A 71629-nucleotide genomic window follows, 5' to 3' on the forward strand; every position below is an offset into this window, starting at 1 on the left:
CTTCAACTGCAACTGGAAGGGTCGATACTTCTTCCTTCGAGGAGATAACTGGATGAGTCGTCTGGGTGACGATGAACACATGCCAGTAGATAAAACTTGGGGGATAATGCCCCCGTCTGGTATGAATCCGTCTTATTATTAACCGTTCACCCATTCTTTTTATGGAGTTGTTCTTAGCGTTTTTTTTTTAAAATTTTTGTAGCGAGGGACCGTCCACCTATTACGACAGAGCAGTTCGGCTTTTTGGAGAAAATCTTCCAAAAAACTAAGTTGTCGAAGAGGACTTGGATAAAGCTTGTCACCTTAGACACACTGCACTGGTATTATGACGGTCCTGAACCTACAACTGCAGCCCGTTGATACGACACAGGAGTACGCAAACGTAAGTTTTTTAACCCTTTCGTCGTTATTTTACTTATACTTCTTTTAACCGTCTTCTTTTGCATAAATGGACGATGCAAGGAGAAGGGCCATTATCAAACAATAGGCCATCAAGAAAAAACAAGGAGGTGATCTTCCTCCTAAGATGGGTCCGTCTCTTCTAGCTACAAAGAGTCCTTCCACTGAAAAATGGGACTGTCACAGCAAAAAACAGAAGCTGGTGACGGGATTACCTACCGGTCAAGTGTCCGGTGTGGTAAGGTTGCCTCCCAAGCTGGGAATAGGCACGGGTAAGGGTCTGATGACCAATCCCAACCCCGTCAAGGAAAAACCACCCGTCCTGCTTCGGGAAGATCCCCAGTATGCTCTCCGTCGGATCAGATCTATAATCACAGAGGAAGACTATGAAGATCTTGGAAACCATGCGACTGAAGCTATGGGGGAAACCTATTTGTTCAGCTTAACTCAAGTCGTTACCTGTCATATATTTGCTCCGTCTTGTTTCTTTATACTTCGACCTAACTTATTGATATTGGTGTAGGGGGGTCCTTATGGCCAAAGGCTTGATGGACCGTTGTCTTACTCAAGAGAGAGCTCTTGAACGGGTTCGTGCAAAGGCAAAGGCGACGGTGGAGGAACTGGACGAATTAAAGCTTTGGAGGGTTCGTCATGAGCAAAAATTGAAACTATCTGAGCAGGCTCGTGAGAACTTGGAGAAAGAGGAGGAGTTATTGGGGGAGACGGTAAAGGCTAACGACGACAACATTCGTCAAGCGAGAGTTGAAGCTGTTAGGGAATACCGCGACTTCGACTCCCTTCTGGCCGAGCTTGGCTCCTCCTTTAGTGACGGGTTTGACATTGTCTCCATCAGGTGAAGGCCTCATTTCCTGACTTAGACCTGGCTCACATCAATATCGACGCCGAGGCCCAGACACCTGCTCGCCCCGTCGACTCTGAAGGGACTGAGGAGCTGTTTGGCGAAGGTCCTGGTGATGACGGGGTCTCCAAAGCTAAAAAAGAAACCATCGAAGCCGACACTTGCTAGCCGTTGCCAGAAGGTCCTGAGGCCAACGAAGATACCATCGTAGTTCAGGACTGATGTAAATTTTATAGTGAACAAAAACAATTGATCTGGTTTCAACCATTGTCTTTTGTTAATTTTGTTTTGGTAATATGTATGACTGTCTCTTTTTATAATCTAGTTGGTTTTTTATTTTTCATCGGGCAATCTGTTCATTTTGTGGATTTTACTATATTTTTATATTTCTTGGATGACCTGTCCACATGGTGGACATGATGCATTTTCATCCTTTTGGATCATCCGTCCACTGTGTGGACTATATGTATATTTCATCCTTCTTGCATGGTCCGTCCACTCTATAGACTTGATATTCTGTCATCTTTTTGGATGATCCGTTCACTATATGGACTTAGCATATTTTTATCTTTCTTTTGATAACCCATCCACAGGGTGGACTTGATGCATTTCCATCTTTCTTTAGATGATCCGTCCACTTTGTGGCCTTGATAAATTTTCATCTATTTTGGATGATCCGTCCACTATGTGGACTTGGTAGAATTTTATCCATTTTGGATGATCCGTCCACTACATGGACTTGATAGATTTTCATCCATTTTGGATGATCCGTCCACTATGTGGACTTGGTAGATTTGCATCCATTTTGGATGATCCATCCACTATGTGGACTTGGTAGATTTTGAGCAAAACACATTCCATACATTTTGAATAAAAATCCTCTTATTATGACAGACTGGTAGACCATATTGTTTATGGAAAATAAAAAACTTTGGCTTTAATTAGTAAAAATTATAACTATCTAAAAATAAACTGGAAATGAGGCTGTTGTGGCTGTTGTCTTTGCCTTTTGTCTACTGGTAGTATTTCTTCAAGTGCTCTGTGTTCCATGGATGGCTCAGCTTTCTTCCGTCTAGTGTCTCTAAGTAGTATGTTCCTTTCCTATGCCATGAAATGATCTTGTATGTTCCTTCCCAGTTAGGACCCAGTTTCCCTTGGGAGAAATATTTTGTAGTACCGAGTACTTTTCGTAAGACCAAATCTCCCACCTGGAAATCCCTGTGCCTAACCTTGGAGTTGTAATGCTTTGCCATCATGTCTTGGTATCGCGTTAATCTCTGTGCAGCTGCTGCCCTGACTTCATCTACAAGGTTGAGCTGTAAACGCAAAGCTTCTTCATTCTTGCTCTTATCGTAGCTTTCCACACGGTAGCTTGTTAATCCTACCTCTGCCGGTATGAGGGCCTCACTTCCATACGCCAATTGAAATGGTGTTTCCCTTGTCGGTGTTCTCGTCGTTGTCCTGTACACCCATAAAACACTTGGTAATTCATCCGGCCATATGCCCTTTGCCCCCTCGAGTCGAGTCTTGATAATCTTCAGCAATGACCGATTCGTGACTTCAACCTGTCCGTTGGCCTGCGGGCGGGCGGGCGGGCGATGAGTAGTGATTTTTGATCCCAAGCTAAGAACAAAAGTCTCTGAATGTGTCGTTGTTGAATTGTTTCCCGTTGTCTGAAACCAGCACCCTCGGAATTCCATATTTGCAAATAATACTTCTCCATACAAAACTATAGATATTCTTCTCCATGATAGTGGCCAACGCCTCTGCTTCCACCTATTTGGTGAAGTAGTCAATACCAACCACTAAGAACTTTAGTTGCCTCACTACTGTCGAGAAAGGACCCATGATGTCTAACCCCCATTGTGTAAATGGCCATGGGGCTGTCATAGGGGTAAGTTCTTCCGTTGGTTACCTTATGAAATTGTCAAATCGCTGGCACTTGTCGCAAGCTCTAACATATGTGTGGGCATCCTTCTGCATTGTTGGCCAGTAGTATCCTGCTCAGAGTAGCTTGTGCACTAGAGACCTTGATCCAAAATGGTTTCCACAAACTCCTTCATGGACCTCCCTCATTACGTAGTTCGCTTCTTCACGGCCGAGACACTTAGATATGGTCGGGAGAATCCTCTTTTGTATAGGACGTCTTTAATCAAAATAAATCGAGCAACTTTAACCTTTAACTTCCTTGTGTCCTCTTTGTTATCAGGTAGCTTGCCTTCTTTGAGATACGTCACTATTGGAGCCATCCAACAACTCTCATTGCTTACCTCCTGCATGCTAATGTCATCTAATAATGATGAGAGCTGGACGAAGGACAATACCTCTTTAGGGATGATCATGGGTTTGGCCGAAGTTGCCCTTGCGAGTTGGTCGACTTCTTGGTTCTCCTCCCTTGGGATTTGAATCACCTTGATTTGGAGGTTATTCATTCGACCTTTCACTTTCTCAAGATACCTTTTCATCATTTCATTCTTGCAGTCATAGCTCCCATTAACCTGACTGGTCATGATTTGAGAATTGGAGTAGATGACCACACTCTTAGCTCCTGCCGCTATTGCAAGGTCCAGTCCTACTACCAAGGCCTCGTATTCCGCCTTGTTGTTGGTAGTAGCGAAGTCCAGACGGATCATGCATTTGATCTTGTCTTCCTCCGGGGTGTGGAGTACAATTCCAACACCTCCAGCATGTTTATTGGAAGATCCGTCTGTATGAACTCTCCATATAGGCGTTTCTTCCACTTCCTGATCTTTTGTGATAGTGAATTCAGCAATGAAGTCTGCCAATATCTGTCCTTTCACGGCTGCCCGTGGTTGATATCGGATATCGAACTCACTTAGCTCAATTGCCCATAGCGCCATCCGTCCAGCAACTTTGGGACTACTCATTGCCTTTCATAAGGGTTTTCAGTCAAGACATTTATGGTATGTGCTTAAAAGTATGGTTTGAGTTTCCGAGTTGCAGTTACTAGAGCGAATGCAAGTTTTTCCATCTGAGGGCACCTCTCTTCTGCGTCTCTTAGTGCTTGGCTTATAAATTACACAGGCTTTTTGTACCTTTCCTTCTTCTCTAATGAGAACTGCACTGACTGCGGCTGAGGAGACGACAAGGTATAGGAACAATTCTTCCCCCGGCATAGATGGGCTGAGTAATAGCGGAGAGGAGAGATACACCTTTAACTCTTCAAATGCCTTTTGGCACTCATCTGTCCATTCAAATGATCTCTTCAGTGTGTGAAAGAAAGGGAGGCATTTATCCGTCGCTCTTGATACAAATCTATTCAAGGCTGCGATCTTGCCGGTCAGGCTTTGTACTTCCTTTACCGTCCTTGGAGGAGATAGTTCTATGATCGCTTTTACCTTCTCTGGGTTGACTTCAATGCCCCTCTGGGATACCATAAATCCCAAGAATTTTCCGGCGGTTACTCCGAACACGCATTTGCTCGGATTCAGCTTCATTTTATATGACCAAAGAGTATCGAAAGTCTCCTGGAGGTCGCTCAGATGTTTGGACTCCCACACGCTTTTTACCAACATATCGTCTACGTAAACTTGCATGTTTCTGCCGATTTGGTGTGTGAACATCTTGTTCATCAATCTCTGATATGTGGCTCCTGCGTTTTTAAGCCCGAAAGGCATCACTTTGTAGCAAAAAAGTCCTTGACTTGTGATGAACGAGGTTTTCTCCTGACCAACCTTGTCCAATTTAATTTGGTTGTAGCTGGAGAAGGCATCCATGAAGCTCAAGAGTTCATGTCTTGCGATGGAGTCTACTAGGGTGTCGATTCGTGGGAGCGGGTAACTATCCTTAGGGCAGACCTTATTTAGATCTGTGAAGTCAACACACATCCTCGACTTCCCATTCGCCTTCTTAACCATTACTACATTTGCCAACCAATCAGGGTAGTACACCTCGCGTATGAAGTCCGCTTCTTGTAGCTTCCGAACTTCTTCTGCTATGGCTCGATCGTGTTAAAGGACGAACACTCATTTCTTCTATCTGACAGGGGAGAAAGAGGGTCTATCCCCGGCATGTCCTCGTGAACTCCATGCAAAAATATCTTGGTTTTCTTTGAGGAATAATGTGAGCGCTTGTCGGATTGTTTGGCTGGCCCAGGTGGCGATTCTTGTGGTCCGTTCGGGCCTAGAATTATCTAGGAGTACTTCTTCTAACTCTTCCACCGGTTCTGCCATCGTTCACTGTTCCTCAATGCTCATTGCTTGTAGGTGGTCATCCTTTTCCATTATGGCGATGTAGCATTCCCGGGTAGCCACCTGACTTCCACGCAGCTCCCCAACTCCGTATTTGGTGGGGAATTTGACCACTAGATGGTAGGTCGAGGTAACAGCCTTCCATGCATTGAGAGTGGGCCGTCCAAGGATGGCGTTGTAAGCAGAAGAGTAGTCGACCACAAGGAAGGATACATCCTTGGTTACTTGCTGTGGGTAATCCTCGACCATCACAGACAGCGTGACGACTCCCAAAGGATAGACCCTTGTCCCTCCGAAGCCGACTGGGGTGCATTTGTTGGGACTAGTCGTTCCCTACTAATCCCCATTTGCTGGAAAGCGGGGTAGTAGAGGATATCCGCTGAGCTTCTGTTGTCCACCAAAACTCGATGCACGTTGTAGTCCCCTGCCCGTATACTGATGACGAGCGCGTCGTCATGTGGGTGGTGAAGGCGTCATCATGTGGGTGGTGAAGGCGTCGCGCATCTTCTTCTGAAAAACCGATGCTGGGGTTATCTCGTTGTGTCACTTTTAGGGAGGAATCTGTCGACTGGACATTTTGAACCATCCACAAATAGGTATTTTTGGCCTTTTTGGATGACCCTGCAGAAGTAGTGCCCCCTGCAATCATCCATATGTCTCCTACGGGTGGTCTAGGTCGTTCGTTCTCCCGTCGTTGATTTTGTTCCTAGAGTTGATCCGTTCTCTCCTTCCTTACAAATCTCTGCAACCTCCTCTGCCTAATGAGGGCTTCAATTTGCTGCTTTAAGTCATAACAGTCCGTCGTATCGTGGCCATGATTGCCATGAAAACGGCAGTATCTGTCTTTTGGCCTCTTATTCGGATCTCCCTTCAGTTTGCAGGAAAACGTCAGGGTTCCTTCATCTTTGATCTGCATTAACACTTGGTCGATTGGGGCTGTGAAAGGGGTGAAGTTCGTGAATCGTCCAGTGGGTGGTTTGGGTCGTCGATCTTCCCGTCGCTCTCCGGTTCTAGCCATCTTCCGTCCCTCATTCGAGCGTATATCTTCCTGCCTTTCCCTTTTTCTAGGTTTTTCCTCTCGGGCCAGCAAGGCATCCTTTGCATTCATGTACTTCGTTGCCCTGTAAAACACTTTGGACATAGTTTTTGGGTCATTCTTGTACAGAGAAAACATGAACTTACCCTTTCGCAGCCCGTTAGTGAATGCTGCTATAAGTATCTTGTCATCCGCCTCGTCTATCGAGAGGGCTTCCTTGTTAAAGCGGGCTATGTATGATCTTAAAGTCTCGTCTTCTCGTTGCCTAATGGTCATCAGGCACGCGGTAGATTTCTTATGTCGGTGACTTCCGATAAAGTGTGATACGAACTGTGTGCCTAATTCCTTAAAAGTGCTGATAGAATTAGGCGTTAGCCTACTATACCAGTCCCTCGCAGGTCCTTTCAACGTGGTAGGAAAAGCCCTACACATGATTTCATTTGGTACACCCTGAAGATGCATTAGGGTCTTGAAAGATTCCAAGTGATCCAATGGGTCTTTGGATCTGTCGTAATTCTCCACCTGAGGCATGCAGAATTTTGGGAGAAGGGAGCAGGAACTTACAAGCGCTGTGAAAGGCGAATCTGTTCTATGGACTAGGTCATCCAAGTCGTTGGAGATTCGACCTCTGAGGGCATTCATCATCACATCCATACGTTCCCTCATCTCCTGCATCTCAGCCGCTATGTGAGTTGGTAAGGTGTCCGAGATGGATGGACGGTTGGTCTCCTGCCACTCCGGTCTAGTCGGAGCATTGCTACCCTCAGGCCCTTTCGCGTTCCTTCCCTCCGCACTAGCACCTTCCGGATCTTCCTCTGGTCCACTTGGTTGTGCATTCCTTTGCCGCAGTTGCTCTTCTAAATCATGATTCTGCTTGGTTAAGCGCTCAACCGCCGCCGCAAGTGTTTGGACTTGCCTCTCTAGAGCTGTGGCGTGCGGTTAGTCGCCTTGATTGTTGGTTGTTGCCATCGATCGAGTGAGTACCATGCAACTTTTTGTCTCAGGGATAGAGCAAAGGCTAAATAATTCTCACAGACGGTGCCAACTGATGATGCCAAAAAAATCACCAGTAAACTGCAAGCACTCAAAAATCGAAACAACACCTGCAAAAAGAAAAGAAAAGACCTAACAGAGAGCACCGGTGTGGTGCCAGTCAAAAATCCTCCGAAGGTCAAGTTAGAGTCTTTTACAACCCAAGAGTGCCAGAGTCGAGTTAATAATGCGTACCTTGATTTATGAGGGTTTTGGAGTATTTATAATGGTGTAGGGTTAGCATCTGTGCCTTGATCATGAAGTCCTTTCCTTCTAGGATTGGAACTCTTTCCTTTTGGATCCCCTCTAGAATTCTTTTCCTTATAGGAATCCTTTGATCAAAGATAAACGTGTGATGCAAGAATTCTTCTTATACATGTACACGTGGAGATCAAGTAAGGCCACATCAGCCCTAATTATATAGCGTGAATCCTACTTAAGGTTTCTTGGAAATAACCTTGGAAGGATGACCCCTACATCATTCTTGTCTGTCCACTATGGATCCATCCTCCTTGGTCATGTTTAGTATGAACCTCATCCTTATGTCATCATATCAACTAGGTAAATCCGTCATGGTCATTTTTATTCCCCTTCAGCTAGGTTTCTATTTTTTTAGGTTTTTTCTTTGGTTTTGTCTTATAAAGAACAAACATTATTTTTGTTTTATGAATTTAGTCCATTTTTTTGTTTTGTTAACTAAAACTGTGGTTTAAAAGCTTTATATATATATATATATATATATATATATATATTAGCATTCATACTATTTGAATAAAGTGTTTAACCAACTTCAAATTGTTCCATATTTATTGGTGAGATTTTGTATTGCTCCTTATAGAAATAGTAAATGCAGTAGTGTTGCTGCTGTTTAGGATCCAATTCACATACTTTGATTATTTGATTAGTGATTTTGCAATTGATGTACACTGTTTACAAATCTTTTGTATTGACTTTTATTGTTTTGGTTGTTGAATACACTCGCTATATTGTTATTATAATGTATACTAAAAGTTATCCTACCGCTACATTTGGCCCTAGGGAAAACGCTTTTGACATTGGATCTTAGGGTACAGGATGTGATTGCTCATGTTGTTGATGGTGATGATGAAGCTGTTACTACTTGGAAAATTATGTGTTTGGGAAAATTATGCTAGAAACGTTAAGTTAATCATTATGTTTAAAGCATTGCATCAATTGAAACATTTTTTTAATGTTTCATATTGAGGATAAGAATCTTTTAGATTAGAATCCTAATGTATAATTAGAGGGGAAGAAACAATTTTTTTTTTTTAAAATCTTCTTACAAAGTTACGTTTGCAAAACATTCATATTTAATAACAAAAATATTAAATAAATAGTTTTCTTGCGCATCGCACAGATTAACAACTAGTTAATTATTTCCAAACTATATTTCATTTTTATATTTTTAATCTAACCCTCGTAGTCAGAATCTTTTCGGAATCTTGATGTTTACCTTTATATGACTTTATTTTACATATTACTATTATCCTAGAAAATACCTGAAACCAATAATAGATAATACCATTTCTTACCCTAAAAATTACCCTTTTGTTTTATGCAACCTCATAGCCAAGGAAATTATAAGTTAGTTTTTGTTTATTGAATAAAAAGTAAGATAGTCAATATCGTATCGGAGGCTGTACTAATTTAACTAGTGGTACGATATATTTCTGTACCGATCAATACCGGTGTATCGTTTTAGGTTTACAGTTATTTTATATATATATATATATATACACACACACACACGTGTGTGTGCGCGCGCGCGCATGTTATAATAAATTTAAAAGTTTACTATAAAACATTACCTTAATTCAGAATAAATTATTCATGGTTTTAGACTTTAGCATAAACTAAGAGGAAAAAAAAAACACAATATAAAAAATAGAAAGGTTAATTGTTCATTGCATAATAAGAAAACAAATAATACTAATAACTTAATGTAAATAAGTTACCATTCTATCCTTACAAAAATTCAAAAATTACAAAACTAAAAAAAAAAAAAAAAAATTTCCTGTACCGGCTGGTACTCCTGTTAGCAGCCAATAATGCCCAAAATTGGCCAATATAACCAGTATAGCTAGTATTAAACCGGTACGAAACATTGGCGTTTCGATACTATTATATGTACTAATATGGCACATACTGACCAGTACAGCCAATATTCAAACTGGTACGAAACGTTGGCGTTTCGATATCGGTATATGTACTGGTACAGTACATACCAGCTAGTACAACCGGTTTCGGTACGGTATCGATCACTTTGATAAAAAGTAAGCTAATTACACACACAAAGATCTATACATGTTTGCTTTATTACTTCCCACAGAAAGTAATACATGTGTAAATCCTAAGTGGAGGCTATATCCATGCATGTGTAAATAGCTCTTAGCACGTAACATTTGATTCTCATGTATCTTTCCAGAATTTCCTCAAATCTGTATTTGATTTAGGTATTTGATGACAAGTAAATCCACATTTTTTTTTTCAAAAGAAAACCATGTGCGATATTTGAACATTAGCAAACCAAGTACTATATTGCAGAGTTTTACTTCAAAAAATTATCATTAACAATTAGATCATCTTAGAAACTATTTAGAATTAGCTTATTTCTGCAATTTTAATTCTTATCCTTCCGATAGAAAGTAATACATGTTTGCTATATGCACGTGTGTGTCTATATATATATATAATTCCTTCAATCCCTAGTTTCCATAATACTTTTGTATCTTAGATTATGTAAACAGTTTAAATCAAATTCAACCCAGAAGAGTTATTCAAAGATAAGAGAATTTTGCAACTTTGTTTCTATATGGCTGACATTATTAATAATAAAAAAAAAACTATAATGTTGCATAGTTTTGTTTCTTACTTTGTCTTACGTGTTAAGTGATAGATTTGTTATTGGAAGAAGGAATGAGACTATGAAAACTAAAGAATTCGTTAAATACAAGAAGCAATATTCAAAACAATTGAGGTTATGATAAGTACCAAATACTTCTTTCTTTCTTTCCTTTCTTAATTTTTATTTTCATTCAAAATATTTTTCATAGTTATTGTTAGAAATACTGAATAATTGTATTGTATTTCATACTGAAATAATATACATGAGTGTCTTTATATATAGGAGGCATATGAGTTCTGTACAAGTAAATATGAGTGCAGTACATGTAGTACAATGTGTGCTATACAAGTAAGTAACCTAGTTGGGCCAAGCCCACAATATTATACGTTAACAGCCCCCCTCAAACTCAAGGTGGATGTGAGACCAGCTTGAGGTTGTCAACCAAATTACGAAGACGTCCCTTAGGATGGGACTTGGTGAAGATGTCTGCAAGTTGATCTTTGGAGGAGACGGAGAAGAGCTTGAGAGCACCATGAACAAGATGATAACGGATAAAATGACAATCAATCTCGATATGTTTAGTCCGTTCATGGAAGACATCATTGTGAGCAATGTGAATGGCACTCTGATTATCACAATAAAGAGGAGTAGCAGAGGATGTAGATACACCTAAGTCTGTAAGAAGCCATCGTAACCAAAGAAGCTCAGATGTGGTATCAGCAAGAGCACGATATTCTGCTTCAATATTGGAGCGGGCCACAAAGGTTTGTTTCTTACTTCGCCAAGAAATCAAGGAAGAGCCAAGGAGAAAATAATAGCCAGTGGTGGACCTACGATCAGTGGGATCTCCTGCCCAATCAGCATCAGAGAATGCACGGAGTACAAGAGGAGACTAAGCTGAGTAGAAAAGGCCATGGAAAAGAGTGCCCTTCAAGTATCGAAGAATGCGCAGAACAGCAGCATAGTGAGTCGACCGTGGAGCAGACAAATACTGGTTAACCTGATGAATGGCATCGGAAATGTTTGGACGAGTAACTATGAGATAGACTAGGCTGCCAACCAATCGTCTGTAAAGAGAGGGATTAGACAATGGTTTCCCCCCCGAGGGAGTCAGATGCTCATCAAACTCAACTGGGGTGTCAACAGTCTTGCTGTCAGTGAGTCCAGCACGAGACAAAAGATCAGAAGCATACTTGGCTTGAGTAATATAAAGACCATCTGAGGAACGAGTGATTTCAAGACCCAAGAAATAGCTAAGGTGGCCAAGATCTTTCATCTCAAACTGCTGACTGAGAAAATCCTTTAGTTCTTGTATGCCACTAAGGTCATCACCAGTTATGATCATATCATCCACATAGAGGAGAAGTAGAATGGTGCCTTTATTAGTACGACGAAGAAATAATGCAGCATCATAAGGATTGACAGTGTAACCTAAGCGAAAGATAGTAGAGCTAAATTTTGCAAACCAGGCTCGAGGAGCTTGTTTAAGACCATACAATGCTTGTCGAAGGCGGCAAACCTTGTTGGAGTTAATGGAGAGACCTGGAGGAGGTTGCATGTAAACTTCTTCACTCAAGTCCCCATTAAGGAATGCATTTTTAACATCCATCTGAAAAAGATCCTATTTTCTAGCAGCAGCAACGGCCAGGAGGGCACGAACAGATGAGATGCGAGCAACTGGAGCAAAGGTCTCTTCATAATCAATCCCATACTCCTGTGTAAAACCTTTTGCAACAAGACGAGTCTTATAGCGCTCAATGGACCCATCTGAGCGAGTCTTAATCTTGTAGATCCACTTGCAGCCAACCACAGACTGTCTAGGAGGGAGAGTAACTAAGTCCCAAGTATGGTTTTTGGTTAATGCATCAAGTTCCTCTTTCATTGCAATCTGCCATAAAGGGTTAGTGAAGGCCTCACGATAGGTTTGAGGCTCATGGAGTGTAGCAAGTGCAGTGTAACAATGGTAATCAAGTAAATGTGTAGGAATGGATCTTACCCGGGTTGAGTGACGAGGTGGAATGTCTTGTGGAGGTGGAAGGTCTTGTGGAGGATCTTCAGGCGGAGCAGGAGCGGGGGACCCAGGCTCAAGTTGAGGTAGCTCGTCATCAATCTGCTCATCTTCGACCTGTCCAGAAGAGACATTAAAAGGATCTGGTGTTTGAATAGAGAAGTCCAAAGAAGGATTAAGAGGATTTGGAGAAGGAACATGAGACTCCTCTGGAAAGACTTCAAGTACAGATGAGGTAGTGAAGGAAGAACGAAAATGAGAGAGTTCAACAAACAAGCGGTGTTCCCAGAAGACAACATTACGAGAAACACAAAGGCGATGAGAGACAGGATCATAACATCGATACCCTTTTTGTGTTTCGCCATAACCAAGGAAGAAGCTCTGATACCATGTTAAATATTAGCATTGATACACCATGTTAAATATGTTATTAAGGATGCGGAAGCGAAAGTATAAAGTATAGAACACAATAACACAAGAAGATTACGTGGTTCAGCCTAAGGGTTACATCAATAATATATTAGAGTGTAGAACAAATCCTGTATTATAATGAACCATAACATGTGTATATATAGTAGACTAAACCCTAAACTAATAGACTTCTAGTACAAGTAGGAAACTTGGCTTGCACACAAAGTAGAATTAGGCTTGGGCTTATGCTAATGGGCTAATATATCTCTAACATCCCCTCTCAAACTCAAGATGGAAACTTGATGAAATCTTGAGATTTAATTAGGTTGAAAAGATCCATTGAATGAAGTTTGGCTCTGTGACGGTGGCTTGAGAAAGGTAATGGTCTTGCAGTGTTGATGGGACTTCTAACAGTGACATGACTATACCGGAGAATTTTGACAGCAGCAGTGGAAAACCAAAGAAGATGAACGCAGCGAAGAAACACCAAGGAAGACAAAGATTGCTCTTAATACACCGTAAGGACAGAAAACCATAGCCGTAGGAAGGCAGCTCTGATACCATGTTAGAAATACTGAATAATTGTATTGTATTTCATACTGAAATAATATACATGAGTGCCTTTATATATAGGAGGCATATGAGTGTTGTACAAGTAAATATGAGTGCAGTACAAGTAGTACAATGTGTGCTATACAAGTAAGTAACCTAGTTGGGCCAAACCCACAATATTATACGTTAACAGTTATAATTTTTTTTTTTAATTTCAACATTTATCAACAATCTTCTTCTTTGCAGGGGAAGATGGTGATATAATTGATTGCGTCAACATTTATCAAAACTATTCTTTCAGTCATCTTCTTCTCAAAAATTATACCATACAATTTATTTATTTATTTATTGCTAATACATAGATTTTTTTTTCTAATTCATTTATCATGTATATGTGTCATCATTATTACCTTATTTTTTGCAGCCATTCGTACATTTCATATACCTAATAATTTTATATTTTTTGTTCCTTGTCGGGGTAGTGTGGCATAAATCTTCTAAATAATTTATGATTGATATGTATCATGTGGTACATTCTCTAGTTATTTCCAAATCAGTTCACAGGTGGCTAATTGGTTCCTCATGTGTGCGGTTGGTATTTTGGTTATCTAAGTAATATATTGTGCTTAATCCCAACATATGGTTATGGATGCGATTATTTTGATTATGAAAATCTATGATGATTAGGAATTAATATATCAATTTTTTCTTAGAATTATTACTCTTGCTGGAACTAACTAATTACCTTAGCCCTCCCTTCTAAAAAAAAAAAAAAAAAACCTACCTTAGCTCTAATTTATTTTAAAACATTAGGGGCTATGCTATTGTTCTTGTCATCACAAATGTTGGCGACATTCCCATGTGGTTTTATTGTAAAGCTATTTATTCTAAAATATTAGAAATAATTTTTCAATTTCAATTTTATCTAATTCTTTCTCATCTCAGATTTTGGTAATATTGGTAATATTTAATTTGAAATATTTCATTTAAATATATATATAATATTGGTAATATTTAATTTGAAATATTTCATATATATATATATATATATATATATATATATATATATATATATATACACTTATGATTTGTTGAAAATGCATTAATTCCAAAATAATATTGAGCTAATAATTTAAAATAAAAACTACCAAAAAACATTTAGTGTTATTATATTACAGAGCCATTAATTTCCTTCAATAATTTTGCTCAATAATTATCATTAAATACATAATAACTAAAATTAGAAAAAAATTAATAATAATAGTACCAAAAATATCCCTTTGATAGTAGATAATTTTTTTTTTTAAATAAACTTGATAGTAGAATACTTGATAATTGACCAAAAAAAAAAATTAAAAGGAGAGATGGTTCATTAAACCAATAATATTTATAAAAAACTACAAAAACTATATAGTAACATCGCAATTGACAAAACATGTACCATACAGGCATTAATTTCCTTCAATAATGCTTCACTATAATTATTATTATTAAATACAGATATAATGGTTAATAATTAAAAAAAAATTATAAAATGATCCTGTTATCAACAGAATCCAAGCTTTTTGTCCGGAAATTTTGGGTTTGGATTTGAGTTTGGGTTTGATAGGATTTCGATGATCTTGTTATTGTTGATATTATCAATGTGAGAATTGAGATTGGCTTTGGGGTAGGGTGTTCATAAAGTTATTTGTTGTGCTGCTAAAACATTATATGTCCCCTATCAATTTCTTAGCTTTCCAGATCTATGACGTGGTAGTATACTGATCTGTGGCATTTTTTTTTTTAGTAAAGAAAATTTGGTTCAATCTGGTCTATATGGTCTATTTTCATCCACTTCAATTGTTTCAATACATTAATTCTTTTTTGTCTTTTCTGATGCACTTAATTAAACTAATGTCTTGATCTGATAATAAAAAGCAATTATCAGTAAATATCATAATAGCATAACCTAAATGCTATTTATAAAAATTAAAAATAAAAATAAGGCAAAAATATTGTTTTGGTCCTTAGATTTTAGAGTTATAGTTAATCTAGTTCCTACATTTTAGTAGCAGTCAATTTGGTTCATGTTATTTTTAGCTTGTAGCCTATTTGGTCCTTACCGTTAATTCATTAATGAAAAATGCTTACGTGGCAAACGGTTTGCATGGTTAACGCACATGTGACTAGAATAATAATATTATATTAAATAATTAAACATTAACAAAAAAAACTAAATAAGCATTTTAAATGGAATAAAAAGAAAAGCCATGTTAGAAGTAGAAATCTTTTTAATTTTTTGATTGGAAGAAATAGAAATCTTGACAAAACTAATAGAAAGGAAAATACAAGGAAAATGAATTTTGAAAAAAAAAATCATCAATTTCTTCTTTTATTTTATTTTTGTATTTTTGCTCTTTCTCAGCCACCAAACACAGCACTTTCAATTCAACTCAAATCAAATCAAACAAACCATGGTGTTCATCAAATCCCAAAACACTCCCTCCATCACGACACCCACATCCCCATCTCCCAACTCCCACCCTATCCCACCACTGCTACCACCAGTGGGCATTCTGGGTTTGGGATGGATTTCTGTCTAGGCCTTATAGGGTTAAATATGTTGTTGGATTAGAAACAGTAAAACAAATCTATGGTATTTAAGAGGTTACAATTTTGGGTGGTTTAGCCCTCAGTAATTTTTGTGTTGATGGTCCAAGTGGTTTTGATAGTTTTGTGATTAGCGTTTGATTTCTGGGAAAATGGATGAAAAGTAAAGAACAAAAAAGAAAAAAAGTGAGTCTTCATAATTGTGTGATTAGAGTTTTGTTTCAAATTGTTGTGCCACTAGACATTGTGTTTGGTAAATAAGAAAGTGCAAGAATACAAAATAAAATAAAAGAATTTGATGGTTTTTTTTTTATAAATTAATTTTACTTATTTTTTTTCCTGGTCTTTTATATATATATATTTTATCATTGAAATGCTTATGTGTCTTTTTTTAATGTTTAATTATTTGATTTTATGTTATTATTTTAGTCACATGTGTGCCAATAATACAAACCATTTGTCACATAGGCATTTTCTGTTAGTGAGTTAAAAATAAGAACTAAATTGATTGTAAGTTAAAAATAACAGGGATTAAATTGACTGCTACAAAAATGTAGGAACCAAGTTGACTATGACCCAAAAATGTAGAGACCAAATGGTGTTTTCACCTAAAAATAAACTAGAGGGTGCATCTAATAATGCCATTTGTCACTTTCTCCTTGCATAAAATGATGATACATGCGCATTCTTAATTAATAACATAATTAAAACCATTAATATCTTTTTCTAACTTCTCTCTCTCTCCTAATTAATTAGCACATGCCATTATTCTTAAAAAAAAAAGCTTAAAAAACGACCATTTATGATTTTTACTTTCCTTAAACCTTCTCTTTATATTTCTCTCTCTTTCTTCTTATTTCTTAATTAGTAGTAGCTTATATATAGTACCTTTTTTCTCAGCTACTTGAATCAAGTCATAATAAAAGATTTAAACATTGTGGAAGCGGGATGGCAAACAAGTTTCAGCTAGTAAGATCCTCCCCCAGGGAGATTAAATAGAAATTAAAAAAAAAAAATTGTTTCAAAATAACCATATGATTTTTTAAGAATTTATTTTTCAAACAATTATAATTTTTTTCATTTTTTTTTTTTTTTTTTTTTTTTTTTTTTCAATTTCAAAGTTACGATGAAATTTAAACCACCCGACAAATTCACAAGGTTTTTCATGTATTGGCCTGTAAGTTTGCTAATTAATCTTTGCGTAAAAAAATTAATTACTAACATCCCCTAAATTATGATGTTGCACTAAGATCTCCTGATTGCACGTTTTGGTGGATTTTCCTTAACGGCTTGGTCTCGCTTAGCGGATTGGATTGATGAACCTTCCTAATCTGCTTGACCTTCAACAAGAAATATTATCAACTAATTTATCTGCACCTATCTATCCAAAAAAAAAAAAAAAAAAAGGTTTATCTGCACCCATACCTTTATATCTTCTTTATCACTTCATTTTATCTTCTTTATGTGCTATTTTTTAGGTTCATCTCTTAAGATTCAGCTATATGGCTGTATTTAATTAAAAATACACTTTCATCTCATAAAAATAAATAAAAAATAGTCATATGACTAAAACTTAAGAGAAAAACCTAAAGAATAATACCTAAATCATGTACCTAGCAGAAATCTCATTCTCATATGCGAGAGCATGAAGTGTGCGCATGCGAAGAGAATTTTGTCTATTAGTCTTCCAATCATCATTTTCTAATTAACACCAAGTGTCACTCTTTTGCCTTCCACCTAATCAAAGGTTTATTTGAATGGAAAATGCTAATAAATGCCCTTAGGGTATTGGTTAATAATCTATTTAAAGAAAGTTTTTATACGAAAAGAAAAAAAAAATTAATATTTTGACAGTTTTTTTTCATTTCCCATAAAAGTGGTATCAAAACTTTCGTAAAATGGATTACTAATCAATACTCTAAGTGCACTCATTAGCATGATTCTATTTGAATATATGCATTTGATCTTCCACCTAAGAAAATTTTAATGATTTATTTGATTTTTATTATTTAACGTGTTCAACAATAAATTATTTTATTTTATTTCCTAAAAATTTCAATAAAAAATTATGGACTAAAATCTATAGTAAAATTGAAAATATTTTTTTCCTAAAAATTCTCTTCATTTTTTAATAACAACTAAATTTAAAGAGTCCGAATTTAGTACAGATAGGGTGTAAAACTTATATTTTACACCATTTAATAAGAGATTGTCACATTAATATTTTACTTAAAATTCAATACATCTAAATTTTAAAGATGTTTTCCTAAAAATTGTCTTCTTCTTTTTTCTTTTTTTGTTTGGAAGCCTCCAAACTAAGGAAATCATAAGTTAGATTTGTTCATCAAAGTAGAGAAGGTATGCTAATTACACTCACAGTTATATATATCTATATATATATCTATATATATATATATATATATATATATATATATATATATATATAATCTTACTGTCTGTAGAAAGTAGCAAATTCTATCTAGAAAAGTTATTCAAAGACAGAATTTTTCAATCTTTGTTTTCCTATGGCTAACCTTATTAACAATAAACTACAATGTTTCATGTTTTACTTGCTAACTTTGTCTTGCGTGTTGAGTGATAGATTTGTTGATGAAAGAAGGATTGGGACTACGAAATTGGTTAAGCAAAAAGGAACAATCAAAACCATTGAGGTTATACTTCTTGCTTTCCTTCCTTAATTTTTATCTTGATTTAAAATATTTTTTCATACTTATACATGTATATTTTAATTCTGGACTTATCTAAGGTCCAGTGCAAACTTTTTAGGGGGGGGATGGTGACGTAATTGACTGTGTCGATTTTTATCAACAACCTGCTTTTGATAATCCACTTCTAAAAAATCACACCATTCAGGTAAGTTTACTTAGTTATTGCTAACTGTATATACAGGTTTCAATAATTGTTTTTTCTATTTCATTTATTTTGTTTCCTATACCTCATAATTTTATAATTTTTCTGCTTCTTTAGTGGGCCATTTCAAGGGTAGCCTAATGGTGTTATATCCATTAATGGTGGACAAAAAATTAAAACAAAGCTATTGAGGTCCAACTCAAGAAACTTAGGTATAGTAAGCCAAATGATCAATAATGATGCCTTTATCTAAAATATGTGTAACCAACAACCTTTTAAACCTTACATTGAAAAAAGAGAAAGAAAAACTGTAACCTTTTAAACCATATGCCCTTCATTTTTGTAACGACCTATAATCATACCAAACCTCATTTGTTTTTAAGAAAGTTCTAGAAACTAAACCAATCCAGTGAATTTTCCCTTCCATTGAATAACAAAAATATATAAAAATATTTAGTTTTGTTAAAACTAAAGAAGAAAGAGAAAATATTGCAAAGAGATTCTAGGCAGAGCAGAAGTATATGATAGAGAAAGAACACAGGGGAATTATATGATTTTTGACCTTACAGTTCATGGGATAAAGCCCTTGATAGTTATATTTTTTTATATTTTGTATGTGTTACAACTCTACTAGGGTTTTATATAAGTGGGTAAAGTTTAAGGTTCGATGTACATAGGTTGAGAAATACAATTGGGCCTCTTGAACCAATACATGAAATAGTATGAACTAAGGAAGTTAATACCGTACCGGAGGTTGTACTGGTTTGGCCACCGGTACGATATATTTCGGATACTGGTCAATATCGGTGTACCGTTTCGGGTTTACCGCTATTTTATATACACACACACACACTAAAATCTCTAGAACCATGTTTATAAACATATAATATTTCACTTATATTATAGTAAATATAAAAGTTTATCATAAAATATTACCTCAATTCAGAACAAATTATTTATAGTTTTAGACTTTAGTATCAATTAAAAGAAAAAAAAAACACAATATAAAAAATAGAAAGCTTCGTTGTTCATTGCATACTAAGAAAACAAATAATACTAATAAGTTAATGTAAATAAGTTACCATTATACCCTTACAAAAATTCAAAAATTACAAAACTAAAAAAAATTTTTTTTTTTCTGTACCTGCTGGTACCGGCCGGTATTGCCCGAAATTAGCCAATATGGCCGGTATTTTTTTCGATACAATATAGAAGTGTACTAGTACCAGTGCACTGGCCGATACCGGTACGGTATCGGCTACCCTGGTATAAACCCAATATATATATCTTTAAAAAGCTAAAATATTTGTTTTAGACTATTTTTAGAATGAATTGTACAGTACATTTATTTGTATATTACAAACAATTCATCTTGCTTTTTCCATTATCCTAGTACAAAGCCAGTCTATATTTAAGGTTAATGAGTAAGTATATATAAGTTTTGAGAGGGAAATTGTAAAAATAGAAACACTAACATGCTCTTTGATTTAATTTTTTCTTTGTATTTTCAATGCCAATACTGTGGATTCAAACTAATAATTGATTTATTTTTGGCTAAAAAGATGAAACCTAGTTCAATTCCTAGTGATATAAAAGCCAGTTCCTCACAAGCTGCATTGTTTCAAGGTTGGAATAAAAGTGAACAATGCCCTGAGGCAACAATCCCCATTAGACGATCACAAGAATATCAACACCCTCATGCAATTCATCATTTGAAACAACGTCGAACACAGCTTAATCATAGCTTTGATATTGATATTCAAAGTGATCATGAGGTACCTTTTATAAAAGACTATTTTACATATATTCATGTAGCATTGAAATGAAAAATTCTTTTTATTTTTGAATAAAAAATTAATTCTTTTTGTAAATTAATTATTCTTCTTGACATATATATATTGATACGAACGACATTGGAAATTTGGAATAGTATGCCACAGTTTATATTAATGGTGGCAACTTTTATGGAGCACATGCATCAATTAACGTATGGAAACCTACTGTATCTAATGATGGAGAAATGAGTATTAGTCAAATATGGGTTGTAGCTGGTCCGGAAGATCAAATAAACACTATGGAAGCTGGATGGAGAGTAAGTTTAATTTACTGAATATCTTTACAAATATTAAACATCAGATTTTATTTTGATTTTATTTTTCGAGTGTAAGTCTAAACTTTGAGATGATTAGATTCTATTGGCATTCAAATCTACATAAGAAAATCATATAAAGTTTGATTTGAGATATATACACACACACACCATGTATTTGGATAATGACTTGATGAACATTTCATGATTCCAGGTTGATTTTGACCAAAAAGCAAAGTTGTTCATATATTGGACTGTAAGTTTGCTTATTTCCTTTCGTGATAAAATTTAATTTACATTAGGAATTTCGTCGACCTACTCTTATCAATTGCTTGCTTGCCAAATCAAGATATATAGTTACCCTTACCGTGTATAATTTCTTGTAAAAATTCCATGTAAGTTTCTTCTGAGAACTAACTTATTCTATCCTTATTAAGAGCGATGGCTACCAAAAAACGGGTTGTCAAAATCTTGAGTGTCCTGGTTTTGTGCAAACAAACAAGAACATTGTCCTTGGATCTCCCATAGTAGATGTTTCCAGCTACAGCTCGAAGCAAGTCGACATAGGGATAACCATATACAAGGTAATGGACAAAAAATTCTTTTCTGCAAATTATGCTTGCCATGCACATGCCTTTCTTACATATTGCTCACGAAATTCTTAACCTTGAATGCTTTAGAACAATGAAAATTGGTGGCTCAAAGTGAATGATCAGTTGGTAGGCTACTGGCCTCAATCCATCTTCACATATTTAGCGAGTAGCGCTACCGAACTTGATTGGGGTGGAGAGATTTACAACTCCAAACCTGGGGGCCTTCACACAAAAACTCAAATGGGAAGTGGCCATTTTCCAAATGAAGGCTATGGAAAAGCAAGTTATTTTCAAAATATTCAATACGTGGATTCAAAAGGAAATTTTGTAGATGCTGAGGTCGAAAGGTTGGTTCCAGATGCAACGAAACCTTCTTGCTATAATATAGATGTACAAAATGATAAGAGTGGAGGTAGTGGGACTCATTTTTATTTCGGGGGTCCTGGCTATTCTAAAGATAAATGTCCAAAGTAGGAAATGGGAAAAAAAAATTCATATTATCACAGCAGATAAGACACATATATAAAAAATAAGATACAAATTTGAAAATCAAAATGTCAATTTTTAATTTTTATTGGTAATGCATATTTACTATTTTCACAGTATCACCAAGAATTGTGATCCAATTATATTTTCAATAATGTCCCTAAAAATATATGGAGTTGCAAAAAAGAAGAAGAAGAAGAAGAAGAAAATAGTGAAAGAGAAGAAGAACATAAATAGTGAAAGAAAATCGTGAGGAAGTAAAAAAAAAAAAAGGTGTTGAACATGCAAATTCATCAAATAAAAAAAAACTAAAAAGAAGAAGAAATAGTAGCTGCATAAAATAGCATTGAAGGTACATACAAGAAGCAAACAAAAAGTAAAATTTATGAATTGAGATCAGGTGCAATTATAATCTATAGCTGAGATTGAAAGTTAGAGATATAGTTTTTAGAGCAAATTACAATTTACGCACCTGTAGTTTGACTGAAATTTAAGTTGCCTATGGCATGAAATTTAAATTGCCTATCTCTGGCATAAAATTTGATTTTTTACTCACTTAAGGTTTGAACGAAATTTAAGTTGTCTAATTGTGGTTTAAAATCTCATAATACAATGCTATATTTGATTTTTTTTATCAAATTTGATCTTGTATTATTATGTTTTTTGTGTTTTTTGATGAGAGAAACATAAAAGTAAAGAAAAATCAAATATTTAATAATGTTTTTAATAGACATGGGTTAAGAAATCCTAACTGAACTAATTTTAGGTGACTAAAGTGTCAAATTTCAAATTACAAGTAGATAACAAACTATAGGATAGTAAGTTATAATTTACCTTAATTTTTAAGATTAATTATTAAATTAAGTATGTCAAAAAGAAATATATATAAAAAAAAATGTTAAAGCTCAAAATATTTGTAAGAGAGATGTGGGTTAATTGATCATGTGAGCTCAATCCCAAATTTACAGCCACCAAAAGCCTAGAATACGAAAGAGGCGGCTAAGGTTAGATCAGAGTCACTCAAAAAAAAAAAAAAGGTTACATCAGAGTCACTCACACGTATCTGTTTTTATATGCTACACATGGCCCTAGCCAACACGGGATGGGAATTAAAAAAAAAATAAAAAAAAATTAAATGTCAGCCCAATGCTACTATTAATTTGGTGGCCACGCAAACCTCCATTAGTGGGCCCCTATCATAATCTCATAGTGGGCTAAGTTTTGTCTTCAATTAAGTCCAGAAGTTCATCGCGTGACTAAATGAAATCAGGCCCGTGATCTTCTAGATTAAATGGGCCACGGGAAAATTGTTTGCAAGTTAATCTTATCAACTTTTGGAGCAAGGTGCTATACATCTTGGGTAACAATTGACAACTCATTGTGCTCTCAATAATAATAATAATAATAATAATCATCTTCAAGAAAGTATTGGCAAGGTTCAAGACTGAAATATATATGCAACATATAAAGTTGATTTACATGCCACTTTTAACTTTGTGCACAAAATATTTGATTTTATATAAAAATACAAACTATATGGGCATCAGTGGTTCCAAGTTCTAACTTTGTAAGACCAAATGGTATCGAAATTTTTTGTTTTTCTAATTAACAAAAGTGGTTTCATATATAGTATTGACCCTCTTAAAATTTAAAGAATGCAAATGCATTAAAAAATGGAAAAAATTATATATATATATATTTTCCAAAGTTTTCCAAATTAAAAGTTTGTGTCTGGGCTAATAAATTAAAAACTCAATTTATTCAGTATAATAATAATTAATAACAATAATAGTCCATGCATACATGTAGTTTTTTTTTATTTTATAATAATCTTAGGTTTTTAAAAATAAATATAGTTAGATAGGAGTGAAAAAATTAAAATAAAAAAAGAATTTTAGAATTAAGGCTTAAAGGCTAGGAAGATATGGCCTGTGTGTATGAAGACAAACAAAATTTTAAGTTTAAAAAATTTACTAAAATCTTTCAAACATGTCAGACTTGGTTAGACTTTAGAGTAGTATTATTATTCACATGCAATACAAGGCAAAAAAAAGTCTATTCATTCACGTGAGTACTGCAACTACAAAGAGAGAGATAGAGAGAAACTCATAATAATAAAATTTAAAAAAAAAAAAAAATATATATATAAATATATATATATATATATATATATATATATATATATAACTCAGAAACTGAATTGTATGGTCTTTGACATTTCACTCTCATTCTTATCTCTCTCTTTCTTCTGTGTTCTAAGCTCCTCCACACTCGTTTTCTCTCACTCGTTCGAAGATATATAAATGTACGGTACGAAAATGTCTTCTTTACTAAATTTAGGTATAAATTACTGTAATTAAATTTTACTTTATTATTAATTTATTATGTTAATATTCACATTACTTTTTATTTTTTTTGGAGAGAAAAATTACTTAATTATATGCTCTAAATAATTTTTATATTCACATTACATTTTTTTTTTCAACTTTATTTAATTACATATATAGTACATGAGACTCGTAATAGATAACATTGTCTCTTTTATATATATATAATTCCTTCAATCCCTACATTCCATAAGAGTTATTCAAAGATAATAGAGAATTTTGCAACCTTGTTTCAATATGGTTAACATTATATACAATAAACTACAATGTTGCATAGTTTTGTTTCTCGCTTTTTCCTACGTGTTAAGCGATAGATTTGCTATTGGAAGAGCCATTGGGACCGTGAAAACTAAAGAGTTCGTTAAACACAAAGGAACAACCAAATCCATTCAGGTAATGATGCGTACCAAATACTTCTTTCTTTCTCTCCTTCCTTAATTTTTATTTTGATTCAAAATGTTTTTCATATATATGTATATGATTTTAAAATCCCAAATTTATTTAAGGTCTAATGAAATCTTTGTAGGGGGGAGATGGTGACATAATTGACTGTGTTGACATTTATCAACAACCTGCTTTTAATCACCCACTTCTCAAAAATCACACCATACAGGTTTTTTTTTTATTGCTAATCACATAGGATTTATTTTCCGAATTAATTTATCTTGTATATTAATATCATTAATTCATTTTCTTTCAGCCATTCATACATTTCATATACCTAATAATTTTATGACTTTTGTTCTTCTTTGTGGAGTTAGTGTGGCGTAAATCTTTAAATCATTTATGATTGTTTTTATACTAAATTTTGCAAAAATTTCTCTTTCGATATACAAAATTAAAGAGTCAATTAGAATATTAGAATGTTATCTTCCATTTTATTGTCAAATATATATATTTGAAGTATATTCATGGTTGAAATACTTGCTCCATAGTTACAATGAAAACTAATAAAATAAGTACAAAAATGCACACTTTTTATAAATAACAAAATTTGGCTATTGATTTTCTAGTACCATTGAAACAATGAAGAAATATTTTACAATTAATTTTTCATAGTCATTACGATCATAATGGTGAATTTTTGCTATGTATGAGTCTTGATGATAGAACTTGATTACTAACAAGAATATATAATTATTTTTGTAGAGATTTATCATACATGTGCCTCTCACTGATCCAGAACTAAGTTTTAAAAAATGTAATTCCATAACATGCTCACTTTGATGATGAAAAAAAGAAAAAAAGTCCAAACATTCTTTTTAAGTGGAGTTTGTGCCCATTTGATTCGTTGTAGGTACGTTATCAATCCAAAACATGAGCTTTATGCAATTGGTAAAATTTTAGAATTGTGCGTTTTAATACTCAAAATGTGATGTTTTATGTTTTTGCGTGACTCATGTAAAGTTACCATTGCCAAAACTCAAAACTCACGTGGAATGAATTAATAAAATATTACCGTTAGAAAAGTGTTACCTTTTCCTTAATTTACCGTTAGATTTTTTTTGAAAGTACAATTTTGTCCCTGACAAAATAAACTAGCGATTGCTTTTCCTTATCAATCTCACAATCGCACCTTTCTTAACAAAAAATTGAGAAATCTCATTGTGCTGCTGCTTTGAATTCGTTTCCCTTTCTTACTCTTTTTTTTTTTTTTTTTTTTCTTCAATTGGTATTGCTTGGGTTTGTGGGATTTTGAAACAAAAAAGAGATAAAATGAATATTGGCAGTGGTGGGTTGTTCATGGAACCATTCCGCCATGGCTAGGGGCTTTTATAAGTGGTGAAGAAGTAAAAGAAGAGAAAGATCCTGATGAGAATTGGGAAAAGATAAGGAGGAGAAAATGATAAAAGCATGAAACCTAATTAATTGGAGAAAATATGGGTGGGTCCAACTATTGGTGGAGGGGATTTTTCTCAGTAAAATTTGTCCATTTAATCTTAAAATATTGCTAGGCCCTTTATATTTTCACAACAAATATTCATAGTATTTCTCAGATCACTTTTTACCAACCTTTAATAATTTGTATTTGTTGTAAAAATATTGTGAAATTAACATTATTTAATTAAAAATGTTATATTCACAATATTTTCACAATACTTTTACAATAAATTCTATGTCAAATCTCTTCTTTAATTGTGAACTTAGCATTATTATTCGAGATTAAATTCTGTAAAGATATGTGTCTCAAAAAAAAAAAAAAAATAATCTCTAATCCTATGGTGTACACTCAGCCACATCACCTTATCATATATTTAGGAATAAGCTCTACCACACCTAATCAGTTCTAATACTCATATATAAATCTAATCAAATTAGGAGTTTATTGAGATATTATTAGATGTGGTAGGATGTATTGAATTTAAGAAAAATGTTGATGTGACAATCTCTTATTAGATGATACAAAATATGAATTTTACACCACATCATTATCAAATTAGGACTCTTATATTAATATATACTTATTCAAATCCCAGGTCTCTTCCTAGCTTGGTCCGCCTCTACCAGGATTACCTGCCTTTTCTTTTCAATGCTACAACTAGGGATTAAGAAATCGTTTTGGTTTAACAGATGAAACCCAGTTCAATTCCTGGTGGTGTAAAAATGAATTCCTTTCAAGAAAAATTGTTTCAAGGTTGGCATAAATGTGGACAATGCCCTGAGGCAACAATCCCCATTAGACGACCACAAGAAGATGAACACCCCCGAGCTATGCATTTTAAACCAAGTAGAACACAGCTTAATCATAGTTTTGCTGCTTATCACAAAAATCAGGACGTATCCTTCTCATTAAAAGACTGATATTTTAGAATTTCATACATTCATGTACATGAAATACTCATCATATTATATACTTAAAACTAATTTTTCTCAAACTAATCTATTTCATTTTTCAAATTAATTTTTTTTTTCTGACATATTTATATATATGAATGATATTGGAATTAGTATGCCACAGTTTATATTAATGGTGACAACTTTTAAGGAGCAAGTTCATCAATAAACATTTGGAAACCTACTGTATCTTATGATGGAGAAATCAGTATTGCACAAATATGGGTTGTAGCTGGTCCAGATGAATTATTAAACACCATGGAAGCTGGATGGAATGTAAGTTTCAATGTCATCTTTACAAAGATTGAACATCAGAAAAAAAAAATGTAAAAACACACACACACACACACACACACACATATATATATATATATATTGAGTGCAAGTCTAAACTTTGAAATGATTAGGCTCTTTTGGCATTCAAATCTACATAAGAAAATATATAATGCATTTGAAAATAGAAATTTAAGATATATATATACAATGCATTTGGATAATAAATTGATGTACATTTCATGATTCCAGGTTTATTCAGATGACCAAAAGACAAGATTCTTCATCTATTGGGCTGTGAGTTTGCTTATTTCAAAAGATAAATTTAAATGTAAGTTAGAAACTTCATCAATTTACTCGCATCAAGTGCATTCTTGCCAAATCAAGATAGTTTCCCCTATAGATTCTCTACTGCGTATGTTTTTCTTCAACTAACTTATTCTATTATTGTTAAGAGCGATGGCTACCATGAAACCAGTTGCTACAATCTTGAATGTTCTGGTTTTGTTCAAACAAACCACAAATTTGCCATTGGATCTCCGATAGAAGCTGTTTCTAGCTACAACTCGAATCAATACGACATAGGGATAACCATATACAAGGTAGCAGGTTTTTTTATTTATTTTCCAGGAAATCAGGCCAGCTATACGCAATATCTTCTTATGTATTGATTACAAAATTCTTGAATTCAAATGCTTTAGAACAACGAAAATTGGTGGTTCCAAGTAGATGATCAGTTGATTGGATACTGGCCTCAATCCATCTTCACATATTTAGCAAGTAGTGCTACAACACTCGATTGGGGTGGAGAGATTTACAACTCAAAACCTGGGGGCAGTCACACAAAAACTCAAATGGGAAGTGGCCATTTTCCAGATGAAGGCTATGGAAAAGCAAGTTATTTTCGAAATATTCAATACATGGATTCCACAGGCAATTTCAGAGACGCTGAGGATATGGGGCTGGTTCTATATGTAACGAACCCATCCTGCTATAATATAGATGTTCAAAATGACAAGGATTACTTTGGCAATGGAACCCACGTCTATTTTGGGGGTCCTGGCTATTCTGAAGATAAATGTCCATAATAGCATGTGGGAAAAAACATATCATAGTAGCATCAAAATAATAATTCACATATCTAGAGATCATAATGTTGATTTTTGGGATACTTTCCTAATTGTAGTTCCAAAAACATTTTCTTCCTTCACACAAAGTTCAATACTGAAGTTTTAACCATTAAACTATTGAGTTAGTAAGTATATATCAATTTCAGGTGAAACAAAAAGTATTCAATCACAATCAAGATTTTGCTTTTTGGTATCTGACATCATTTTTTACATAAATACTATTCATTTCATGTACTTTAAATTTGTAACATTGAATCCAAAATAGTGATGTTTCTTACTTTTTATAGAAGCCTAAATTTAAGAGAAACTATTAACAAAATAATGATTGAGACCCATCATAGAAGTTCCAACTTTTAATATATTATATATATATGTCATAGAAGTGGAGTTTATGTAGACTGGGTGAGAAATCCTGTCTTTTACCCAATTCTATTTATTCCCACCAAAATTAAATCATACTTCTACGTATTGAGACATTTACATAATCTTATATGATGTATTATTAATTCTCTGGGGACATTTGAATTATTGCTATTCTTATTCGTTTCATATTATAACTTGTATTCACAATTATAAAATAATACATATAACACTTATGGCTTCCAAGTTCCAACTTTTCTTCATCTTATTATTCCCCTGTTCACCCAACTGATTCTTCTCCACAAATTGTTCTTTCTTTGTCAAATGCTCACCATTTTTTATTCATCAAGCTTATCAACCAAAATGAACTCCAATTAAAAACTCAATTTAATGTGTCTACAAATGTCAATGGGAACGTTTGTCAAAAGTGCATGAAGCATGGAAACACAAATTATTCCAAATAGTATTCACATGTAAAATGGGGAGCAAATTATAACACATGACACAGTTCAAGATATAACACTCATCCGAAGAAAATTTAGTAAGCACATGTAGACTAGACACCCAAACAAAGGGCCTTCCGATGAATCAGGTGAGTATTAATCACAGCTAGACTAGGCTGATCTCATGTGTTATCTAAAAATCCTGAGGAATGTCAAGAATAACTAATGGACACAGGTGCATGAAAATGGGATATTGTATATGGCCTGACTGCAGAAACAAACTAAAATGAATGCCTAAGTACATGATATGCAATTAAAGGAATAGGCAAGTAAAGCATGAGCATGATATACAGCCCTAATAAGGTTTCTACTATTACAAGTGCATAGAAAATTAACTTATGTCCCTAGCCAGCAATCCCAATGCACATGAGTAAGTTTTTATAAAACAAAATGATTGGGGTAATTTATCAAAGGGAATTGTACATTAGAGTATTCTAAGAGACAAAAGAAAATCCATAAAAGTAGAACAAAAGAAATTCCAATATAATATCGGAATTATGTTTCCCAGGCCAATAATGCCAACAAAATACTAAGTCTGCAATAGAACCTGGCATGACCCAAATAATCCCAAACAGCTAAAGCATATACATCCGCATAGAATGAGCTAACGGACATAAAATCCGCAAGTGATCTTATTTCTATATGTTATGCACACTGTTTTTATAAATTGAAAATGTGACTTTAACTCACGTATTTAATTTTAAAAACATAAGTGTGTGTAACAACCTACTTAACAAGCACGAATCAGTTCCAACATTCGAATTTATTGATTTACTCACAAATTCACAATTCATATACAAAATAAGCTACTTAGTAAATTAATATCTCTCACACATAGAGATATTAATCATCAATCCAAACTATTCGCAAATTTCAGCAATATTAGTAAACCAAAAATCAAACTCATTAATCCTTATTTGTACGGAATAGACAAGAACTAGCTCAATTACTCTGAAACCCTAGAAATTGAAAAAAAAAAAAAATCCCAAATTCTAAGTGAAACGAAAAAAAGAAGACAGGGACGATAAAATTACCTTGAGGAGACAAAGAAGAGAGGGACTTGAGCAGCATTGGTGGGCCTAGAAGTGAGATTCGGCGGCGGCGACGGAGGATCGGAGCTACTATAGGGAGCGATGAGTGTATGTAAGAGAGAGACAGAGAGAGAGAGAGAGAGAGAGAGAGAGAGTTTGCGTGTTTGTGAGGATGTGGAGTGGCGGGAAAAATAGGAGAGAGATCGATAAGGGACGAGGTGTGCCTAAGTTGGGCCTTCGATTGTTCATAATCATGGGAATAGAGCCCAGAAAAACTAAAAGCCCACTTATGCAACAGGGCCTAGTAAAAGGGAACCACTCTGTAAAACTTGAAAAGCCGAATTTTGCGAGGCCTTGCAAATAGGTTGGGCAATTGTGCTAGTGGAATGAATGGTTGAGTATTTAGATAGCGAAGAAAGGAATTGTAAGTGGATTGCTTTGTTAAAGTTGAATGGAAATTTGGACTACAAATAGAATCTGCTTGTTCATTTTGCATTAATTTGCCATTTTTTCTGTTTGGTTATTGTCAATTCCAGTTACTTAGAACAATATCTATGTTACGACATTTTGTAGCAAACACACCGTCACACTGTCACAATGCACAGGGTTCTCTTTAATGTCTACTGCTAGTTGCACGGGTATTAAGAGCACTGAACGTAATGCAAACTAAGAATAAAAAGGGACAATTCTAACTAAGATTAATCAAATGCATCAAGATCCTTTATTCAGTGATGGCGTTTCATTCAAGACCAATTATTACCCCTAACTTGGCCTAGTCAGATTCAAGTTATTTGGGGTAAGGTGCAACTCTTGTTAAATTTTGCATAATTTCTCATCCAATTTGACACCCCGAGCTTGATAAAAATATTTCCAGTGAAAGTCATCAAAGTTGATGCGTCTAAGGGACATTTTTTCCATATTTCCTGCACTGCTTCCAGCTTTATTTAGCTCAGCAAGGCACTTTTGTTTGGCCTCATTCTCAATCTGCCTCTGATACTCCAAATGCTCTTCAAGCATTCTTTGCTCTTTCTCCTCCTCAGGTGTAAGTTTCCGTTCCTCTTGCTCCAATTCATCAGTGGTTACAGGGCCAACAATCTCAGGATTAGTAGGATCATTTCCATCATGCGCAGCTGGAAAAGAACTGAGGCACAGCACATGTGAAAACACATTGAAATTTATTTAATCCTAGGGAAGTGGGAGCACATATGGCCACAAATTTACATGTGTTTTAGTCAATGCAAATGTTGAAGTATGAAAAAGAAAAAAAAGACTTACATTTGCTCCACATTCTCCTGTTTCTCCTCGCTACCTCCAGTTGCCTACAATAAGCGAATTGTATATTTTTAGGACTTTAGTTTGCATAATTGATTATCTTTGTTTTGTGGGAACTGGGAATTCTCTGCAGATCTAATATATTTATTTATTTCTTTCTATTTCAAAAAGGTTTGTCTTTTATCAAATTTAATTAAACTCAATCTTAGCTGCTTTTCTGTATTTGGATTCTTAATGTATTAGTCATATCCAATTATTCCATTCCTTACTAAAAAAAAATACATTAAATTTTGTTACATTGCTGTGCAAGTGTAAAGTTTATATCCAATTAATAGCTGCTGTGATAATCTATTTCAGTATTGAGTGTGTGCTCAATGTGTGTTGTATGTCAAATGTATTAGATTGCTCAATTTGTTATCATTCAGAGTTCAGATCCTTAAATACTACTATTCTACTAAACTCGATCCACGTTTTCCTAACTTGGCTACCTCAGAAATACCCATTTCATTTACACTATCTTTTGGTTTTGTTTCACCTTTTAACTCTAGCTCCTCTATATCCAAAGTCTGTTAGCATCCAATTCAAATACATTTGTCCAATTTCTGCCATCTTATGTTAATATTTAACATGTTTAGATGCTCTTATTTTCCTTAGTTCCTGCCCCTTCTGCATTTTTTTTCTGGAGAATTTATACATGTGTAGCTTTAGACAACTGTAACTACCATAAAAAAGAAACAAAACAATAATCATTATACAAGACCTTTATTTCCTTGGGCCTTCTTTTATCCTTTTTCTTCTTTTTATCCTTTGATTTTCTCTTTCCTTGTCTTGCATTACCACCTCCTTTGTCAGTCTTTTTCTTGTCATCAAGTGCAAATTCTGATAAGAAAGCTTCTTCTATAGCCTTATACTTCTCTTCTGCATCTTTGTTGGCCAGATCTTCCAGTCGTGCCTACAAAAGGGGAATAGTACACTGAAAACATCAAATCATAGACGGGTAGGAAGGAAACTAAATGAAAACATTCAACAAAACAGCACAGAGAATCCAACACAAACCCGCATGAATGACTTCATCAGGGGCACCAAAATTGATCGGAAATCACAAGCAGTTACCGTATCAATTTTCTTAGCTGTCTGCTGCATAGCAATAGTAGTTGTCCTGATTATAGCATCAAATTGGCAAAGCTGCAACAACAAACATACTGAGATTCAATCAACCTGTGGAATATAGCAGTTCATCAGGCAACATCTTTAATATTTCTCACCACACTACACTGAGAGGCATTGGATTTCACATCAAACAATTTGACATGTTCATAAATTTGGCTATCCCATACCTTTGCTACCGTCTCACCAATCAGCCTTTTAATCTCCAATTTTATTTCATTGTCCACATGATGTCCTACCAAAATTTTCCGTATGATATCTGACTCAAAATTCTCGTCATTTGTGTTCTTAATCTGTCTCTCCTGCTTTGATAAGAGAGGCTCATAACTCAATGGTTCGTTCCCAAACTCTTCCCTTCTCTTATCTTCTTCAACACATATACTCTCCAAATTCTGATATTCCTTTATGTCTCTCAAGCACTCTATTTTTTTCTCACAAATATTCTGCATCCGGTGAAATTCAGCCTCGTAGATCTTGAAAAGCTCTTTCCCTTGACTTCTACAAGTTTCTATCAAATTTTTCCACTGCTTCAATTGCTCCCCAATAGTAGTACCTCCCTTCAATAACCAATCCACAATAGCATCTTTATGTTCATCATCATTTAGTTTGATTTCATCAACAGCACTAGAAGTAACAGCAGCTCCATCATTTGGCACAACAAGCTGTCCACTCAACATTCTCTTGTCAAATTCTAAAAAAGAGAAGTCCTCATTAAAAACAAGCTTCTCACATTGCTCACCTCTAACTTCATTCACAAGACTCTTGCAGAGCCCGTGTAACCCACAAATATTGCCGAGATTATACAAGAACTCAAACACACTATTAAGCTCTGAAATGTCAAGAAAGCACGCTGAGAGCAGAGTGCGGTTCAAACAATGTTCCTTAAGCAACTGTTCCGGGATTCGCTTCTTCAGCATTTCCATTATCACGAACATTAACCCTCGAAGATGGCTCCGAACGAAACATCTAATGCTCAAGAACTGGTCTAATAGTGCTTGGATTTTATTAATGATGGCTTCACGTTCTCTATCGATGCAATAAGGCCATTTTTGTTTCAAGAAAACTTCATCTCCACCCTCTTTTCTTGACAAATCTTCCATCATTTTCACAGCGGCGACCACATCCACGGGTCTCCATTTTATTGATTTAACGGAGTCATGGATTGAATCAGATACAATTTTCGGCTCTACAGACCGTAACTCATCGGATAAAGTCCCTAAATGCACACTCTTCAGATGCTCTGCATTCCATTTTACGTCAAAAAACCTCTCGCCACAACAACAACACGCCCAAAACTTCCAATTCTTCGCCGCCTTCACGTACTTCACCGCTTGCATCACCACCGCCACAGCCTCCGGTGATTTTTTCTTATCAAAATGCAGTTTAAGGCTTTTGATTCGAATCCTCAACAAATCCTTCTTTAGCTCCATACTCATAGTATCATTCCAGTAATCCTTGACTCGGGTCACCTCAGTTTCATCGTTCAATACTTTCTTGAGGTTCTTCCTCAACGCAATAGCTCTCTCTTCGATCTCTTCCTTTCTTCCTTGTAGTTCTTGAATCTCATTCTTTATGATTACCAACAAAAATTTAGTGTCAATGAAATGCTTGCTTTCCAATCTGAGGAGCCTGAGTTTCTTTCTGTGTAATTCAATTTGGGACTGTGTGAGCCAACTTTCGGGGTTGTTGTCCTTGTAAATTTCGGGGTATTGGATGGCTAAACCGGTATCACATGCTTCAATCACAGCTTCGAAGCCGGCATTGGCATCGTTTTTGGCTAATGCCATGAGTGCGGAAGCGTGGAAGAACCAGAAGGAGAGGGAGTCTTGACATAACTGCACAGCTCGCTTAGATGAGTCGACGGATCTCTTTATATGTTCGAGCATCTTGGGGCGGTAACTGTCGATGATGGTGGCTAAATGCAAGATTTTTAAGTGGATGAAGCTGAGGGTGCCGTGTGCAAGGGCGGAGTTTGGGTGGCGGGATAGGGTGGACTTGACAAGATTGAGGGCTTCGGTTGGGTGCCCATTGTAAAGTTCATCAATGGCGTCATTGACTTCTTTGGTGATTGTATGTGATCGATCATCAACATCAGACGGTGGAGGGCGAGAAGGAGAGGCAGTTGCATTGCGTTTCTTGCTTCTCATTTTGGAGGGAAAAAGAGAATAGCTAGTGAGAATGATTTGAATGGAAATGGAAAATAAGGAATCTATATATAATAATGATAATAACAATAATTGAAGCAGAGAAAAACTCAAATTAAAATTTTAAATTAGAGTTCTAATTATATGTCATGTGTCTTTAATTATTTATTCTTAAAGAATTTTATTTCTTAATTTTAAAATTAAATGTAAGACCACGTCATAAATATTTATCCAAATGAGTTATTAAGTACAAAAACTAAAGAGTTGAAAATAAATGAATCAGAAAAAAAAGTGTTTCACAATGATTAAAAAAAAATAGATAATTTATATTTTATACCTAATAATATCCTTATAAATTTTTTAAAGAGTTAATAAAATATAAAAATAACTACCAGTAGTATTTAAATTATATATGTAAGAATTATATTATGCATTTTAATGTATATCTTTAAATGTATCCATGCATATGCATAGAATTATAAGCTAGTTAATAACTAATAAGAAATCACAAAATGGGCCTTATGCACTCACATTTGTCACTCCAATGTCAAGGAATCGCTATCAATGAAAATTAATCGTCATTGATTTGATAGATTTATAACATTTTTTTTTTCAAACATTTTAATGTTCTAATTGGATTGAGTTCTTATTGATCACTTGATCACATATTTTGGAAGGCTTTTTAAAATTAATAAAAAAAAATAATACGTTGTTTTTTCTACTTTTTTAAACATTAATTATCATAAAATTTTTCGGTTTTTATTATTATTATTTTTATAATGGGGATGAAGTCTTTTTATAAAAGTGGTAAGATCATTTTGTAATGAGTCCTAAGGCCTAGTTCTTTAGCTGGCTTGTGCATCTATCAAAATGATAAGAAGCTGTTGAGGATTCTTTTTTTGCCTCACATGACACTACTTCATTGGCAACCCATGCTACATCAAAATATTATTGATTTTTTGGGTAAATCTCTATAAAGCCCAAAATAAGCTTATATCTCATGGATTGGTCTCACATGGCTCACAAAATCCTTACTTTAAGAGGCGAATTCATGGTTCACATTTCATTTTCATCAATTGGGATCATAACTCATGACATCATCAACATCAACATATAAATCAGGCTTAAGCAATTAATCAAAGTTCACAGGCCATATTACCTCTCTTACACTCAAGGCAAGCGGCTTCTTCAACAAGAGCCCATATTTATACAAAATGACAACAAAACCCGAGGTACGTCATCTCATCTTCGGCTTATGATCCAAGTTCATGAGTCTCTTTGGGGAAACTTTGGGAGTCGTGGTTTGGAGGGCTAAGAGATATGTTCAGTAAAGCTCCAGCGGTTTAAAGTTGATAAAAGAGACATGTTGCTTGGCGTGTCTTCTCCAACTCCCTGAACTCTGACGAGTTCGTGTGTAGCAGGTAACATATAGTAAACATCTCTTATCACATAGCACTTTAGATGCTAAAATTTCCTATTGTTCTTCTCCTAAAACTTAATATTCATCATGTGACAAATACTCAATATCCCTAGCCATCTAACTGCTGAAAAAATAACTGTTCATTCAATCCCCAGCTGTTATTATACAAATTTAGAAACTTTATTATATTATTCTACATAAATCTTATTACTACTTACAGCTAAAATCCAACTCAAACACATGGCCTAATTTAATTAGCTATCTTTAATCTCCAACTATATGTGAAATATTCATGATATCTCTCATGCCCAGATGCTGTCTGCCACAATCTGACCAAACATCCCTCTGCTAGCTACTAGAGCAAAGCATTAAATACTCTTCTTGCTCACTAAGATTATGTCACAACACAATGAGACCTTGACTAAATCTCTAAAACTTCATTAACTTTCAACCAATCCTTCTATTACTTGCTAAAAACGTGTTGTAATGGAACCTTGCACCAAAAACACAAACACCCAAAAGGGAAACATTTCTAGCAGAACCCCAGCAATGCATTCAGCACTTGACACCTGGCTAGAAGTAATATTATCAGCTATTTAATGCTGAAATCCCAACTGTCAGCTACTATATCCAAAATAGCAAGATTCCCTTGAAAGAGATCTTACCATTTTCAACTAAATCTATGAAATAAATACTGAATGTCTTCTCTAAATAGAACCTCCCATCAACACCTCAAGGAGGACACCAAAGGGAGAAGAACAATTCTTTCACAAACCTCTCTATTCTCTTTCCCTCCAATTATCTTCTTAAGCTCTTAATGAAGTTCTGAGTTTTTAGTTTCAAAATTAGGAACTAAACTCTTTAGCTCTTAACTTATAAATGCCCTTCATAAGCCTTCATACATCCTCCAGCAGAAAAGCTCATCAACATTGCTAAACACACTACAACACTATTACCCCTCTTACACTCATTCTCTCACTCTTCATATTCAGAAAATACATCTATCTTACTGCTCTTATCTCTAAATACCTAAACACATCCCTATACTCTTCTCTTACAAAATCTTTCCTCTTGGAAAGCAATCGCTACAACTTCTCCAACAGTTATAATATCATATTTTACTATATTTAACCACTATATCTCTCATACTTCCATATATCATACATATTACAAATATTACATCCCACAAGACATCTCTTTCTCCACTTCTCTTACACAATCTCATACACATTTACTACACCATTACATATAACACACTACACTCTTTTAAACTCCATTCTCATACTCTCTCACTTTGAAGTTCTACTATTTTGCAGCTTATAAACACATATCAATACTCTTCTCTATCTCTCTTATAAAAGCCCTTCTCATGGAAGGCATAAACTTTTAATGCTAAAACTCTTCTCCTAGAAGGCACCAAGATCTCATATTAAAGTTCTTCTCATAAAAGACACAAATCCATCTGACATAAAACCCTTCTCTTAGAAGAAACATATATTCCATAAAAAGCCTTTCTCATACAAGGGAATACTATTCATAACTTCACAACAACTAAAAGAGTATTGTCAAGGGAAAAACTCATTTAAGTGCATGATAAGAGCGGCAAACTTAACCAGCCTATACACACAATTGGGCATACTCTCTCTCCCTCCAGTTGCACCCATTTTTCCCCTTCGATCTTGAAGTTATTACGGCAAACTGTCTCTCTACCACTAGGGTCACTCTACTGGGATATCATCAACTCACAGAAGCTGTACAGCTGGGTCTGTAAACCATACAAAGATAAGTGACTTTGCTTCCTTATCTTTAAATTTACATTATTGAATACATGATTACTTCACATTTAAATACATATTACTTTATTCCAACTACTATTACAACAATTAACCAAGGCTTAAACTCATTTAAATGCACGATAAGAGGGGGAAGCTTAACTAGCCTCTACCGCTGTCACTCTGTTGGAATCCTATCAGCTTACTAATGCTACATAACTAGAGTTATAAACCACATAAATATAAGTGAATTTGCTTCCATATCTTTAAATTTATGTCATTGAGTACATGATTATTTTACCTCTAAATAAATATTACTTTATCTCAACTGTTATTATAACTACTAATCAAAGCTATCATATCAAACGCATATTATATATTTATTTGACCATTATCATGATTCTTAGACTTTGGCTTTAATGGTTTTGTAGGTTTAAAAATACGCCAGTAGCGATTGGACCACGTGGCCCAATGTTGAGTTCCGGACGCAACTCCTCAAAATAACCTAGGCCTAGTAAGGTCATCCCTCCAATGGACCACACGTGGCTAGGCATCCGAAAAAGGCCCCCAAACATTTGGCGACTCCACTAGGGAGTTGCATGTATTGCCATGTCATGCCTCCAAAGTCTAGAATCACATGTCATAAAGGATAACTCGACTCCAAATACTCAAAATCTCTTGACCCAACAGCTCACGGCCCTGAGTCACAACAATATTATCTCATATTTATTCACGGAAATGCTATTCCACTAGTCTCTATATCATTCAAGCAGCTCCATGACTACAACATGCTTATTCTGAGCTTATTGACCCTATAAAAGAAGCTCTTATTCATCATACCAGCTATAAAGGGCCTCAACAGTAGAAAACTCTCTTACCGTTGGGGATATTCACTATTATACATCATCCCAATCACAGAAGGCCTCAGCGGCAGAAAACCCTCTTATTGCTGGGTATATTCACTTTTATCAATCATCCTAACCACAGAGGGCCCAGCAGCAAAAAACCCTCTTACCGCTAGGTATATTCACTCTTCCCAGCCACAGAGGGCCTCAGCAAGAGAAACTCCTCTTACCGCTGGGGATATTCCCTATTATACATCATCCTAGCCACAGAGGGCCTCAACAGCAGTAAACCCCCTTACCGTTAGGGATATTCACTATTATACATCATTCTAACTACAGAGGGCCTCAGCAGGAGAAAACCCTTTTACCCTTAGAGAAATTCACTATTATCCATCATTCTAGCCACAGAGGGCCTTAACAGTAGAAACCTTTCTTACCATTGGAGATATTCCATGTTATTCATCATCCTAGCTGTAGAGGGCCTCAGTAGTCATCATCCCAGCCGCGGAGGGCCTCAGCAGCAGAAAACTCTTTTACCGCTGGGGATATTCCCTATTATCCATCATCACAGCCACAGAGGGCCTCAGCAGCAGAAAACCCTCTTACCTCTGGAGATATTCACTATTATCCATCATTCCAGCCACAAAGGGTCTTAGCAGGAGAAACCCCACTTACTGCTGGAGATATTCACTCTTATCCATCATCCCAGTCACAAAGGGCCTCAACAGTAGAAAACCCTTTTACCACTGGAGATATTCACTATTATCCATAATTCCTGCCACAGAAGGCCTCAGCAACAAAAAACCTTCTTACCGCTGGGGATATTCCCTATTATCCATCATCCCAACCACAGAGGGCCTCAATAGGAGGAACCCCTCTTACTGCTGGGGATATTCACTATTATACATCCAGTCATAGAGGGCCTCAGCAAGAGAAACCTCTCTTCCCCCTGGATATATTCATTATTATCAATTATTCCAGCCATAGAGGGTTTCAACTGCAAAACTCCTCTTACCGCTGGAGATCTTCGCTACCATCAGTCATTCCAGCCATAGAAGGCCTCAGCAGCAGATACCTCTCTTACTGCTAGGAGTCTCCATTATTATCTATCATTCTAGTGACAAATGGACATAGTAGTAGAAACTCCTCTTACTACTGGGCATATTCATTTCTTCAGCAAGAGAGAGCCTCATTAGCCAAAAAAAAACCCTCATTTTGCTGGAAATATGTACCATTATTTCAAGCAAGAGAGGGTCTAATTAGCAGCGACCCTTTTTACCGCTGGACATGTTCATCTTGTCAGCAGCAAAAAGCCTTAGCAACAGATTACCCTTTTTAGCACTGTCTATTATTATCCAGCAACCTAATAAGAAAGGGTCTAATCAACAGCAACCGTTTTTACCGCTGGACATATTCATCTTTTCAGCAGCAAAAGGCCTTAGCAACAGATTACCCTTCTTTGCTTGCAATATTACCCAACGGTTCAACATAAGAGGGCTTTATTAGCAAACTCTCACCAGCTAGGCAGATCTATTATTATCTAGCAGCCCAATAAGAAAGGGTCTACTCAATAGTAACCCCTTTTACTGCTAGACATATTCATCTCTCCAGCAGCAAAAGGCCTTAGCAACAAATTACCCTTCTTTGGCTGCACTATTACCCAGCAGTTCAACATAAGAGGGCTTAATTATCAGCAAATTCTCACATAGCTGGGCAGATCTATTATTATCCAGCAACCCAACAAGAAAGGGTCTAATTGATAACAACCCTTTTTACCACTGGACATATTCATCTCTCTAGTAGCAAAAGGCCTTAGCAACAAGTTACCCTTCTTTGGCTGCACTATTACCCAGCAGTTCAACATAAGAGAGCTTTATCAACAAACCCTTATACAGCTAGGTAGATCTATTATTATCCAGCAGCCCAATAAGAAATGGTCTAATCGACAACAACCCTTTTTACCGCTAGACATATTCATCTCTCCAGTAGCAAAGGACCTTAGCAACAGATACCCTTCTTTGGCTGCACTATTACCCAATAGTTCAACATCAAAGAGCTTTATTAGTAAACCCTCATACAGCTGGGCAGATCTATTATTATCTAGCAGGCCAATAGGAAAGGGTCTAATTGACAACAACTTTTTTTACTACTAAACATATTCATCTCTCTAGTAGCAAAGGACCTTAGCAACAGATTACCCTTCTTTGGCTGCACTATTACCTAGCAGTTCAACATCAGAGGGCTTTATCAGCAAACTCTCACATAGCTGGGCAGATCTATTATTATCTAGCAGCCTAATAAGAAAGGGTCTAATCAACAGCAACATTTTTTACTGCTAGACATATTCATCTCTCCAATAGCAAAGGGCCTTAGCAACAAATTACCCTTCTTTGGCTGCACTATTACCCAGCAGTTCACCATCAGAGGGCTTTATCAGCAAACCCTTATACAGCTGGGCAGATTTATTATTATCCAACAGTCCAACAATCAATGGCCTAATCCGTAGCAAACCCTTATGTTGCTAGACATATTCATTGTTATCCATCACTTCTGCAGCAGCAGGACTCATAAGCAGAAAGCCCTCATTTTGCTGAACAATCTATTTTCTTCCCCAGCAGTTTAATAAAAAAAGCCCCCAACAGAAAACACTTCTTCAACCAGATGAATTATTACATCTCAAATCCTTATTTGCCCACTCACCATATACAAAATACTCAAATAACCCCTACAAATACTTTCCACATATTACCCAAATACACACCATGCCACTACCATATTGAGCCACAAAATTATACCATCTCTATAAAAAGCCCAAACTCATTTACCTTGTGGGCTAAACCCAAAAAGCCCAACAAAACCCTCTACAAAGCCCGTTGCTACACGACACTCTTACAAAACCTATTCCTACATGGCACCTCTAAAGTCCATTGCTAAAGTCCATTCCTACACGGCACCTTTAAAGTCTGTTACTACACGGCATCTCAAAAGTTTGTTGCTAGACGACACCTTTACAAAGCCTGTTGCTACACGACACCTCTAAATCCCGTTGCTACATGGCACCCTTATAAAGTCCGTTGCTACACGGCACCTCTAAAGTCTGTTGCTACACAACACCTTTACAAAGCTCTAAAGCCCATTGTTACACGACACCCTTACAAAGTCCGTTGCTACATGGCACCCTTACAAAGCTTGTTGCTACCCGGCACCTCTAAAGTCAGTTGCTAGACGGCACCTTTACCAAGCTCATTGCTACACAGCACTCTTACAAAGCCCATTGCTACACAGCATTCTTACAAAGCCCGTTGCTATACGGCAATATTTTTTACAAAATCTCAAACTATTTTACAAAGCCCAAAAACTATTTTGGCACATATTTTACAAAGCCTAAATACTATTTTGACACTTATTTTACAAAGCCCAAATACTATTTTGGCATCCATTTTACAAAGCCCAAAAACTATTTTGGCCCTTATTTTACAAAACCCAAAAACTATTTTGGCATCTATTTTATAAAGCCCAAAAACTATTTTGACACCTATTTTACAAAGCTCAAATACTATTTTGGCATTTATTTTACAAAGTCTAAATACTAATTTGCCACCTATTTTATAAAAGCCCAAAAACTATTTTGGCATCTATTTTATAAAGCCCAAAAACTATTTTGGCATCTATTTTACAAAGCCCAAATACTAATTTGGCACCTATTTTATAAATCCCAAAAACTATTTTGGCACCTATTTTATCAAGCCCAAAAACCATTTTGTCACCCATTTTACAAAGCCCAAATACTATATTGGCACCCATTTTACAAAGCCCAAAAACTATTTTGGCATCTATTTTATAAAGCCCAAAGACTAGTTTGGCATCTATTTTACAAAACCCAATAACTATTTTGGCACTTATTTTATAAAACCCAAAAACTATTTTGGCATCTATTTTACAAAGCTCAAATACTAATTTGGCACTTGAAATTCGGTTGATTTTACATGGCTTAGTTTAACAAAAGTATGTAGAAGATAGATAGCTATTAAGTTAACCTGTGTGGTGCAACTTTGAGCTTTGTTTGGTTAACTTGTCAGGAGAGCTAGGCCCTTGTTAGAAAGAATCTGATGGAGGATCGCTAGGCTCGACTCTCGCCATATGGGGGTCACAGACTTTGGACTCTAGCTTTGTTGGGCCATGCCCACAGGGTTAGGCTCATAATTTCCTTCTCCAAAAGGCCATTAATTCATTTTTATTATTAGAGATTCCTCTTCAACGTGCAAGGAAGTATTAACTTTTTATCATTTCTTTTCATATTCTTAGAATTTCTGTATAGTACAGACTTCTAAATTTTTGTACAGTTACATTTCATTCTTTGTTTTCCCTTACAAAGTTATTGGTTTAAAACAAGGTGAGAGAAATCTCAAATCCTTGGAGTCACCTTGTCTCTCCATGGTTAGTCCTGTTGTTAAAGCTTGTTGGGCCACTTCCTTGGCCCAGCAAGGTTGGCAATTTTACATCGTGCTCTGCTTTTGGAGCCCAAAACCTTATTGTTGGGCTATAATACTAACCATGTCAATGAATTCCTAATGTTTTTTTCACACACTAAGGTTAAAAGTTCAATGAAGTTACATTGTCTTTAACTAGTCTATGCAATTTAGTTTAGTAGCAAGAACATGGAGGTGAGAAGAGGACGATATAGAACTTGCTACTGTTTGGGTTTGGAAAAGTTATTATAAGAGTTCAAATTTTGTTTCAATATCTTGTGTTTTAGGCTTTGAAATGGAGCATAAATTTCACAAAACCTGTGCATGAGGATTAATGCTCCTTTATCCTCCAAAAATAGGTTTTGTACAAGGCAATACTAGTGTTTTATGTTGTAAGGGTTAGGAAGGTAAGGGTTGGGTTCGTGGGTTAGGGCGCTAAGGGCTGGGATCGTGGGCTTAGTTTTAGGATGGCAAGAGCCGAGATTTTCTGTTTGGTGGGTTCAAATTGAAGGAAAAATAGCCTTTTATGAGAAGATCAACCTTTTCATTTATAACCAATAAAAATAAACATTACAACAGCCCAACTTTAAAGAGAAAATCCCGTAGCCATTTGTGGCAAATTTGTTTCTAAAAAAAAAAAAAATTGACCCTTTTAGGTCCATTTCAGTTTACAACGGTCCATTCAATCCACTTTAGTCACTTTGGTCTATTTCAGTCCAATTTGGTCCATTCAATTTATTTCGGTCCATTTCAGTCGACCTCAATCCATTCGGTCTACTTTGGTCTATTTAGTTTACCTCAGTCTACTTTAGTATATTCAATCTACTTCAGTCCATTTTGAACTATTGCGGTCCATTCAGTCCACTTTAGTATATGTTCCTTTAATGAAAAATTTTTGTATGCGCCAGGCGCATAAGCCTTCCCCCTCACAGACAGGTGGACCCCACACCGGTGGGGTCCACCTGTCAATGAGAAGATGTCTCATGCGCCTAATGCATGAGATACTCTCTCTCCTATAACACCCCCTCTCTAAATAAATAAATAAATCATGTGCAACTCCTGTAGCATGAGGCATCCATGTGAGCGCACACGTATATAGCTGCTCATTTCATAGACTGTACACATGGATGTATTTCCGGATTATCAGAAAACTTGGGTCTTGAAGCCAGTGGCGGAGCCAAGAATTTAGGTTAGGAGGGGCAAGATTAAAAGATAAAATTGAAAGTAAAAAACTAATCTTAAAAAATTTAAATATGAATATTAAGAGTATACAATATACCTGTGAATATTTAAATGTGACTTAATGACTTGAATGCTTTTAAAAACTCTGCTTGAATGCTTTTAAAAACTCAACAGAAACTCTAATAGCTTGTTTGGATGGAAGGTGAGTACAAGGAAGTAGAGTAGAGAGAGGGAGAGTAAGTTAAATTATTTTATTTGAATATTTTTTAAGAAAGAAGGGAGAGGGATTTGAGAGGGTTTGGATGAGTTTTAACCCCTCATTTTTAATTCCCCAAAATTGGAGAGATTTTGAGGGAGGGCAGAGTTTAGAAGTGCTGAACCAAATGAATTATTAAATTTACCCTTATTATATTAACAAAATTACAAATTATGAAAAAATTAATTATTCTCCCCTTACTTAATTTGAAAAAAAAAATCCAAAGAACTTTTTTTTTTATTTTTTATGGGAGGCGTGCTTTATACTCTATTAGATATACACTTTTTTTTTTCCAGAGTTCTATTAATATTAGTATTAGTACTCCAATAAAAAACAAAAAAGTTCTATTAGTATTAGGCTGGTGTGATTCCTATTCCGTATTGGCATATAGCATTAGCAGTAGGTTTTTTTTTTTTTTTTTTTTTTCACTACTAAGTGGGACCAATAGTTTTATATTAAATTTATAGTAGTTTTAGAGTTCTATTAGTTAAGGCTGTTAAGTTCTGAACCATATAGCTGTTTGTTCCCAATAAATAGAAAAGTTTTTTTGTCTTTTGTGTAGGGGTAAATAAGACATTTCAATTCAATACATTATCATTATCAATAAAAAAAAATTTGAAAGTTCAGGGGCACCTGCCCCCCCTCACCCCCCCTTCCCTCCGCCCTTGTCTTGAACCCAATATGGTTAGTTTTAATACCATATTAATATTTTTGCTAGTTTCTCTAAAAGCTTAAGCTGAAAGAAAAACAGCAAAATTTTTACTGTTTATATGTTCCAACAATAAATTGCAGGAACTATTCATATCAACAACATGGCATACTAACACAATTAGAACAAGAAATTGTACATTAAATACATACATAATGATCAATAATTATTTGACAATGCAACATGACACTGATAGGAGAAATCACAAGTTCCATCAGACAAAAAACCCTTTGCCTTAAATGACAAAATGACAAAACGCACAAGCCTGAACAGAAGGAAAGGACAATAACAATAGTAAAGAACACACCCTTTCGTATCGAGTACTTGCTGTGAACCTGATTAACCACAGCCAAGCTGAATTGAGCGTATCTACTCCAGCCATAAGGCAATGTGGACGAATCAGTGACATCCAAATACATTGACAAATGATCCACATTGTTCCCTTTCGGAAAAACAAGTATCCTCCTGATAAAAACACAATAATAGCACGTCCAATACCGATCATAACACTTGAATTAAAAAGCATGCTACCAATGTTTACCTAACTTTATTAAAACAAAATTCAAATTCAAATACCATTTATAACTGCCAATGACAAAAACCTCCGAATAGTGCTTCTTGGTATTCAACCTAGTGAAATTATCAATTGTCCACGTGAATTTCATTGACGGTGGATCCTCAACTTGCTGATTCTCCACTGTACTTGCTGGCTCCGCTTGTGCCCCTAAGAGATAGTATCAGGTGAGACAGGCTTATATGCCCCATGTCTCACTGACATGTAGGACCCACGCACATGGAGAGGCACGGAGCTGAGTCTCTCTACTTGCAGAGCCTCAGTGACAGAGTGAGCCAGCTGGAGTCGCAGTTCGATCGGCTGGTCAAGGGCGTCGACAGGAAGTACACGTGGACGGCGGAGATCAAGGATGGAAAGAAGAAGAAGGATGAGGAAGTGGTGGTGAAGAGAGGAGGGGTTGATAAGAACTATAAATGGACCGCTGAGATAAAAAGGAATCGAAAGCTGAAGATCAAACTAAGAGAGAGTGAGAGTGAGATTGAGAGTGAGAGTGAGAGTGAGATTGAGATTGAGAGTGATAGAGCGAAAGAGAGATTGTGTGTTCAGCGGGATCTGCGATTCGAGAGCGAAAATTCCATCGAGAATTTGAATTGTAAAATCCACTCACCCACTTCAATTCTCTTCATATCCTCACCCAATTTCCACATGGTCCGCAGCAAGTTTTTTGCAGCCCGTAAGTTTATTTGCTTTTACGTGAGAAATTTCCCAGTGAGGCTTAGGGAGAATTGCTCTAAAATTTTGTCTCTCTTCACTGATCGGATTGACATAGCCTCGTCTTCCTCCGTAGTGAGCTTCATATGCTGTATACGTTCAAGCACCTCAGACTCCATGGTAGAGTCTAATGTCTGCCTCCTTACTGTCTAGGCAGGCATGGCTTTTGACGGACACACTCTTGGACTTCCCTCATGATAGGAAGAAAAAAATGGAAGTAGAGCTCACAGTATGTGAGAAGTAAGACTCACCTGACGTGAGAAAAAGTCAATATTTTCTATTAAAATGTAACCGGGTTGCCAAAATCTTGAATGTCCTGGTTTTGTGCAAACAAACAAGAACATTGTCCTTGGATCTCCTATAGTAGATGTTTCCAGCTACAGCTCGAAGCAAGTCGACATAGGGATAACCATATACAAGGTAATGGACAAAAAATTATTTTCTGTAAATTGTGCTTGCTATACACATGAATTTCTTACATATTGCTCATGAAATTCTTAACCTTGAATGCTTTAGAATAATGAAAATTGGTGGCTCAAAGTGAATGATCAGTTGGTAGGCTACTGGCCTCAATCCATCTTCACATATTTAGCAAGTAGTGCTACCGAACTCGATTGGGGTGGAGAGATTTACAACTCAAAACCTGGGGGCAGTCACACAAAAACTCAAATGGGAAGTGGCCACTTTCCAGATGAAGGTTATGGAAAAGCAAGTTATTTCAGAGACGCTGAGGATATGGGGCTGATTCTATATGTAACGAACTATAGATGTTCAAAATGACAAGAATTACTTTGGCAATGGAACCCATGTCTATTTTGGGGGTCCTGGCTATTCTGAAGATAAATGTCCATAATAGCATGTGAGAAAAAAAATATCATAGTATTATCAAAATAATAATTCACATATGTAGAGATAAGAATGTCGATTTTTGGGACACTTTCCTAATTGTAGTTCCAAAAACATTTTCTTCCTTCACACAAAGTTCAAGACTGAAGTTTTAACCATTAAACTATTGAGTTAGTAAGTATATATCAATTTCAGGTGAAACAAAAAGTATTCAATCACAATCAAGATTTTGCGTTTTGGTATCTAACATCATTTAAGATTTTACATAAGTACTATTCATTTGATGTACTTTAATTTTTTTAACATTGAATCCAAAATATTGATGTTTCTTACTTTTTATAGAAGCCTAAACTTAAGAGAAACTATTAACAAAATAATGATTGAGACCCATCAAACCAACTTTTAATATATATATCAATATCATAGAAGTGGAGTTTATGTAGACTTGGTGAGAATTCCTGGCATTTACCCAATTCTATTTATTCCCACCAAAATTAAATTATACTTTTACGTATTGAGACATTTACATAATCTTATCTGTTGTATTATTAATTCTCTGGGGACATTTGAATTATTGCTATTCTTATTGGTTTCATATATATTATAACTTGTATTCACAGTTAGAAAATAACACATATAACACTTAATGGCTTCCAAGTTCCAACTTCTCTTCATCTTCTAATTCCCCCGTTCACTCAACTGATTCTTCTCCACAAATTGTTCTTTCTTTGTCAAATGCTCACCATTTTTTATCCATCAAGCTTACCAGCCAAAATGAACTCTAATTAAAAACTCAATTTAATGTGTTTACAAATGTCAATGGGAACGTTTGTCAAAAGTGCGTGAAGCATGGAAACACAAATTATTCCAAATAGTATTCACATGTAAAATGGGGAGCAAATTATAACACATGACACAGTTCAAGATATAACACTCATCCGAAGAAAATTTAGTAGGCACATGTGGACTAGACACCCAAACAAAGGGTCTTCCGATCAATCAGGCGAGTATTTAACAGCTAGACTAGGCTGATCTCATGTGTTATCTAAAAATCCCGAGGAATGTCAAGAATAATTAATGGACACAGGTGCATGAAAATGGGATATTGTATATGGCCTGAGTGCAGAAACTAACTAAAATGAATGCCTAAGTATATGATGGGTGTGTTTGGATACCGCTTATTTTGCTAATAGTATCATGAAACCCATTTTTAATGAAAGTTTTGCTGAAAAAAGAGTTTTGTGGGCCCCGTGAATAATGCATGGAACCTACTGGAAAAGCAAAAAAAGGTCAGTGCATGTTCTCAAAAAAAAAAAAAAAAAAAAAAAACGCAGAAATACAGACGGGTCTGTTTCAGCTGTACCCAAACAGGTACGATATGTAATTAAAGGAATAGGCAAGTAAAGCACCATGACTATATAGATGAGAAATATAGATCTACTTGCTAAAATAACCTAGTTCTAAAATGAATAAATATCACTAGATGGATGCATGAGCATGATATACTGTCCTAATAAGGTTTCTACGATTACAAGTGCATAGAAAATTAACTTATGTCCCTAGCCAGCAATCCCAATGCACATGAGTAAGCTTTTATAAAACAAAAATGATTGGAGCAATTTATCAAAGGGAATTGCATATTACACACTGTGTTTTTGTAAATTGAAAATGTGACTTTAACTCACGTGGTTAATTTTAAAAACATAAGTGTGTAACATCCTATTCCTGTGTTTTTATAAATTGAAAATGCGACTTTAACTTACGTTTCTAATTTTAAAAACATAGCCTCATATGGTAATTTTGTTTAAACAATGAAAACTGTTGTTTAAATATTAAAACACATATTTCCACACTTTTTCACCTATAAGTATTTCAACAAAACAATTATTAGAAATTTCTTATCAAATGGATGCATTACACCCTGTGTGCAACAGCCAACAGCTATTACCCAGATAAATGTATGGTTGAACATCCAATTCGAGTAAGGGCCCAGAAAAACTCATCAGTATCTCAATTCTCACACACACGTAGACCCTTCAAATATGCATTCAGCCTCAACAACACAAAGTAGCAAATCCCTACTAAAGCGTGGCTAATACGCTCAATCCCAAGCAACCCATGAACATGAACAATCATACAGTACTTGACAAGCACGAATCAGTTCCAACATTCGAATCCATTGATTAACTCACAAAGTCACAACTCATAAACATAATAACTAATTAGTAAATTAGTATCTCACACACACACACAGACCCTACAAATCATCCATCCAAAGTAATCGCAAATTTCAGCAATATTATTAGACCAAAAATCAAACTCATTAATCATTATTTGTACGGGCAATACAAGAACTAGCTCAATTACTCTGAAACCCTAGAAATTGAAAAAATCCCAAATTGGAAGTGAAACGAAAAAAAGAAGAGAGGGCCGATAAAATTACCGTGAGCGAACGAAGACTTGAGCAGCCTTGTGTGTATGTAAGAGAGTGAGAGTGTTTGTGTGTCTGTGAGGATCTGGAGTGGCGGGAAAAATAGGAGACAGATCGGTAAGGGTTGTGAATTTGCGACAGGGGATGAAGTGTGCCTAAGTTGGGCCTTCCATTGTTAATAATAATGGGAATTGAGCCCATACAAACTAAAAAGCCCACTTATGCAATTGGGCCTAGGGAAGAAGGGAATTGTAAGTGGATTGCTTTGTTAAAGTTGTATGGAGTTATGGACTACTAGTACTAGACAACTGCTTTCAAACTTTAACCGTTTGTCTGATTCATGTGGAAGAAAGGCTTACATGATATCTTCATCACAAATAGAATCTGCTTGTTCATTTTGCATTAATTTACCATTTTTTCTGTTTGGTTATTGTCAATTCCAGTTACTTAGAACAATATCTATGTTATGACATTTTGTTCATGGAATGACCTTCCAGTTTCCCTTATTTTTCCTTTAGAATATTGATCAAACACATAGTGTGACAATGCACATTTCATTTGCATACATAATAAAAAACTATTAAGCGATTGAATACTTATGTTTATCTGCAAAGGTGGTATGTTTACTGGGCACTTGGTTGTGGTACTACTCTTCTTAATGTTTCATCATTAACAAAGAAGGCAACAGCAGATTATAGTATGCTCAATGAACTTCTCTGGCGAAAAAAAAAATGAACTTGGATGCCTATTCTGTTGACGATTTCCAACCTCCATTACAGGGTTCTCTTTAATGTCTACAGCTAGTTGCACGGGTGTTAAAGAGTACCAAACATAATGCAAACTAAGAATAAAAGGGGACAATTATAACTAAGAATAATCAAATGCATCAAGATCCTTTATTCAAATAGTGATGGTGTTTCATTCAAGACCATTTATTACCCCTAACTTGGCCTAGTCAGATTCAAGTTATATGGGGTAAGGTGCAACTCTTGTTGAAGTTTGCATAATTTCTCATCCAATTTGACACCCCGAGCTTGATAAAAATATTTCCAGTGAAAGTCATCAAAGTTGATGCGTCTAAGGAACATTTTTTCCATATTTCCTTTACTGCTTCCAGCTTTATTTAGCTCAGCAAGGCGCTTTTGTTTGGCCTCATTCTCAATCTGCCTCTGATACTCTAAATGCTCTTCAAGCATTCTTTGCTCTTTCTCCTCCTCAGGTGTAAGTTTCAGTTCCTCTTGCTCCAATTCATCAGTGGTTACAGGAGCAACAATCTTGGGATTAGTAGGATCATTTCCATCATGTGCAGCTGGAAAAGAACTGAGGCACAGCACATGTGAAACACATTGAAATTTATTTAATCCTAGGGAAGTGGGAGCACATATGGCCACAAATTTACATGTGTTTTAGACTTTTAGTCAATGCAAATGTTGAAGTATGAAAAAAAAAAAAAAAGACTTACATTTGCTCCACATTCTCCTGTTTCTCCTCGCTACCTCCAGTTGCCTACAATAAGTGAATTGTATATTTTTAGGACATTAGTATGCATAATCGATTCTCTTTGTTTTGTGGGAACTGGGAATTCTCTGCAGATCTTATATCTTTATTTCTTTCTTTCTATTTCAAAAAGGTTTGTGTTTTATCAACTTTAATTAAACTCGATCTTAGCTGCTTTCCTGTATTTGGATTCTTAATGAATTAGTCATATCCAATTATTCCATTCCTTACTAAAAAAAAAAATACATTGAATTTTGTTACATTGCTGTGCAAATGTAAAGTTTATATCCAATTAATAGCTGCTGTGATAATCTATTTCAGTAAGAGTGTGTGCTCTATGTGTGTTGTATGTCATATGTATTAGATTGCTCAATTTGTTATCATTCAGAGTTCAGATCCTTAAATACTACTATTCTACCTCAGAAATACCCATTTCATTTACACTATCTTTTGGTTTTATTTCACCTTTTAACTCTAGCTCCTTCATATCCAAAGTCTGTTAGCATCCAATTCAAGTACATTTGTCCAAGTTTTGCCATCTGATGTTATTATTTAACATGTTTAGATGCTCTTATTTTCCCACTTTTTAGTTCCTGCCCCTTCTGCATTTTTTCCTGGAGAATTTATACATGTGTAGCTTTAGACAACTGTAACTACCATAAAAAAGTAACAGAACAATAACCATTATACAAGACCTTTAATTCCTTGGGCCTTCTTTTATCCTTTTTCTTTTTTTTATCCTTTGATTTTCTCTTTCCTTGTCTTGCATTACCACCTCCTTTGTCAGTCTTTTTCTTGTCATCAAGTTCAAATTCTGATAATAATGCTTCTTCTACAGCCTTATTCTTCTCTTTTGCATCTTTGTTGGCCAAATCTTCCAGTTGTGCCTACAAAAGGGGAATAGTACACCGAATACATCAAATCATAGATGGGTAGGAAGGTAACTATATGAAAACCTTCAACAAAACAGCACAGTGAATCCAACACAAACCCGCATGAATGACTTCAGCAGGGGCACCAAAATTGATCTGTAATCACAAGCAGTTACCGCATCAATTTTCTTAGCTGTCTGCTGCATAGCAATAGTAGTTGTCCTGATTATAGCATCAAATTTGTAAAGCTGCAACAACAAAACATACTGAGATTCAATCAACCTATGGAATATAGCAGTTCATCAAGCAACATCTTTAATATTACTCACCACACTACACTGAGAGACATTGGATTTCACATCAAACAATTTGAAAATTTGACTTGTTCATAAATTTGGCTGTACCATACCTTTGCTGCCATCTCATCAATCATCCTTTTAATCTCCAATTTTATTTCATTGTCCACAGGATGTGCCATCTCATCAATCAGCCTTTTAATCTCCAAATTTATTTCATTGTCCACATGCTGTCCTGCCAAAATTTTCCATATGATATCTGACTCAAAATTCTCATCATTTGTGTTCTTAATCTGTCTCTCCCGCTTTGATAAGAGAGACTCATAACTCAATGGTTCGTTCCCAAACTCTTCCCTTCTCTTATCTTCTTCAACACATATACTCTCCAAATTCTGAAATTCCTTAATGTCTCTCAAGTACTCTATTTTTTTCTCACAAATATTCTGCATCCAGTGAAATTCAGCCTCGTAGATCTTGAAAAACTCTTTCCCTTGACTTCTACAAGTTTCTATCAAATTTTTCCACTGCTTCAATTGCTCCCCAATATTAGTTCCTCCCTTCAATAACCAATCCACAATAGCATCTTTATGTTCATCATCATTTAATTCGATTTCATCAACCGCACTAGAAGTAACAGCAGCTCCATCATTTGGCACAACAAGCTGTCCACTCAACATTCTCTTGTCGAATTCTACAAAAGAGAAGTCCTCATTAAAACCAAGCTTCTCATATGGCTCACCTCTAACCTCATCATTCACAAGACTCTTGCAGAGCCCGTGTAACCCACAAATATTGCTGAGATCATCCAAGAACTCGAACACACGATTAAGCTCTGAGATGTCAAGAAAGCATGCTGAGAGCAGAGTGCGGTTCAAACAATGTTCCTTAAGCAACTGTTCCGGGATTCGCTTCTTCAGGATTTCCATTATCGAGTCCATTAACGCTTGAACATGGCTCTGAACGAAACATCTAATGCTCAAGAACTGGTCTAATAGTTCTCGGATTTTATTAATGATTGCATCACGTTCCCTATCGATGCAATAAGGCCATTTTTGTTTCAAGAAAACTTCATCTCCACCCTCTTTTCTTGACAAATCTTCCATCATTTTCACAGCGGCGACCACATCCACGGGTCCCCATTTTCTTGATTTAACAGAGTCATGGACTGAATCAGATACAATTTTCGGCTCTACAGATTGTAACTCATCGGATAAAGTCCCTAAATGCACACTCTTCAGATGCTCTGCACTCCATTTTACGTCAAAAAACCTCTCGCCACAACAACAACACGTCCAAAACTTCCAATTCTTCGCCGCCTTCACGTACTCCACCGCTTGCATCACCACCGCCACAGCCTCCGGTGATTTTTTCTTATCAAAATGCAGTTTAAGGCTTTTGATTCGAATCCTCAACAAATCCTTCTTTAGCTCCATACTCATCGTTTCATTCCAGTAATCCTTGACTCGGGTCGCCACAGTTTCATCGTTCAACACTTTCTTGAGGTTCTCCCTCAACGCAATAGCTCTCTCTTCGATCTCTTCCTTTCTTCCTTGTAGTTCTTGAATCTCATTCTTTATGATTTCTAAAAATTTAGTGTCAATGAAATACTTGCTTTCCAATTTGAGTAGCCAGAGTTTCTTTCTGTGTAATTCAATTTGGGACTGTGTGAGCCAACTTTCGGGGTTGTTGTCCTTGTAAATTTCAAAGCTATAGTCGATCACGGTGGGGTATTGGATGGCTAAACCGGTATCACATGCTTCAATTACGGCTTCGAAGCCAGCATTGGCGTCGTTTTTGGCTAATGCCATGAGTGCGGAAGCGTGGAAGAACCAGAAGGAGAGGGAGTCTTGACATAACTGCACAGCTCGCTTAGATGAGTCGACGGATCTCTTGATATGTTCGAGCATCTTGGGGCGGTAACTGTCGATGATGGTGGCTAAATACGAGATTTTTAAGTGGATGAAGCTGAGGGCGCCGTGTGCAAGGGCGGAGTTTGGGTGGCGGGATAGGGTGGACTTGACAAGATTGAGGGCTTCGGTTGGATGCCCATTGTAAAGCTCATCAATGGCGTCATTGACTTCTTTGGTGATGGTGAGTGATCGATCATCAACATCAGACGGTGGAGGGTGAGAAGGAGAAGCAGTTGCATTGCGTTTCTTGCTTCTCATTTTGGAGGGAAAAAGAGAATAGTGAATTTTTATGGGAACATGTGAATTATTATTGTTATCACAATGACTTTCTTTTCCCCCACATGCTATTTTGCACGTTGTGTTGAATACCCAGGAACCCCGAAATAGAAATGGGTTCCAAAGACTCCATTGGTATTTTTTGCTACTTTTACATTATAGCAAGATGGTCTTGTTGCAATTGTACTCAGACTTTGAGCCTCCACATCTCTGAACTTTCTTTTCCACAACATCCTTTACTGCCGAAATGGCCACTACCCATTTGAGTCCTTGTGTGATTACCATTCGGTTCGGAGTTGTAAACCTCTCCACCCCAATTAATTTTGGTAGCATTACTCGCTAAATAGTTGAAGATGAAGCCAGGCCAATACCCAAGTACCTGATCTTGCACTTGGAGCCACCAATTTCCATTCTCCTAAAGCATTTAATAAGTTCAAGAATTTAGTGAGCAAGGCATGTACCCCAATATTACATAGACCACTACAAAATCTCCCCTAGGCAGTGTCAGTTTCTTTTTGGTTATTATTGGAATTATATAATGGCTGAGTATGAAAACGGTTTTATGTACATTGAGTCAAAAGCAGTTTCCCCAAAGTCTTGTCTTAGCATGTACATAAGCTATTTTAGAAAGAGTAATACTATGAAATACTTTTATATAGAAAACAATGATAATATATTTCGAACTAAGACCGTTTGATTTTTAATTCAGCTCATAATATTGTGCCACGTTAACATACACTTTTGAGACAAATTTACTCATCCCTATTCTATTATATATTTTTCAATTCAATTAATTTATATTCTATATTTAAATTGTCAATTAAAATATTACTACAACATAATTTCTTTAAATAGTTGAACATATAATAATTATATGGAAAAACTTTGGCTCTAACCACCAATCCTAAATCCTTGTAATGTGAATTGCACATGATGGGACACATGTTATCTTTCTATTAATGGTTCAAGCCAAGCACTTTCCTAATTACATATAAAAATATACGAGAGGTGCTACGTCCACAACATTTTTATAACATTTTTACAACAAATCATAGGTGGTTAGTTGTTATTGGTTCAAATTTGAACCTAACACTAAGATTACTTTTTTGCCCCAACAATAACAACCAGTAACATCCTGCCACTTAAGATTTGTTGTAAAAATGTTGTAAAAATGTTGTGGACATATCATTTCTCAAAACATAATCATAATAAATGTATTATTCGAGGATGTATAGTTGCATATAAAGATTTAATCATTATAAATTTTTATTAATAAAAACAATAATTATCAAATTTCATATTTAAGCACAAACAAAGAGGAATAGAAATCATATTATGTTAACCACCACACACCCTTGGTACGATAGTTACTCCACAAGTATCAGTGCTTATTGGGTGTCAGGAGTAAGGGTTAGAGTTCAAGTCTTCAAGAAAGAGTTTTACACACGTATATTTAAACTCTATTTTTTTCGACATAAAATATTTGTTGAGGTAAAATATTTGCAAGAAAATATTTTTATTTTACAGTGTTTGACTGTATACATGAAAATGCTGTGTAAAATATTTTACATAAAATATTTGTAGAGGTACATGTAAAATATTTTTATTTTATAGTGTTTGGCTGTATACATAAAATTGTTGTGTAAAATATTTACTTATTGGGTACGATAGTTACTCCACAAGTATCAGTGCTTATTGGGTATCAGGAGTAAGAGTTAGAGTTCAAATCTCCAAGATAGAGTTTTACACACATATATTTAAACTCTGTTTTTTTTTTTTTACATAAAATATTTGCAGAGGTAAAATATTTGCAAGAAAATATTTTCATTTTACAGTGTTGGATTGTATACATTAAAATGCTGTGTAAAATATTTTACATAAAACATTTGTAAAGGTACATGTAAAATATTTTTATTTTATAGTGTTTGGCTGTATACATAAAAATGTTGTGTAAAATATTTTCTTGTGTTTGACACTACGTAGAAGAAAAAAAAAACTATTAAAATGAGAGAGAGAGAGAGAGAGAGAGAGAGAGAGAGCTGAGGAAATGAATGGAAAGAAAATGCGACGAGAGTTTATTTATATGAAGGGAAGGGAAAATATTTGGGCGGAGGAAAGAGGGAGGGAAGTGTGGAAATAACCGCCTGGAGCGTTGGCGTGTGGGTGTGGGGGCAAGATTTGGATTTTATATTGAAAGATAACACAGAGGCTTGTGAAAATGGGAAAGGGAAAGGGAAAGGGATAGCCACCCAACTCCAACCTACTTATATTAGTAGTAGCACACTAGTACTATATAGTACTAATTACAAATGCTATTAATTGGGGCTTTGTAAAGTCAGTTGAGTGTGTTTATTGCTAATGTCATCTTTTCTTTTCTTTGTTATAAGATGTGTGTGGCATTTGTTGTGTCTTGTGATTCGACATTATTGATTTTTTCATAGATGTTTTTGTATTTGTTCAGTTAATGGGTGTCTTAAGCCATTTGTTAAGGTTGAATTATTATATAATTATACAAATGTGAGAATGTAAAATTTATTGAAATGCAAAATATATTACCAAATATATAAAATCACCCCATATTTGAAAATACAAAAAAATTTACAACTCATCTACACAGTAAAATTTAAATATAGATTTTACTATGGCAAATCTCTCTCTCTCTCCAATTCAAATTGGTGGGGTGGTTCTCGGCATTGTGTCATGATGGGTCACTGTGTGCAACGGTGGTGTTTTGGTTGGAGGTGGTAGTAGTGGTGGGTTTGGCCGTGAGTTGTTTCTAGTGTTATTGTTGTTGATGTGGCAAGAAAATGAATTATTTTAATGAGATGGGTTGTAAAATAAAGAATGAGATGTAAGATGTATTGTTAAGTGAGAATTTAAAATAAAGAAAATAGTGTTTTTTGGAGATAAAATGCATATTTTATGCATAACTAGATGAGAATCCTCTAATGAAGTCAACTGACTTTTTATAGAAAGCATATCACTTTTAATTTAAATGACTTTTCTCAAAATAAGTGAGACCCATTTGAAACCCCCTTAACGAGTGCACAAGAGTACCTGTTAACAAAAACCTTTATAAAGTAAACAATTTGTTGCAACATCAATGTTTTCAATTTATTTTCTATGCATTTTTTGAATGAAATCAGTTGAAATTTATTGCTTAAAAACAAAATTACAAGGTGTATAATTTGGGAGATAACCATAGTCTCTCAAGAGAGAATTACAACAAAAGTATAATGGGAACATTCAGATTAATCACAATATCAATCTGATAACAAAACACAAATTATAGAAGTTAAATGGCCCACGATATTATTTTTTTGATAGGAAAGAGGCCCACGTTTTGAACAAGGGCAAACCCACCAAGAGCGATGCTCATGCTAGCAGCTAAAAAGGGATCAAGTGCACATTTGTAGCAAGCTAACAAGTGGGGGAAAAAAACAAAAAAAAAGGGGGTAAACTACATTTTTTTATCCCTATTCTAAACATTATATTTCAATTTAATCCTTAACCTTTTAATTGTGTCAATTTGATCTCTAACCTTTCAGTATCGTGTCAATTTGGTCTATGCCGTTATCTTTTAGATGAAAATTGATGACGTGTCCAATGACCATAATAAGAAACTAGCTTCCGTTGATGTGAAAATAAACTAAAATTTTATTTTGGCCGTTTATCATGTCAGCAATTTTCACTTAAAATATAACGGAAGAGACTAAATCGACACGACACTAAAAGGTTAAGGACCAAATTGATACAATTGAAAAGTCAGGAATCAAATTGAAATATGTTGTAAAAAAATATAGATCAAATATGTAATTTACCCAAAAAAAACCCTTGTCCAAAAATTATTGTGTGCAAAACTGCAAATATATGTAGCTTTAGTATTGTTCTTTTTTATTTTATTTTTATTAAAAGTCAAAAACGTATTGTAGTTTTATTTATTAATTGTATTAATTTCATATCTTTAACTTTTAAAATCAAGTCAATTAAAAATCACTTTAGAAAGAAAAAATGGATTTGATAAAATTAATAGTTGATAAATATTGATTCGAAATATATTAAACAAATTTGATACAATTCATAAGGACGAGACTGAAATTGTAACAAATCACAAATGTTTAGGAACCAAATTACTTTTTTTGGAGTGCAATGAAAATGAGCAATGTCTAACACCCGTGGGTCCCACTGAGGAGATTCCAAAGTTCAAACGTGGCACCGTCCACCGGATGAGGCCGGTGTCATTATCAGTAGTACAAATATAGTTTAGTTAAATAAATAAATAGGAGGAGTTACCCTCAAATGGGTCCTTAGCTCAGTGGTAGAGCATTTGACTGCAGATCAAGAGGTCACCGGTTCGAACCCGGTAGGGCCCTTAATGTTATTTTTTTTTCTTCCCTTTTTTTTTTAAATTTTCTATATCTCCACCCTTTTTATTTCTCCAATATAATTTTTTTTCGGTGTTCCACTTCCCACACGGTCGGTAATCGTTACCATAGCAATTGTTTTATTCTTCAAAATGACTTTTTCCTTTTTATCATATCTTTTAACTTCTACAATTTCTGATACATTTCAGCTTCATTTTTCTCCTCTACCACAAATGCTTTAAACCAATTTGCTAATTTTAAAACTCAATCTCATTGATATTAGCACATCACTAGTTGTGTTTTTTTTTTCCCCCTCCCCTCTGGAAAAGCATTGCTTTTTACTCGTCTTTTCATATATATGTCCACAGTCTTAAAGAAAGGCTGGTGAAAATATTCCTTCATTATTTGATTGCATTCTATTTCAATTTCATTACAAGTGCCTCTCCATGGTTCATGTACAATTTTACTCTTAAGATATAGACAGATGCAACAACCAAGCCCCCCATAATTAATATAAACAAATCAATTATGAAAATATACAAAAAAAGAAAAAGAAGAAGAATAAAGTGAATCAAAATCTCAGCCGAAATGGTCTTCATCAGCTCCGGTATGTTCTATTCATGATACTCGCATTAACGCTTGCTGGTCTTCTCCTTGCCTATAGCAGAGTTTCCCATATGTTAGAATTGGAAAGTATCACAAAATTTTAGTAACTTCAAAATTGAATTTATAACACAACTCACCAAATATACTTGATTTCAAAGGGAACCGAAGAGATGATCCTTTTACTCTTAGCTCCCTTAATTGCTTGCTTTTACTTTGTTTCTCTATTTTCGCAAGGCCGTTGCTACTTTCTCATGTAAAAATATCTGTTCCTTTCTTTACCCTTTCATGATAAACAGTTGGCGGTGCAAGCCTCAACTGAGGCATGTGTTCTATTTGAACTAATCCCTGGTCCTTTTGCAAATTAGTCAAGATCTCAAGCTGCAGCATCCAATTCACATTTGATTAATTTTCAATGTTTGTGAAGTCCAGGAAATGGAAAAGATAATGAGAATTATAAGTCGATGCTTACCCGTGATATTTGCTGAAGCCCATAGAAATTCTCTAATGCATCACTTTCATGGGGGTGTAGAGTACTAGTTCCTTGTGATTGTTGTGGCCTGGACGAAAATTTACTTACTAAACCATTTTCTGCAAGAATCGATTTACTTCTTGCTTTCTGAGATTTCTTCTTTGGCATACAAACTGGGCATCCAGATGAGGCACCTCTACTTGATGCCTCATTTTCCAGAACTTGACATTGAAGATGTGTTGCATGACCACAATTAAAAACGCGAATGCTAAAGCTAGAAGAATTCTTCGACAAAAGGCAATTACATATACAACATATAGGACTCCGGGGTGCAAACGCATGAGAGGCCCCCTTCCTAAGTAAGCTCATGGTATAGAATGTATCATCCTCTTTTAAGGATTTGGCAGTGTCCTAAAACAACAAATTAAATAATTATAATTAATAGAAAATTGTATACTCTGCAATATTTTATAATTACAGTCGAGTGAGTCAGCCTTATATCTAACTTTAAAAAGAAAGTCATTTATCCACTAGAATGTCAACAATTAATATGCACATGCAAATCGATTCTCTATCAAACTAAAATATCACTATAAGTGTGCTTGAGCATTGTACAAGAGTAGCTAGTATCTAAAACCAGATGCCTTGATGCAAGTTTGCTGCTTACTTCAGTGCAGCAGAAATACTAAATGCAACATGCCATGCAACTCTTTGCAACAATTACATAAGCAACTTTCAAATTCTATGCATTAGCTATGAGAAGACGTTAATATCCCGAAGATGGGAGAGGAGTTCATTCATGATCCTAAACAAAGGTCCTAGAACCGCACTAAAGAACTCAAATTCACAAGAAGTTTTATGACCTAATCATGCAAGTTGGCATAGTTAACAACAAAGATGCAAAAATAATTTCCATTATATAAACTAATGCAACAAGTATACACAAGGCCGACCACATGACTAAAGCAAATGATGAATTTAAAAAGTATATCTACCAGAATTCGCCTTTCAGAGCCATATATTCCGAGCATGCCCAGTATGGTAAGTTTAAAATCACCAAATTCCTGGCTGCCATTACCAGAGAGGAATTTGGACATGATGGTTGGAAGGCGAACATATCCTATCATTCCCTCAACAATCTCTTTGATGAACTGAGAGAACAATTTCCTCTAGATATGAGCCCCTCTGTGCGATTTTGATATTCTCCAATTAACTATGTATGCTTCATCCTCACGTGAGACTGATGATTTGGTCAGCAGTGGAGCACGATTTTCTCCTCTAGATACCATTTCATCACCATATGAATCCATCAAAGGTTCACAAAAGCTGAAATGAATTTTTGTGAAGAATTAGCACTATTTATTATTTTTCCTGCATATGTATATATATATATATATATATATATATATATATATATTCTTAACAATATAATAACTTCCTCCTAAGAGAAGTTGCTTATTTAGCAACTTTATAAAGAGCAGAACAGTTGTTAACATGAAAACAAAACAAGTGAAACTAAGCATATGGAAATATATTCTCAGTATCTTTCAAGGTCATGTAAAAGCCAAACAAACCATACATGATGACAACCTGAGCCTTAATGACATATTCAAGTCTTTCCTAGTTATATCTATCCTTGTTGTTTTCTAGAAGCTACTATCTCATTCAATCTCCACTCTGACCTGACAAAAATTAAAAATAAGAGAGAGAGAAACCTACTCCACTACCTTATTTTTAATCTTTTAGAGGCTACCTTATCCTGGAGCAACTGCAGTTCACCATTTCAAAACCTTTTGTTTTACTGAGAATAAACTCTTTAATGCTAGAGCAAACCAAAAGTTATTTCGATATTTTATTTTAGATTTTCAGTAGATAATTTCAGATTGTAACATAGGTATTTGATTAGTATTTGAGATTGTTTAGAATTATTGGATTAGTATTTGAGATTGTTTAGGACTATCAGATTAGCATTTGAGATTGTTTAGGTCCTTTAGGATTTGTTTAGGAGAGTTTATCCTTATCATTGTGATTCCTGTAAGCTGCATATAAAGCTCTAGATGACTTCTTTTGTATTTTCAGACTATGATTATTATTATTCAGATTATTTGCAAAATTGCATTGCGTTTGTTTGGTGCTAAATCCAAACACCTTAGGTGGGAAGCCTAATGTTCTACTTAGGACTAATCTAGGTGGGAAGCTTAGGTTGTCCTGCATCACTCTTTTATATTAACTTGTTATTTTGTATTAGTGTAAGGGTATTTTTGTAATCATGCTATCTCTCTAACAAATATATGCTAAGGTGAGGGACATATTAATGTAACCCTAATCTCTCATATTTTACAACTCAACTATTATTAAGTTAGAAATACAGTACATCTTGAACCCACACCTTATCCTCCACTCCATTTTTATGGGGGGAGGGGGAGGATGTTCCAATTGAGCTAAAGTTCATTGCTACCATTTCACATGCAATGCAAATAAATCATATAATTAAGCTCACATATCTTAGATTGGATTAACTACTCATAAGAAAATATTGGTAAACATATTGGAATTGTACAAAAATTATTTAATATTACTACCAAAGTATATGGATATCAGTCATTTGATAGTTTTCAAGTTCACTTGGTAAAAAAATTTATATAGTTTCCAGATTCTTGGAAGAATCAAAATTGGTGACTGAAACTTGCTAATGTTTCATACCAATCACATGAAACCCCACCCCCGCCACAAGACTCACACACTAGCATAAATATGACATAAAACATATAATGACCAAAGAGAAACACCAAGTGCTTAGGCATTAAGAGGAGCAATTAAATCCAGAAAACAAGATTGAGGAACAGAAGCTTAGTATGAGTTTGTGCCACAATTAAACAAAGAATAGAGACCATAACATTTTTTTTAATAGAACATAACAGTTCATAGAACTTTATGTTCCTCAAAACAACATAATCATAGAAATAAATGTAATTTCTTCTAAATCTTTTTTTTTTTTTTTTTTTTTTAAATGATAAGTTACACATGCACCCAATGGAAGTGTCAGTTGAGCTATAGCTCATTGGCATTCTCAATTTTTTGTCTCTTAAAAGAATTAAATGCAGTGTCATAGAATATATGTGCTTCTGGTAAAGTACCAATGTACCCCTCCTGTTTAATTGCAAGTATAGATCTACTCCATTATATAACAAACAAAAGGATGTCTGTCATATAATCATGATAATCAATTAATCAGCATGAGGCAAACTGCTATAGTGGATGATTACATACTGCTCCGACGATTTTGCAATGAAGAAAACTTACAGTAAATCTACCATAATAAAGAAAGAAAAAGAAAGATTGATGTTCAACTTACGAGTCAAGTAATCTGAACCAGAGCGTCTCTGACTCCTCAGGTTTCAAGCGAGGGGTGTTTAGCTGACATAATCCAATACGGGCATTCATAATATTGCGTATTTCATTCACCTGTAAGAGAAATATCAGAGGTAATATAAAGTTGTAAAACAATTGTACACACACACACACAAGAAGCTTAAACATATCATCTCATTAAAAGTCATATCGACAGACCTCCTTCATATTTAATAGTCCTGAGATGGATTGTATCAGCAGCAGAACTCAAAGCCACATCAGAAACCACATTTCCAACAGCAGTATCAAGCTCAACAAATTTACTGTCAAGACCTGAAAGTGTAAGTAAAAGAGCACTCCCCACATCACCAACCCTTTCTAACAAGAAGGCAGCAGCATCTATAATTTCATATTCCTGACACAGGCGTAGACAGTGTTTTACACAACAGCTATCAAAGGTCTCAAGGAATTCGAGAACTGAACCAGGTTCATACTGACATAATAGCTGCAAAAGTGATATGCAAAACATTCAGTACCTTAGGTGCTATCACCAAATAGAGAAGTGCTGATAAGAAATCTGCGCAATAACTAAAAACTAAAGTAAGCCATTAAGAGGCCTTAGCAACAACCGCCATTTATGGTGCAGAATCTGCATAGTCTAGAAATAAGTATACAAGGAGTATGATATATGGCCCAATGATGAGCAGACTGATGAAACAAGATCTTTATTAGTTTATTGCCAACCCAAAATCATTGTCACATATAAAGTGGGGGTGGGGAAAGACATTTAGAGTTGACAATAGCTATATAACAAGAAGTTCAAAGACCATAGGATAAGACTGAACAAACACATTCATTTGACAATGGGGGAAAGAAAACATTCAACCGCTTCATATTTCAATTTAGGCTAAATTACATCTTGGTCCCTCCAAGTTTGAGTTTGTTGTGAGTTTCGTCTCTATAGTGACACTGAGCGATTTTATCCTAAAGTTTCAAATTGTTATCAATGTGGTAGTTCCAATTCCTTTAACCAAGTGCCATCAAATGTCATGAGCTGTATGTAACACCAAAACGTTGCCGTTAATGTTTTAGTGAAAATTCCGTATAAAAATAATAATAATTTGTGAGAAAAACTATATAAAAATGCTATAAAAAAGAAGAAGACAGAGGAAGTTCGAAGGGAAAAGAAAAGAGCAGGTAAATTTCCTAGGCATCATGTTCTCTAACATCCTCGATTCCCTCAACTCCAGTCCCAGAACCTTCTTTGCAGTCAAGTTTTCCCTTCTCTTCGCCCTGATCACCTTTTCTTTGACTCTTCTTTTTGCATCTCATTCAATTCCATCTCTCTCACCATCCTCACTGCTTTCTTCCACACCAAGACAAATTTCTTGATAGCTCTAGGCCTCACTTCGGTTCAAGTGGATTCACATCTAGAACACTTCAATAGTCCTTGTGCTCCAATTCCTTTTGTTCACATAGGTGCCTTCAGCTGCTTCTATGCTTTTCACTTGGACCACCATCTTCTTGGTTGGTACCAACAATGCTTTGCCCTTTTTCCCTTGTTTGGGTGGGGAAGGGGTTAAGTTCTTAAAATTATTCGTGGTAACTGCATATTCTGTTGCCTTTCCTCCATACCTTGAGTTTCATTCATTAAGATCAAGCAGGATGTGAAGTACCATGGCAGAGAGGTCCTGACGATAACTTTAATCCTCGGTTTGTTAGCAATTTGTTTTCTTACATTGTCTCTAGCAGTATCTTTTTTTCTTTTAAAGAATCTTCTTTTTTTTTTTTTTTTCGTTACAAAAAATTTCACCAAGATGACATAGTTTGATGACCCTTGTGGCTTTGGGTTAGGATTAAAAATTAAAATTATTTTACTATTTAACTTATTTTTGTTACTATTTATAAACCTCATTACACTTTTTGGCACTATTCATGACTTCACTGTACTATTTCAACTAACTTTTACATTTATCTACGGTATTTTCAGCAATAATTTTTTCAGTTTTAACAAAATAAGTAGTATCCAAGCACACCCTTAGTGTGTATTTGGCAAAAATTATATTTGCCAACTTATTTTACTATTTAACTTATTTTTGCTATTATTCATGACCCTACTACACTTTTTAGTACTATTCATGGGTCCTACTATACTATTTCAGTTAACTTTTACGTTTATTTACCGTACTTTCAGCAAAAAAGTTTTTAATTTCAGCAAAATAAGCGGATTTCAAATAAACACTGAGTTAGACAAGGGGCTATATTGACAACAATCTAAAACTTTTTGGATGAAATTGCAAAAAGCACAACTACAGGGACCAAAATGACAAGAAGTCTGAACTTAAAGAGAGTAAAATGAATTCTAGAATTATAAATATAGTTAGGGTTGTTTACCAAACCACAAAAACTACACCAAAAACCACCCGCAAAATGGCATAACCACACCGCACCGCACCGCACCGCACCACACTATATGGTGCAGTGTGATTTGCGGTTTTACAATAAGAAAGCCACACAAACCGCACCGCACCCTCTCTATATATCAATATATTTAATTATTTGCAATATGAAATATACTATTAATAGTTTAATAACCCTAGTTTTCAAAAAATAAAAATAGTTTGATAACCCTAGCAAGTGTTGATTAGGAAAGCCAACCTAAAACAAAGAAAAACTATCTCGATAGTTTAAAACTTGGACCAAAATAAAGGAAAAAATTAGTTTTGGACTAGGTAGAAAAAACCTAAAATTTGAAAAATAGACCAACTTCAAATCATTCAAACCGCATTTTATACACCGCACCGCATATGTGACCACAAAAATGAGATGTGGTGCAATTATGGTTTTGCTAAACTTTAAACCGCACCGCACCACACCGCACAACACATGTGACAACAAAAATAATGTTCGGTGTAGTTATGATTTTAGTTAAACCACACTACAAAGTACGGTGCTAAAAATAGCCAAAAACCGCACTGCACCGCACCACGAACACCCCTAAATATAGTTGTAAAAGTGCTCACTTCCAGATATAGCTCAATCATATCATCAGTCACTTCAACTGGATCATTACACATTAACTTGGGGAAATCAAAGATGTTTTCCAAGTAAGCCTCAAGTCCTTTTGACTGATCCAACCTTATTCCATCAGAAGGATCCACAAAATCATCTCGTCTTAAAGAAGAAAAATTGAGAGTGCCAGATAAGTAAACCTCAATTACCGTTTTTAAATAAAGGAACAGGCTTCTTGGATGAGAGCAGAGTTCAGACGGGATATGCAAACCTTCTTTGTTGAAATGACCGATGAACGACAAGAATGTTCCCTCTCTTCAAAGGATAAACAAAAGCATGAGATTGCAGAATAAATTAATTTCTGCGCAACAAAAGATCATATGTACCATTTAAACAAGATCCCCAGATAACTTCAACAAAAAAAAAAAGCAGTACCTGCTTAAATCAACCAGCTCAGGTGTACGAGAAATGATCTCTGATTGAAAAATAGCACGTTCATTATCACTTAGCTGTAATAATGTTTTGTTGATAAAGGAGAAAGCAAGAACAGGTTCATTTACATCCTTCATAAGCTAGCCAAAGCAGCAAGATACTCATGTCTGATAGTATGAATAAAGCCACAAACCTATAAAATTACAACAGAGCTAATATTACAGGTAAGAAAAACAAAGGATGTCTAGATTGCAGCAATATGCTTCCCAGGTAAACATCATAAGAAATATATTTAAATATACCTGGTTAAATTGTGCTTTCTCATTCAGGCCTAATACAGAAGAAGCATTCCAGTCAATCTCAGGCACTACTTCTAGAAGGGCAAGCACCTGCTTCTCCCTTCTTGTTGAAGTTATGTGATGTGAGGAAACACTAGCTGGAAAATTATTTTGCGATGTCAAGTAGTCTAAAATCTGACTCATGACACTTCTTGAGACATTAGCTCTTTTACATGCAACATAGTATGGTATAAACTCAAACATATGTCCTATGTCTTTCTTAGAAGGCCATTCTTCAATCAATCCACTGACATCTTCACTATCTGACCTCTCTGTTTGGGAAATGTCCCTATTAAGAATACAAATAAGAGAGTTCACTGTATCTTGGACCAATATGTTTTGACATCCATTGTCATTCTCTATTTTTGGCTCTGTATTTTCATCTGCAGATCATGCGATGAAAATTTGGGTTTTGGGATTTCATATTCTACAAAAGCACATCTCAAAACATCTATAGTCGCTTCAGTATCTACTGGTAATAAATGATACAAGTTCAGGTATGCTCCTCCAGATGATAAGCTTGAAACAACTTTTGAGTTAGGGGCATCAGAATGTTCTAACAGAAACCATAGAAGCTCTGTTCTAAAAGATGGCAAGCGTGTAGGGGGCAGAGTTCCTTGTCCTGCAAAAGGGAAACTTTTGGCTTCAATGTTTCTAAATCAGTTCCATCCTGCATACATTGAAATGAAGCTGTACAAGTGACATCGCTTCAAAATATATGGATTGTAAAAAGAAACAAGGTATTCTTGCTTTGCCTCACACCATTTCATAGCATCTACACACCATTTAAGAATTACGTAATCTCCCATAAACACTAAAAGATGAAACCAAACAGGTTGCCATTGTTTAGTAAGTTGTACAAAAAAAAATGGGAAATGTTAACAAGCACCATGCGGTGCTTGTTAACATTTTCTTTTTTGTGTTTCACTCAAAAAAAGGAGAAAAAGTTGTAAAAAAAAATTGCCAAAAAAGATATTAAAAAAATTGTCAAAAATTGATAAACTGTCAAAAAGTTGAAAAATTACCCAAAAGTGTGTTGTTAACGGGCACCTTACGGTGCCCATTAACACAACCCAAAAAAAAATTACCAAATAGAGTCATAATACTGGTTTCAAGCTGTACAATGAATTGGCTTATTAGAAAAAGGCCTTGTTCTTTCAGAGTCAATAACTAGTACAAATATATATATATATATATATATATATATATATATATATATATATATTTTACTGACAAAAAAAATACAGATACTAATATAACCACTTAAAAACCACACATTTGAAAAGATAATAGTAGCATGTTTAAAGAATGAATCCGAATTTGATAAGGACGTGCTGCAAAACCCATAGTTTTCACCATCCAATCAAATGCCACATCAGATTTGTGCAATAACGAGCATAGGCCCAACTACACACAATCCAAATCACATTAAAATCCACAAATTAAAAATAAATAAATAAAAGCCTTTAGAATAGAGGAGTCGCTGACCACATCATAATTGTCACAAGACTACAATCCAACTCACCCAATAAGTACCAATAACTATCACTGACCACCATACCAGGACCCTCTACCATATCCATAACATGAAACAAACCCATTAATTCCGGCCACTGTGCATGGTGGCCAAATTACTTTTGCCCACCTAGAACTCCCTTGACTGTCGCCTTGGAGAGATGGCTGAGGTTAACTAGAGAGAAAGGGGATTTGTAGCAAATGAGAGAAAAAGTCTGATTCCGAGGAGGGAATAGTTTGATTCTTGGGAACTTGGAATAAGTTGGGGTGTTGAAGAATGCAATGGGAGGAACAGTATGATTCTAATTCTGACAAGGCTTATGAGGATGAGAAAAATGGAGTTTACAGTGGTTGGGTTTGGAGCAGGGAGATGGTAATTGAAACAAATGCTTGTAGATTATTATGGAATTATCAAAAGGTTTTTTTCTATTGAACGAAATTCAGAAAACACCAACATCAATCCAGCGACTTCTCAGTGTGTTCAAAGTCTTCAAACAACAGTAATTTTTTTTATCGGTTTGTTTGTTTTCTTAGGGTCTGTTTGGACTTTGGATACTGCTTATTACTAAAGACTAAAAATTGAAAATACTGTAGCAAAGTAATTTTTAAATGTGTTAATAGTACCTTGGGACCCAATATTAAAGTTTTTTTTTGCTAAATAAAGTACTTGCGAGTTCCGTGAACAATGCATGAAACCTAATAGAAAACGCCAAATGCAACAAAGGAGTCTTTTCTCTACCTGCACTGTAGCCGTGGATCCCACATTTGAAAATATGAAAACGCAAGAGATTTTCATTGCAATCCAAACGAATACTTAATAAATATTTGATTATATTAGCTTTTAATGGGCTGTTATGATATGTACTAGTTACTATGCTTTCAATTTTAAAAATATGACAGTGTCAATATTTTATTGGAGGGTGTAAATAGGATCTTTTAGGTCACATCCTTATTGAATTTAATCTCTTAAAGAATTATATAAGAACAGTAAGAAATTAGTAACACAACTAAACAAAAATATAACACTGAGAAATTAGTATGACATGTATACATACAACATAAAATGGCCAAAAGAAATATTACAAGATAAACAGTCACATATATTTGGTTTTCCATAATTTAGTCAATTCAAGATTTATAGAGAAATTTTCACATACTTGCACAAAGGATCTTCAAACTGATCAATTGGAAAGTGCTACCAACAATAACTCCTTACCTGGAGGAAAAGCAAGACTTGAAAAGCAATATTTTAGATAAACAAGCATCCAGTACCTGTAAGAGCAACTACATCAGTTGATGCAAAATTGTGCAAAATGGAAAAATGCTCAATTTACACATTTTGAGCAAAAAATCATCCATATCAGTGGGTGTAAAATTGTGCATTTATGCACAATTGCTACAGTAACCATGCATATATGCATGGTTACTATTTTGATATTTGCAATGATATACATTTACAATAGATATCTTATCTGCTTTTCCTGCCCTTTTACTGGTTCATTCTCATGACAGAACTTCTGGTGAACTATTGCAAGAATATAAAGGCCATACTTGTAAGGTTAGCATGCAAATTCTTAGTTCTCATTTCTTACACTTGATCAAGGTGCCTTCCTAAATTTATTTAATCAAGAAATGCAGCGCTCTTTGGAAACGATGGTTATTTACCAAAGATGTTTACATAAAAGTTTTGTACATTTATTTTTATGTGCATTGACAAGCTACTGTCCATTTATTCTCACGCTTATAATGGTTTAAAGATCTTCCTATGTTTCAAATATGCATCCATAATGAGCTTTTGAGGTACCCTAAATTGAATCCATAATGAACTTTGCAATTTAACAAGTTATTGATTTTTTATTACTGATGACATCTTAGAATTTCTATTGTGTGCTCTCATATCAATCCTACAAACTGGATTGCTACCTTACCAACATTGATGCACATGTAACTGGTGGATCTGAGGATGGCTTCATTTACTTCTGGGATCTGGTAGATGCATCTGTAGTGTCAAGTTTCCGTGCTCATTCCTCAATGGTAAATTCATATGTACTCCCCCATTCCATATCTTTTTCCCCATTTCCTGTGAAATGCCTTTCGCTTTATATGATGGTGCTCAATGGTCATGGTATATCTTGTACTCATACCACTAACATTTTCAAAAGGGTTTTTCCTTCCTCAGATATTGAACTCTTCTATTGAAAGTAGTTGGATAAGCTTATTGAAATGTTTTGGGACCAAAATGTGTTCTTTGCACACATCAATGTGGCTATGATGCTTAACGTGTTGAAGTAGAGTCACAAGCTCTTGCAGTCCTAGATTACACATATCAATCTATTTATCAAACAAAGACTACACATATCAATCTAAAA

The 71629-nt window shown here is 35.2% G+C and overlaps 6 protein-coding genes, 1 non-coding gene and 1 pseudogene across 7 annotated transcripts; 3 read left to right on the forward strand and 5 right to left on the reverse strand.

The window, feature by feature from the left end:
- Positions 1 to 2271: 2271 nt before the first annotated feature.
- LOC142634758 (uncharacterized) lies at positions 2272 to 4146 on the reverse strand. Its single transcript, XM_075809024.1, has 3 exons — positions 3583 to 4146; positions 2807 to 2931; positions 2272 to 2719 (listed from the first exon to the last, which is right to left on the reverse strand). Exons 1-3 carry the CDS (start codon positions 4144 to 4146, stop codon positions 2272 to 2274), a joined length of 1137 nt encoding a protein of 378 aa, XP_075665139.1.
- A 16253-nt stretch (positions 4147 to 20399) lies between these two features.
- Positions 20400 to 21993, forward strand: LOC142634759 (protein neprosin-like). The gene is made up of 5 exons (XM_075809025.1): positions 20400 to 20612; positions 20768 to 20929; positions 21141 to 21182; positions 21364 to 21510; positions 21607 to 21993. The coding sequence occupies exons 1-5, from the start codon at positions 20400 to 20402 to the stop codon at positions 21991 to 21993; spliced, it is 951 nt and encodes a 316-aa protein (XP_075665140.1).
- A 5354-nt stretch (positions 21994 to 27347) lies between these two features.
- LOC142633946 (protein neprosin-like) lies at positions 27348 to 28760 on the forward strand. The gene is made up of 4 exons (XM_075808203.1): positions 27348 to 27503; positions 27753 to 27797; positions 27956 to 28102; positions 28202 to 28760. The coding sequence occupies exons 1-4, from the start codon at positions 27486 to 27488 to the stop codon at positions 28586 to 28588; spliced, it is 597 nt and encodes a 198-aa protein (XP_075664318.1). The 5' UTR covers positions 27348 to 27485; the 3' UTR covers positions 28589 to 28760.
- Positions 28761 to 31337: 2577 nt separating this feature from the next.
- Positions 31338 to 35110, reverse strand: LOC142634760 (uncharacterized). The gene is made up of 6 exons (XM_075809026.1): positions 33134 to 35110; positions 32853 to 32981; positions 32557 to 32748; positions 32285 to 32362; positions 31800 to 31843; positions 31338 to 31665 (listed from the first exon to the last, which is right to left on the reverse strand). The coding sequence occupies exons 1-6, from the start codon at positions 35108 to 35110 to the stop codon at positions 31338 to 31340; spliced, it is 2748 nt and encodes a 915-aa protein (XP_075665141.1).
- A 10809-nt stretch (positions 35111 to 45919) lies between these two features.
- LOC142634762 (ubiquitin C-terminal hydrolase 12-like) lies at positions 45920 to 46425 on the reverse strand. The gene is made up of 3 exons (XM_075809027.1): positions 46337 to 46425; positions 46085 to 46225; positions 45920 to 46025 (listed from the first exon to the last, which is right to left on the reverse strand). Exons 1-3 carry the CDS (start codon positions 46423 to 46425, stop codon positions 45920 to 45922), a joined length of 336 nt encoding a protein of 111 aa, XP_075665142.1.
- A 4838-nt stretch (positions 46426 to 51263) lies between these two features.
- LOC142634763 (uncharacterized) lies at positions 51264 to 55155 on the reverse strand. The gene is made up of 6 exons (XM_075809028.1): positions 53101 to 55155; positions 52811 to 52939; positions 52515 to 52706; positions 52238 to 52315; positions 51785 to 51828; positions 51264 to 51642 (listed from the first exon to the last, which is right to left on the reverse strand). The coding sequence occupies exons 1-6, from the start codon at positions 55153 to 55155 to the stop codon at positions 51264 to 51266; spliced, it is 2877 nt and encodes a 958-aa protein (XP_075665143.1).
- Positions 55156 to 59474: 4319 nt separating this feature from the next.
- TRNAC-GCA (transfer RNA cysteine (anticodon GCA)) lies at positions 59475 to 59546 on the forward strand. The gene has a single exon. It is a non-coding gene; the product is annotated as a tRNA-Cys (tRNA).
- Positions 59547 to 60169: 623 nt separating this feature from the next.
- On the reverse strand, positions 60170 to 70525 carry LOC142634260 (uncharacterized; annotated as a pseudogene).
- Between the last annotated feature and the right edge of the window lie 1104 nt (positions 70526 to 71629).

Source organism: Castanea sativa, chromosome 5, assembly GCF_040712315.1.
Source record: "Castanea sativa cultivar Marrone di Chiusa Pesio chromosome 5, ASM4071231v1".
Taxonomy (NCBI): Eukaryota; Viridiplantae; Streptophyta; class Magnoliopsida; order Fagales; family Fagaceae; genus Castanea; species Castanea sativa.

What these genes read in the sequence shown, in the direction of transcription:
- LOC142634760 (XM_075809026.1), bottom strand. Translation starts at nt 35,110, where the DNA reads ATGAGAAGCAAGAAACGCAATGCAACTGCCTCTCCTTCTCGCCCTCCA. An exon ending in TGATGAAGTCATTCATGCGG is followed by an intron (nt 32,749 to 32,852) that starts GTTTGTGTTGGA and finishes CCCCTTTTGTAG; the next exon opens with GCACGACTGGAAGATCTGGC. An exon ending in GAAGGCCCAAGGAAATAAAG is followed by an intron (nt 32,363 to 32,556) that starts GTCTTGTATAAT and finishes GGATGCTAACAG; the next exon opens with ACTTTGGATATAGAGGAGCT.
- LOC142634758 (XM_075809024.1), bottom strand. Translation starts at nt 4,146, where the DNA reads ATGAGTAGTCCCAAAGTTGCTGGACGGATGGCGCTATGGGCAATTGAG. An exon ending in CCATGATCATCCCTAAAGAG is followed by an intron (nt 2,932 to 3,582) that starts GTATTGTCCTTC and finishes TGCTGGTTTCAG; the next exon opens with ACAACGGGAAACAATTCAAC. An exon ending in CAGGTTGAAGTCACGAATCG is followed by an intron (nt 2,720 to 2,806) that starts GTCATTGCTGAA and finishes ATGGGTGTACAG; the next exon opens with GACAACGACGAGAACACCGA.
- LOC142634762 (XM_075809027.1), bottom strand. Translation starts at nt 46,425, where the DNA reads ATGAAATTCACGTGGACAATTGATAATTTCACTAGGTTGAATACCAAG. An exon ending in GTCATTGGCAGTTATAAATG is followed by an intron (nt 46,226 to 46,336) that starts GTATTTGAATTT and finishes TGTTTTTATCAG; the next exon opens with GAGGATACTTGTTTTTCCGA. An exon ending in GTTAATCAGGTTCACAGCAA is followed by an intron (nt 46,026 to 46,084) that starts GTACTCGATACG and finishes CCTTCTGTTCAG; the next exon opens with GCTTGTGCGTTTTGTCATTT.
- LOC142634763 (XM_075809028.1), bottom strand. Translation starts at nt 55,155, where the DNA reads ATGAGAAGCAAGAAACGCAATGCAACTGCTTCTCCTTCTCACCCTCCA. An exon ending in GAAGGCCCAAGGAATTAAAG is followed by an intron (nt 52,316 to 52,514) that starts GTCTTGTATAAT and finishes GGATGCTAACAG; the next exon opens with ACTTTGGATATGAAGGAGCT. An exon ending in ATGAAATGGGTATTTCTGAG is followed by an intron (nt 51,829 to 52,237) that starts GTAGAATAGTAG and finishes CACTTATTGTAG; the next exon opens with GCAACTGGAGGTAGCGAGGA.
- LOC142634759 (XM_075809025.1), top strand. Translation starts at nt 20,400, where the DNA reads ATGAAACCTAGTTCAATTCCTAGTGATATAAAAGCCAGTTCCTCACAA. An exon ending in CTATGGAAGCTGGATGGAGA is followed by an intron (nt 20,930 to 21,140) that starts GTAAGTTTAATT and finishes TCATGATTCCAG; the next exon opens with GTTGATTTTGACCAAAAAGC. An exon ending in TAGGGATAACCATATACAAG is followed by an intron (nt 21,511 to 21,606) that starts GTAATGGACAAA and finishes TGAATGCTTTAG; the next exon opens with AACAATGAAAATTGGTGGCT.
- LOC142633946 (XM_075808203.1), top strand. An exon ending in GATTCTTCATCTATTGGGCT is followed by an intron (nt 27,798 to 27,955) that starts GTGAGTTTGCTT and finishes ATTATTGTTAAG; the next exon opens with AGCGATGGCTACCATGAAAC. An exon ending in TAGGGATAACCATATACAAG is followed by an intron (nt 28,103 to 28,201) that starts GTAGCAGGTTTT and finishes CAAATGCTTTAG; the next exon opens with AACAACGAAAATTGGTGGTT.